This window comes from Equus przewalskii, chromosome 14 (assembly GCF_037783145.1).
Source record: "Equus przewalskii isolate Varuska chromosome 14, EquPr2, whole genome shotgun sequence".
Taxonomy (NCBI): domain Eukaryota; kingdom Metazoa; phylum Chordata; class Mammalia; order Perissodactyla; family Equidae; genus Equus; species Equus przewalskii.
The window spans coordinates 16,487,002-16,559,090 of NC_091844.1; the positions used below are offsets into that span (position 1 = coordinate 16,487,002).

Below are 72,089 nucleotides of genomic sequence, written 5' to 3' on the forward strand. Positions count from 1 at the left end.
GTGAGTCTACTGGTAATAAAGTATTCCAATTCTCTTCTGAATATGTCTTAATTCTTGAAGGACACTTTTCTTTGGTACGTAATTTAAATTAAGAAGTGAATTTTTTCTTCCATGTTGAATATATACTATTACATTGTCTTCTTGATTTATTGTTTATTATCAAAATTCAGCTGTAATTCCTGTTGTGTGTTTTTAAAGGGAATTTATCTTTTTTCTCCCGTTGTTTTTAAGGTTTTGCTTTTCTGTTTTTGTTTTTGCTTTGTTTTGTTTTTCCTTGCTGATGAAGATTAGCCCTGAGATACCATCTATGTCAATCTTCCTCCATTTGGTGTGTGGGACGCTGCCAGAGCACGACTGATGGGTGGTGTAGGTCCACATCTCGTATCCAAACCCACAGACCTTGGCTGCCCAAGCGGAGCACGCCAAACCCAACCACTACACCGTGGAGCTGGCCCCAAAGCCTTTGTTTCTCTTCTTGGTTTTAAGCAACTTTACTATGATGTACATAGGATGAGAGATCTATTTATTTATCCTCCTTGTGTTTCTTAGAGCTTCCTGAACTTATGACTTGGTGTCTTTCGTCAGCTTTGGAAAATGACCAAGCATTATATCTTCAAACATTGCTTTTTCCTCCATTACTTTCTTTTCTTCTGTCATTTCTCTTGTACACTGCCTTCCCAACAAATGCCCTGTGTTTAAGAATCTCTTTTCCACATTTCCCTTCCTTTTGTCTCTCTTTTCTTAATTCTAGACATTTTCTTCTAATCTATTTTTTAGTTAACTCACTTCTCTTGAGCTGAGTTTAATCAGGTGTGAAATCTGTTCATGGAATCCTGAATTTTACTTATTTTATTTTTTCAGTACAATATTTATACCATGTGTTGAATTAACCAATTAATTAAATCTAAGTGCTTTCAAGTAAATTCAGTTGCATCCAGTGGTTTGAAACGCCAGCTCAGGATAATTATCTCAACCCCCTTCTGGTCACAGGTGCTATTTAAGCTTTTGTCTCTTCTCCTGTTGCTAATCCTGCTGGTCACTCCAAAAGAGAGGGAAGAGTGAGGGAAAATCCCTTAAAAGGCATAAGTTACTGTGGCTTCATGTGCACTACAAGTTCAGCTACTGAAACTTTTGTAATCTCTTCTCCGAGTCAGGGAGATACTCAACGCTGACTCAATCAGGAGGCACAGTGGGTGTTCTGTGGGTGTCCATCTGGCCTCTGCACTGCTTCTTGGCATGAGAAATTTCCTAAGACCCAGCTGTACTCTGTATCAAGTAGACCCTAGCTGGACATCAATACCTCAGCCCTCACAAAAGGTCAATTCTCCCTTCACTAAGCCCCTCAATGTTACCCTTATGAAGGTTAATTTTATGTATAGTATGACTGGCTATGCTGTCAGTTGTTTGGTCAAACACCAGTCTGGATGTTGCTGTGAAGGCATGTTTCGGTATGATTAACCTTTAAATCAGCACTTCACAAAAAGCACATTATGCCCCATAACATGGGTGGGCCTCATTCTCTCAGTTGAGACCTTTGACAACAAAGACTGAGATTTCCCAACGAAAAAGAAATTCTTCCTCAAGATTGCAACATAGAAGCCCTGACCAAGTTCCCAGCCTGCAGATTTCAAACTCAAGACTGAAACATCAGCACTGACCTGAGTTTCCAACCTGCCAGCCTGCTCTACAGATTGTGGATTTACCAGCCCCCACGCTTGCAATTTCTTAAATCTCTCTGTGTATACATTCTACTGGTAATTTTTCTCTGTAGCATCCTAACAAAAAACACTCTGCAAACTTTATGTTCCACCACTTAAGCCCACAGGAATGAGACATTTCTGACTGTCATGCCAGACATAGAAACTGCTTTCTTTCTCTCACTCTGCCCTCTCACTGGGGGACTCATTGGTTCTCTTACTTTCTCCAAGCTTCATGGGGTGGGACTCAACTACTGGGCTGCATATATTGGAAATCTAGGCAGGATAGGGTGTGGTACACGTACATACTCTCCATTTCCCCCCGCCCCCCCCAAAATACAATTTAAGGAAAATCCAATTTCATTTCTACCTGTTCTCTGTTCCTGAATTATTGTGGGTAAAGGAAACACTGATTGTCTCCACCTCAATTCTTCTCCCTTCCCTGAATCCTCAACCTCCTCAAAAAGGCAGAGTAGTAAGGAGTAGTAAGGATGGGGTGACAAGCTATCCCAGGACTTTCCTGATTTTAGCGCTGGAACCTCAGGTCCTGAGAAATTATGACTCCTAGTATAACCGGAAAGATTGATCAAACTAGACAGGGATACAGGCCAATCTGTCAAATTGTATTGCTATAATATTACTTGAATATTTTCCACATATGACCCATATCCTAGGCTTTTAAACTCTGAAGTCAGTAATCTGGCAGATTTGGGTCCCAGACAACTCTCCCACCAGTGGAGACATCATGTTTCCATTATGAATTATGGGAGGTGTGGCTGCAGAAGAAGCTTACATACGATATGATGTCTCAACATATTAATCTGTCAACAATCAGTAATTCATATATGAAGCTGAGTACACTTTAATAACCTTCTAAATCATTTATTAATCTTCTGAAGTAATGAATTTCGGATGGATTGTGAAAGAAGGCATAGACTCAAACTGTGACTGTGGCACTAGCAAAGTGGCTTTTTTAGAATGAAGAAATAAATAGTACAGGTTTTAAATAGAATTTTGCATATATTTAATATAAATGTTCTACACTGAAGATATATCTTAAAATCAGTAATATGCCAGGGGCAGGGAAACTCATTATTTCTTTTAATGCCTTAGTAAAAACAGAAACTGTGGAAATGGTACCATCAATCCACAATATTCCGCAGTCACATCCAGGACCGATGAGCAAATGAACCAAGCTTGCTAACAAGAGAGGAATGAGAATCCACATAAACAGGAATGGCCTTTCAGCTGTCACTGACTGCATAAGGTGGCAGGGTCAGGGAAATTGGCTGAGAAAGGCAGTAGCACTTACATCCTGCAGATTTAGGAAGGCCACTCAAAGTCAAGTGACGCAAAAAGCAATGGTTTCAAAGGTATTGAGTGCACCGTGAAAGTAGACCTGACTCTAAAGGCACATTCTGCCCCTAATTTAGGCAGGGAGAGAAAAATCTAAACACAGGTAATAGAAGTGAAAGGACATGTGAGCTGACACCTTGTTACTACACACCTGTGCTGAAGAGATTTTCAAACATGAAGTGAGAGCAAACTGATGTGATGGAAGGTGTGCCACATAGCCCTTATCTTTCTAAAGACCTACTAGTATAATTATAATATATATTTTAATTCAAATGATTATTATTCTCACATCCAGTAAATTAAATAAATACTATTCTAATTGTTTTAGAGAAGGCGTTTCCTTTTTGTTCTTCATTATTGTTTCCAGTTCTCTGATGAAAGTATTGGTCTTCTCTTTCATCTCTTGAATGTTGAAGTATAGTATATTGTCAAATGTCTAACTCCATTATCTGAATGCTATGATTCTATTATGTTGTTCCTCTTAGTTTTCAATCACATGGTCTTGTTTCCTCATCCACTTAGCTATTTTTTATTGATTTCTAGACACTTTATTTGAAAACCTATATAAATAATTTTAGGTTGTGATGATACTGTATTTCAGATTTTGGAATCAATTCAGAATGCTAGGAGTCCAATATTATTTTAATTCAGTTTTAGGAAGTTAGATAACTGGAAGATTGCCTTCAGTCTCTACAAGGGCTTATCTGTTTCTGATTTACCCCTACTCCCTGCATGCAGCCCTTTGGGATTGTTTATCAGGCTCCTCTTCCTTGACAAACCCCAACCTATTTTTTATTCATCTAGGTTCACAACATTCTCAAAAGCTCTGATCAGCTTCTCTGCCTCTCAGTTGCTTTTTCTGGACTTGACAGATATTCCAGTGGAAAAGTAGCCTCTAATACTGGGTTCACCTCTATAAGTTTTCTTCTTTCCAAGATCTTGGAAATTCTTCACTGCCTAGTAATTTTAATCAGGAGCATTGATATGAAATACCTTCTTCATCATAACAAAAAGCAGAAGACCAGGAAATTCCAATCTCTTCACTGACTGTTACCTCATTTAATCTAATCAACTACATATTGACCTGAATAGTAAACCTTCTCAATAAATTTCACTGATAATGTTCAATCCCTGCCCCACAGTAACATGTTTTGAAGACAGCTCAGGACATTCAATAACTCCTAAGGGTCAGCCTTCCATTGAAACATAAACAGTTCCCAACGGCTCTTTTCACATTGCGAAGATGTTAGAAATCTCAACAAATGGGTGACTATATCCGCTAGAATAATTGTGAGACCAGGGTCATCCTGTTGATACTTCTATTTAACAACTTGCCACTCTCTCTTGATCATTCATTGAATGCAGAAAATGAATCAGGAGAAGTCTTTAACTGGGAGAATCAAAATGTGCTGCTTATTATCAGAGGAGGTTCACAAAGGAATATTTGATTCTGTTGCTTTTAGCCTCAAATTTCCTAAAGCCAAGTTAAATGCCAATCTTAAGCTCACTAGCTGCAGGATTCCATGTATTCCAGCTCTAATTTAAACTAGGATGCACCCCACAAGACATTTGGGATTTTGTGAGAGTAAGCAAATAAGATTTAGAGTTTATGTGTTTTAGATTTCTTTTTTACCAAATGTGGAATGAGAATTGGCATATCAAAACTTTACATCCAGGGAAATATAATTTATAACACAGAATTAATTTATGCATATAATTAGGGATTTTTTCTTATTTTCCCTTGTGGCACTAGAAATCAACCTTAGAAAAATGAATAAATAAAAGCATGTCATTTTATTAATTCAATATGGTATAATAGAAACAAAATATTACTGCTTAAATGTCCAGGATTAAGAGCATGCACTTATACTATGATATCTAAACAAAATAGAATATTGTACAGCCAGAAAGTGATAAAATAAAGATGTTAATCGATTAAAATATTTCATGAAATGTTATTCTACACTTACTCCATTGGTTATAATATTTCAACCTCCAGTCCAATTGTCTCCCCTGAACTCTAGACTCATGCATCCAATGGACTACCTCCCAACCACAGATGGGAGTCTAATACACAGTTCAAACTTAAAATGACCAAAACCAAATTCTTGATCTCCCCACCACCGTCCCCACAGTTTTCCATATCTAAATAGAGAACTCTCCTTCTGGCACTCAGAGGAAAAGCTTGCAGTCATCTTGAGACCTCCCTTTCTCTCACACTCCTCGTCAAAACCATCAGCATACTGTGATCTCTATCTGCAAAATACATTACTTTTCACTTCCTCTGCTACTGCCATAGAACAAAGCGGTCATCATCTCTACCCTGGATGATAGCAATTGTCTCCTAACAGAGAGATCCTGTAAAGCTACATATCAAATCATGCCCTGCTCTATTCAAAACTATCCGACTTAAAACAGCATTCAAAACAAAACCTAAATCCATAGAGAAATCTACAAAGTCCTACACAATGTCGTCTCCTCATTATTTCTCTGATCTTATTTCCACTACTCTCCCCTTGCACACTCCGCTTTAGCAACGTTGGCTTCCTTCTATTTCTCCAATATGTTGGTCACATTTCAGAGGCAGAATTTCCTTTAACTAAAATTTCCTTTAACTAAAGCTCTAGTCCCTGGTGATATTTCTATGGCTCATTTTCTCACTACATTAAGACCTTGATTAAGTCACACCTTCCCATTCTCACCTTCTCCATGACATTCTCTGGTAGGGTCACTGCAAAAACAGGTCCTCTACTCTTAAGGGGGATCCCCCATTCCCTCCCTATATCCATGCTTCTTCCAATATCACTTTGTAGTTCCTCTTATCAAGAGGTACGAGCTATTTACTCTCTCCTTCAATAGCATCAATTGCATTGATTATTAGAATGCATCACATGGGACATTGAGACAGTACTGAGTCTAGGCTCAAAGATGTCTTTTGTGGTTTTACTTTCTCTCTTGGGACCCTGCCAACTGCCATAGGAAGTTGAGATTAGCCTGCCAGTTGATGAGAGACATAAGGCATAATCACCCAGACAGCCTCAGCTGATGGTCAGCCAACTACAGAAACGTGAAAGAGATGAAAGAAATGTGAACTTTTCTATATTAACAAGCACACAGTTGACCTGTCAGTTGACTTCAAATGCACAAGCAAGCCAGTCAAGATCAATCAAGCCTGGTGCATATGAACACAACTAATCTGCTGATCCATAAACATAATGACAAAAAAGATACTATCATTTTAAACCACAGAGCTTTGTGGATGGTTTATTACATGACAATAGCTAACTACTACTTCATTTAGTTTTAAATTTCTACTCACTCCTGCCCCAGCAATCTTTTACAACCATCCTTCCTTTATTTTTCATCCAGCACTGAGAAAACTATAGTAAACATTTACCTATGCAATTGTTTATTGTCTGGTTTCCCCAACGGGAATGAAAGCAGATATTTTTGCTCCTGACACATAGAAAGCACTCAAAAAAACATATCTTGAATGAATAAATGCCATGAATGCCTCAAGAGCAATACTTTAAATATATTTTTAATTATTATGAGGAGCTGTTATGCAGGCAAGAGTGTTCAGACTACACTGATGAAGTTTGCTGGGATCTTTCCTGATGCTAAATTTAGAAGTAATACTAAAGTGACTGGAGTTTTTTCCAATTTTACACTGAAATGGGCATGTTATTTAAATGCTATCCAAGGGATTCAAGTTGTAGCACACTTAAAGCCATGATATCCCTCAGTCACAAAATTAGACTCGGGTGCCCAAGGGATGGGTTTAAAGAGAAAGTTGACAATTGATGAGAAAAGGTAATAGAGAACACTATCATATATTTCTAGAGTGACAGGATTAAAGAATTAGAGAATTGTCTTTCTAAGAATGAGTACAGTGGAGGAAATGGAGAGATGATAAAAGGGTGTTACAAAAGGAGATAGAGTAGGAAAGCAACTTCAATGACATTGAGCAGAAAAGTTTGGCTGGAAAATAGGTCCAGGTAAGGAAAAAGCAAGAGAAGGATACTACCTTCTTTGAGGAAGGTTTTGAATAGGACACATCAAGGGTTTAATATTGTGATAGTCCAGAGTTAGAAGGGTGATTGCAGATAAAGAAAGGAGACCAAGAGAATCAGAAATTAAAATAGAAATGTTCCAAGATCAAGGAGGCACAGGGAAGAGAGAATGAATCCATCAGGATGTAAAATTCAATGGATCCTTCTGCAGAGGATAGAGAGAAACCTTATTGATTAATCATGGGATCAGTCCATGGAAAACATGCAAGTTCCTGTGACACAAAAACCCCTGACCTTTAACAGATCTTTATAGCATTTTTCTTATATTGCCTCCCACTAAAAGAGATTCAAAAAAGCCAATTCCCTTAATTTTCCCCTGGGCCCTACAATGTATCCAAGGAATAAGTCAGGCGATATGACCTCTCAGGTAGATGGAGGAATGTACATGTTCAGGTCTGTGTGGGGACAAAGCAGCTGGTGCAGAAAAGACTCACTGACTCATGGCAGTCAGTAGGAGTAGGAGGCTTCTGTTCGAAGCTGAAGCACTGTGGGAGGAGAACTATAACGCTGCTGACAGGAGTAAACTGCCACATCTTCAGCCTGGAGGCTGCTGATGGTGAGAGTGAAATCTGTCCCAGATCCACTGCCACTGAATCGGTCGGGGACCCCAGATGCTCTGCTGGATGCTGCATAGATGAGCAGCTTAGGAGCCTTTACTGGTTTTTGCTGGTACCAGTCTAAGTAGTTGCTAACACTCTGACTGGCCTTGCACTTCATCTCGACTCTCTGTCCTAGAGACACTGCCAAGGAGTCTGGAGACTGGGTCATCACGATGTCCCCACAGGCACCTGCAATCACAAATGGATAACGATGATACACACACACTTTATCACAGACACATTGAAATAACATAATTTAAAATCTGCTTTCTCGTGGTATTACACGTCAGCACATAATTGGGTCTATTTTGGAAATAGCCAGTATTTCTAAGTATATCTTAAAATTAATTTTTTACCTCTAAAAAGATATTACTCCAAAAGCACTGAGGCACTTTTAAATTTCTCACCTGAGACCCAGAGCAACAAGGACATAAGGATCTGAGTCCATGACATCATCTTGGTTCCCCTGCCTGGCCAATGCCGCTCAGTTCACACTGCAAAGGCCCATTTTATAAAACCTGAACAGCTGATCTGGTACTGGAGGAGCATATGCAAAGCACTCAATGAGGATGGAAGTAAGTTGCATGTGCAGTGGGTTGTGAAAGTATCTAATGCAAATCAGGAGCCAAAAATACCATCACCAAAAGTGTGGTTGCATGACTAGAAGACACAGAAGTCAACTTAGAAGCTCTAAGATCAACTTAGAAGACCTGAAACTACAAACTGTTAGATGATATAATGAAGAGCTTCTACTTTAAATTCAAAATGTTTTTAAATGGGTCCAGTTTCTAGAAATGATGGGCTAGTTTCCTCCTATCAACAATCCTGGTGAAATAATGAAACATGTTAGGGAAAAAAGCTATAAACGGAAAGAAGAAAAGAAGGGAAAGTGGAAAGAAAGAGAAGGGAAGGGACAAAAAGAAAATGGGGAACATCGTGCCCAATTTTTTAAAAAATCTATGACCAGATAACGTCTGACCTCTAAAGCCATTTTTATCCTGAACATAAGGACACTGCAAACACTTGCATTTGGGTTAGGGCGATATGTAAGGGCAAGAGATATAGAACACAGGTCCGGAATGTACTCATTTGGGAAGACATTGGGGTCCCAATTTGAGTTAGAAGCCAAGGAGACTCTAAACTCAAAGTAAGAGTCAACCAACGAGAAACTGGAGTCTATCCTTCCCACAACTACTAGGAACTGAAAAGAGGGCACTGCATTCATTGCAGAAATGGAGAGAAAAAAAATAACCAAACAAGATTCCCTTGGGAAGTTATGACTGCAGACCAACGTTTACAAGGATTTTTACTCGACATGTGCATGGCCTATATGGGTCTGGAACTCTCCATCCTTGGAATTGGGTTAAGATATTCCTATTCACATGGCCCGTTTATGGAAGCTGCCCCAGAGAAGGGCGCAGGAAACATCACAACTAAGTTGCCAAGGACTAATACCACCAAGAAATCAAAGATTCTTAGCATCCAAGAAAATAAGTTAAGTTGAATATGAATGAGAAAAAATGAAAATAACGAAGAATAGAGTTCTGTCCAGACTTCATATTTTGTAATTATGAAATTATGAGAGCTTATTTAAAGAAATAAATTATAAATTTGAAATTGTGTGGAAGGTACTGGAAACTGAAAAAAAAATCCACTGTAGATTTTAAAAGACATTGAGGGTATTATGCTGAGTGAAATAAGTCAGAGGGAGAAAGTCAAATACCATATGATCTCACTCATAAGTAGAAGATAAAAGCAATGACAAAAAAACACAGCATTGGAGATTGGATTGGTGGTTACCATAGAGGAAGCGGGAGGGGGGAGGGCAAAAGGGGTGATTAGGCTCACATGTGAGGGGATGGACTATAATTAGTTTTCAGGTGGTAAACATGATGTAATCTACACAGAATTCGAAATATGATGTACATCCGAAAATAAATTAATTAATTAATTTAAAAAAACTTTTAAAAAGAACCAAAGAAAATTTCTAGAAATTAGAAATAGAATAACCACAATTTTAAAAGTCAATTGTCATAACAAAAATACCATAAACTAGATGGCTTATACACAAAAGAAATTTATTTCTCACAGTCATAGAGGATGGGAAAACCACAATCAAGACCCCAGCAGATTCTGTGTCTGGTGAGCACCCACTACCTGGTTCATCTATGGCCATCTTCTTGCTATATTCTCACATGGTAGAAGGGATGAGGGGCTGTCTGGGTTCTCTTTTATAAGAGAACTGATTCCATTCACAAGGGCTCCAGCTTCATAACCTAATCACCTCACAAACACCCCACCTCATAATACTATCACATTGGGGGTTAGAATTTAAGATATGAATTTGGGGACATAAACATTCAGTCCCAAGCATCCATGGAAAAGGGACTTCCACTTCCAGGCAAAATGGAGTAAAAAGTGCAATATTTACACTCCTGCGTGTGTGTGTGTCTGTATATCAGGAAAAAATTGGCTTTCTAGACACTGGACATCAGGCAATGAAGGAGTGTCTGAGACACAGGAAACAAATGAGGTGATTCCTATGATTGCACCAGCTTATTGCCTTGAGAGAGTTTTCAGGCTGCAGCACAAGGAGGAGTAACCCAGGCAGAGCCCAGTGGACTCCTTGGCTGAGGAAACAAAGCTGAAAGTCCAGAAAGACAGAAGAAGCTAAATTTTGCAGGACAAAGTACCACAAAAGAAAGAGCTACAGAGACAGAGACGACTCCATATATCTGCTGATAATCGTTCATCAAGGATATTCAACAGAGAGCTGACTGGTGCATGTCTCAGAGGGACCTGCCTGAGGCTGAGCAAAGAACCTTCAAAGGAAATTGGAGGTAACAGTATCTGGAACTCACACAGGGACAGGAATAGTGCCTGTTTCCACCAGCCAGACTTGAAAACCTTATAATTCACAGGACATTGAGTAAAGTATTCAGAAGGACTTTCTTTTGTAGTGGGTAATAATTAGCTCTAGACTAAATACTGCTCTGGTCCCAGCAAACAAACCGTAAAAGCAAGACTCAAGAGAATCAAACTATTTCCAAATAATTTAACTATGTCCCAGAGCGAAGCTTAAGAATATTTATAGCAATACAATGATGATACAATGATCAAGAACCCAAAGAGTAAAATTCACTAGGCCTTGTATCCAATGATAGGTTAGCAGTCAGGCAAAAACACAGGAAAATGCCCCATAATGAGGAAGACAATTAATCAATTTAACCAACCCAGAACTGACACAAATGTTAGAATTAGAAGGAAAGGACATTAAAGGTTATTATAACTGTATTATATATATTCAAAAGTGAAGTTGAGACATAGAAGATATTAAGAAAGAGAGCTAAAGTGAACTGCTAGAGATGAAGATTACAGTGTGTCTGATATAAAACTGGAACTGGGTAGAATTAATCAGAGATGACAGAAGAATAAATTAGTAAACATGAACACACCAGAACAGCAACTATTCAACATGAAACAGAGGAAAAAGAACCCCAAACAACGGCAAGTTCATCAGTGAGCTATACAACAACTTCAAGTAGCTAATGTACTTTTAACTAGTGTCCAAAAGAAGAAGGAGAGTCACAAATAGAAAAAGTATTTGAAGAAATAACGGCAAAAAATATTCGAAATTTGAAGAAAATTATAAAGGACAGATCCAGGAAACTCAATGAACTGTGAGCACAAGAAACATGAGGAAAAATGCACTGAAGCTTATCATAATCAAATCGTTCAAAGCCAATGATAGAAGAATATCTTGAGAGGAGTGAGAGAAAAAAACATATTTCATACAAAGATAAGGATGGCAGCACATTTCTCTCTGGTAACAATGTGAGCCAGAAGACAGTGGAACATCTTGAAAGAGGTGAGAACAAGTGTCAACCAAAAATTCTAATTCCATACCCAGAAAAGTGATATTTCAAAAGCAAATGTAAAAACTTTGTAAACATACCAGATCTGAAAGAATACATCACTAATAGTTCCACACTACAAGAAATACTGAAAGAAGCCTCCAAGGAAAAGAAAAATAATAGCAGATGAAAATATAATTTGCACTGGAAAAGGTAATTTCATGGGTAAATTTATAAGACTTTTTTCTTGTTATTTAAATCACTTTAAAAGTTAGTTGCCTATGTATTCAAAAGTTATAACAGTGTGTTGTGGAATTTACAACATGTATAAAAGTAAAATGTGTGACTGAAATGGCATAAAGACCAGGAGAGTGGAAAAGGAATATGCTATTGAAAGATCCTAACAGTAGTTAGGAAGTGATGGTAGAGTATGGTAATGTAAAGATACATACTACAAACCCCAAAACAAGCACTAAATAAGAAAGAAAAAAATTATACATTGTAAGCCAACAAAGGAAAGGAAAAGAATGATAAATGTCCAATCAAAAAGTAAACCAAAAAATGAAAAGGGAGAAGAAAGAACAGACAGGACAAATGGAAAACAAATAGAAAGATACAAGCAGATTAAAATCTAAAAGATTAACCATTTTAACACTAGTCTAAAAAACAGAGTGGTTATTTTAATATCAGATGAAGTTGATTTCACAGCAAAAAATATTACCAGGCATAAAGAAGGTCATTTTGTAATGATAAAGGGGTAAGTTATCAAGGGGACATAACAATATTAAACATTTATGTGGATATGTTCACTATCTTGATTGTAAAAATTAATTTACAGATTTATACATAAATCATTACATGTCAAGTTGTGTACTTTAAATATGTGCAACTTATTATATGTTAAATTTACCTCACTGAAATAATTTTTTTAAATCATTCACTATCAAGTCAAAAACACAAAAGACAGAAAAAAATCACTCTCTTTATGCTTCCAGAAAAAAATGACCTTATATAAATCAGTACTTTTAGACTTTCATGGACAATTCAGGGACTATTCAATACTTCAACTCCATTGACCTTCCTCTTGACCTATATGCTATTATTATCATATGTTTTACTTCTATGTTGTATGTTTTAATCCTGCAAAATATTATTTTGGTTTTATACAGCTGATAGACACCATATCTATACCCACGTTTTACTACATTTCTTACTGCAGCTCTACATTAGTTATCCATTGCTGGGGAACAAACTGCCCCAAATTTCAGCAACACAAATATTAAACATTGATTCTCTCACAACATTTGTCTGAGTCAGGAATTTGGGGATGGCTTCCATGGCTGGTTCTGGCTCCAGGTTTCTCATCAGGTTGCTGTCAAGGTGTCAGCCAGAGTTACAGTCAGCAAAAGACTTGACTGGTAGCTTTTCAGGTAACCCACTCATCTGTTGGCAAGTTGGTGCCGGCCATTGCCAAGAGGCCTTATATTATTACTGTATGAATCTGTCCACAAAGCTACTTGCCTGTTCTCACAAGGTGGCATCTGTCTTCCTCTACAGCAAATTATCCAAAAGAGAGTAGTAAGAAGTCACAATCTCTTTAACGTCCTAGCCTCTCAAGTCACACACTGTTATTCCCTCACTATTGTACTGGTTACACAGGTTATCTTTATTTAATGTGGAGAGGAGGGTGTTAATATCAGGAGAAAGGAATCCCAGGAGGCAGGAAACATTGGGAGACTTCTTGGTGGCTTGGTATAATGATTTCTGAGTTTCCAACTAGATTCCTCTTGCCTGAAATATCCCCTTTAGCATTACTCTTAGGATGGGTCTATTGGTAACAAAATACTCCAACTTTTTCTAATATGTCTTTATTTCAACTTATTCTTCAGAGACACTTTCCTTTGCTATAGTGAACTTTTCATAGAGAACTTTTTCAGGCACTTTTGAAAAAAAAAGTCAATGTCGTCTTGCTTTATTGTTTCATATAAGAAGTCAGCTGTAATTCTTACTGTGTGTTCTTAAAGGAAATTTATCTTTTTTCTCTGGTTACTTTTAAGGCTTTGGTTTTCTCTTTGATTTAACCAATTTTACTATGATGTGCTTAGGTTGAGCTTTCATTTTATTTACCCTGCTTGTGCTTCTTGGAGCTTCCTGGATCTGTGACATGATGTCTTTCATCAGCTTGGCGAGTGATCGAGCATTATACCTTCAAACATTGCTTTTCCCTCCATTAACTTTTTTCTCCTTTCTACATTTTCATTCCTTCTGTTTCCATTTTCTTAATTACATTTTTTCTAATCTATCTTTTAATTAACTAATTTCTCTTCAGCTAAGTTCAATCACCTGTGAAATGTGCCATTGGAGTCATGAATTTTAGTTTTTTATTTTTTTCTGTTCAACATTTTCATTTTTTGTTAAATTAACCAAATAATTAAATCTGGGTGCTTTTATGTAAATTCAGTTCCAACTAGTGGTTTGAAAAGACAGGTTAGAATTACTATCTCAACCCCCTTGTGGTCACAGGTCCCAGGTCAGATTTTGCTCCTTCTCCTGTTTCTACTCCTGCTCTTCATTATCAAACAGAGGGCAAAGTGAGGGGAAAGTCCCTTAATTAATTGAGTATGCAGTCATGGTGAGGAGGGCATAGGTTACTCTGGCTTGAAGTATACCACAAGTTTAGCTAGTGAAAGTTTAGTAATCTGTTCTCTGAGTTGGGGACATATTCAAGGCTGACTTGATCAAGTGGTACTTTGGGTGTCCTGTGGGTGTCCATCTGGCCTCTGCACTGCTTCTTGGCATGAGAAATATGCTAAGACCCAGCTGAACTCTGTATCAAGTAGACCCTAGCTGGGGATCAGTACCTCAGCCCTCACAAAAGGTCAATTCTTCCTTCACTAAGCCCCTCTATTTTTCCCTTATGATGGTTAATTTTATGTGTCAAATGGCTGGCTGTGGTGCCAGTTCTTTAGTCAAACTCTAGTCTAGATGTGGCTGTGAAAGCAAGTTTTGGTGCAGTAACATTTAAATCAGTAGACTTTGCATAAAGCACATTACACTCCATAATGTGGGTGGGCCTCATCCAATGAGCTGAAAGCTTTAAGAACAAAGACTCACAATTCCCAAAGAAGAAGAAATTCTTCCTGAAGACTGCTACATAGAATCCCTACCAGAGTTTCCAACCTTCAGATTTCAAACTCGACTGAAGTATCACTAACATGAATTTCCAACCTGCCAGCCTGGTCTACAGATTTCACACTTACCAGCCCCTACACTAGCAATTCCATAAAATATCTCTCGCTATGTATATATCCTATTGGTTCCATTTCTCTGCTATACCCTGACAAACAGCAGACTTCAAATACCTTATGTTCCACCACTTAATCCTATAGAAATGAAACATTCCTGGTCTTCATGCCAGGCATAATAGTTGTTTTCTTTCCCTCCTTCTGCTCTCTCACTGGACGATTCTTACTACTTGTCTTATTTTCTCCAAGCCCCCATGAGGTGGGACTCAACTGCTGGGCTGCATATATTTGAAATCTAGGAAGGATAGCACGTGGTCCAAGTTCAAATCCTCACATTCTCATCCCCCAAAAAAACAATTTAAGGAAAAATCCAATTGCATTTCTACCTATTGTTCTCTGTTCCTGAAATACTTTGGGTGACAGAAACACTGATTGACTCCAGCTCAATTTCTTTTCCCTTCCTTGCCTTCAACATCCTCAGAAAGGCAGAGTAGTGAAGGACTAGATAGGTGACCAGTCATCCAAGTGTTTGCAGGACTTTCCTGATTCTAGCACTGAGTGCTCAGGCCCTGAGAAATCCTCACTCCTAGGGAAACTGGAAAGATTGACCAAACCAGACAAATAACCAAGTCAAGCTATAAAATTGTCTCTTTTTAATATTTCTTGAAATATTCTCCATCTATCACTTATACCCTAAGTTTTAATCTCTGATGTCAATAATCTGGCAGGTTGGAGTCCCTGACAACTTTCCCACCAAATGGAGACTTCATCTCCATTCTTAATCGTGGGGTGGGGGGTGGTTGAAGAAGAAGCTTATGTACTATATGATGTTTCAACATATCACTCTGTCAACAATCAATGATTCATATATTAAGCTAAGTGTATACTTTGATAATCTTCCAAATAATTTATTAATCCTCAGAAATAATGAATCAGGCATGGATTATGAAAGAAGGGATACACTCAAACTATGACTGTGGCACTAGCAAAGCTGCTTTTTTAGATGAAAAATGTATATTAGTGCAGGTTTTAAATAAAATTTTGCATTACTTAATATAAATCTTCTAAATTGAGGATTTATCTTAAAATCAACAATATCTTGGAGTCTAGGAAACTCATTGTTATTTTTAATGATTTAGTAAAAACAGAAAATGTGGAAATGGTACCATTATTCCCCAATATTCCACAGTCACATCCAGGACAGATGAGCACGTGGACCAAGCTTGCCATGAGGAGAGGAATGAGAATCCAGATAAACATGAATGGACTTTCAGCTGTCACTGAGTACATAAGGTAGCAATTTCAGGGAGATTGGCTGAGAGAGGCAGTAGCAGTCAGATTCTACAGAAACAGGAAGGCCACTCAAAGTCAGGTGATTTGAGAGGCACTGGTTTCAAAGGTATTGAATACACAATGAAACTAGCCATGGTTCTATAGGTAAATTCTGCCCCCAGTTTAGGCAGGGACACAAAATCTAAGCACAGGTAATAAAAGTGAAGAGTCATGTGAGCTAACAGCTTGTTGATACATACCTGCTGTGAGATGATTTTCAAAGATAAAGAGAGAGCAAATTGGTGTGATGGAAAACATACCACATAGCCAATACCTTTCTAAAGACCAACCAGTATAATTATATATTTTTATTCAAATGTTTATTGTTGGTGTCACGATCCAGTGTACACACCAGGATAGATGCGGAGAGGGCTGATGGCCACTCTGAGTTTATTATAACCAGTGTTTCAATATATACATAGCTTACATCTGTTAAACATATGCAGGTGTTCTGGACAATGTAATTAATGGATGCCAAGAATTCTTAGTGATTTCTCAAGGAGCCCTCCCTCAGCCTCTGTTTTGATATTATCATGTTTTTGCTGTGCTCATATATTTTTATCTTGGAGCAGGCAAGGCCTCCTAGGCAACGGCTCCTCCTGCTCCCAATATTGTGTCTCCATCTGTGCCCCCGTGCAACTGTGCCTGGCTTAGGTTGCCTCCCCCTGGACATCTTACCCGTCATTGGCTAACCGGCCTTCCCACCTCTGGGTCACAGTTTGTTGGCAAGCCTTTTCCAGTGATTATTAACCCTTCCTGCATCGGGGTGGCTACATTTATTGTACTCACTTTCAGTAAATTAAATAAATACTATTCTAGTTGTTTTACAGGAGGAATTTCCATTTTGTTCTTCATTATTGTTTCCAGTTCTCTGATGAAAGGATTAGTCTTCTCTTTCATCTCTTGAACATTTAATTAAAGTATATTATTAAATATCCAACTCCATTATCTGAATCCTATGGTTCTATTATGTGTTGTTTCACATATAGTTTTCAGTCACCTGGCCTTTTCTCCTCATGCAGCTAGTTAACTTTTATTGATTCAGGGACACTTTATATGAAAAACTATATAAATTATTTCAGCCTCCAATGATAACATCTTTCAGATTTTGGCATCAATTCAGACTGCTAGGAGTCCCATTTTATTTTAGTTCAATTTTAGGAAATTAGATAACTGGAAGATCACCTTCAGTCTCTGCAAGGGCTTACCTATTTCTGGTTTTCCCTTATTCCTAGCATGCAGTCATTTGGGGCTGCTTATTAGGCTCCTCTTCCTTGACAAAACCCAAACTCTTTGTCCATGTAGTATCACAACATTGTCAGAAGCTCTGCTCAGCTTCTGTGCCTCTTTGTTGCTTTTTCTGGACTTGAAAGATATTCCAGTGGGAAAGTATCATCAAATACTGAGTTCACCTCTATAAATTTTAATCTTTCCAAGATCTTTGAAAGTCTTCACTGACTAGTAATTTTAATCAGGCGCATTGATGTGAAATACCTTCTGAATTATAACAAAAAGCACAAGAGTAGTCAATTCCAATTTCTTCACTGACTCTTATCTAAGTTAATCAATCATATACTAGCCTGAGTAGTAAACATTCTCAATAAATTTCATTGGTTCTCTTCAAACCATGCCCAAAGTAACATTTCCTGAAGACAGCTCAGGACATTTGATATCTCCTAAGGGCCAGCCTTCCGTTAAAACATAAACAGTTCCTGAAGGCTCTTTTCACATTACTAAGATGTTAGAAATCTCAAGAAACTGGCAGACTTTACTTGCTAGTATAGCTGTGAGACCAGGCTCATTCTGTTGATACTTCCACTTAACAACGTCCCACACTCTCTTGATCATTCGTTGTAGGCAGCAAATCAACCAGGGGAAGTCTTTCACTGGGAGAATCAAATTGATCTGATTATTATAACAAGACTTGCAGAGAAATATCTAACTCTGTTACTCTCAGCCTCAAACTTCCCATAGCCAAGGTAAATACCCATCCTAAGTTAACTAGCTGCATGACTCTTTGTACTCCATCTCTAAACTATGATGCACCCCAACAGGGCATTGGGGATTTTGTGAGAGTAAGCCTATAAGATTGAGTGTTTATATGCTTTAGAGTTTTCTTACCGTACTTGGACAAGAGTTACCATAACTAAACTGTGCATTCAGACAAATAAAATTCATAAGACAGAATTTATTTATGCGTGTATATAGGAATTTTTCTCTTTTTCCCTTATTACACAAGTCAATAAAGGCATGTCATTTTATTAAATCAATGTGTTCTGATAGAAGAAAATAACAATAAATTAAAACAAATATCCAGAACAAACAGCATACATTTATAAACTATGATATGTAAAAAAAGAATATTGCACACTCATAAAATAAATATGAAGAATATGTACATATAATAAAATATTTCATGAAATGTTATTTGAAAATATTAGTATAGAAATAAATGAACTATTGTTGCACCTTAAAATCATTTTTATACACATGGACCATAATTTATTATGACAGTAACATTTTTACCCTCTATAGCATTCATTTGTTCACCTATATTTCACAGTCTCCGTACAAATTTAACTAGTTTTGACCAATAAAATATGAGTGAAAGTAATATCTGTCCCTTACAGGTTGAGGCAAGAAAAAAGACCATGTGCAATTTTCCTGTCTCCTTCTCTCTCTCCATCTGTCTCTCTCTCTCTTTCTGTCTTGTTTATTGATCAGCACACTGTCCAAAATTTATATTTTCTTAATGTGTTTTGGAGTAGTTCATTGCTAGTGCATAGAAATGCAACTGATTTGGGTATGTTGACTTTATATCCTAAGTTTACTGAATTCATTTATTAGTTTTAGTAGTTTTGGGGTAGAGTCTTTAGAGTTTTCTGTGTATGAGATCATATCATCTGTAAACAGTGACAATTTTACTTCTTCCTTCCCTATTTGGATGCATTCTATTTCTTTTCTCTGTTTTTTTTTTTTTTTTTTTTTTTTGACTAATTGATCTGGCTAGGACATCCAGTACTGTGTCGAATAGGAGTGGTGAGGGTGAGTACCCTTGTCTTGTTCTTGATCTTAGCAGAAAAGGTTTCAGCTTTTCACCATTGACTTAGGATGTTAGCTGTGAGTTTGTCATATATATGACCTTTATTATGTTGAGGTAGTTCCTTCTAGACCCAAAATGTTGAGAAGTTTTATATGAAAGGTATTTGAATTTGTCAGATGCATTTTCTGCATATATAAAGATGATCTATCAAGATGATTTTTATCCTTCATTTTTTTAATGTAGCATATCATGTTTATTAATATGCATATGTTGAACCAAGCTTATATCCCAGGGATAAATCTGACTTGAGCATGATGTATAATCCTTTTAATGTACCATTGAATTCATTTTGCTAGTATTTTGTAGAGGATTTTTTCCATCTATGTTCATCAAGGATATTGGCCTATAGTTTTCTTCTCTTGCGCCTTTGTCTGACTTTTGTAGTAGTGTGATATTGGCCTCATAAAATGAGTTTGGAAGTGGTCCATACTCTTTTATTTTTCTGCTGAGTTTGAGAAGGATTGGTGTTAATTCTTTAAAAATTTGAAGAATTCACCTGTTTGCCATCTGGTCTTGGATTTTATTTTATTGGAGATATCCAATTATCAATTCAATCTCATTACTAGTAATTGATCGTTCAAATTTTCTATTTCTTCATGATTCAGTTTGAGTAGGTTGTATGTTTCTAGGAATGTATCCATTTCTTCCAGTTTATCAAATTTGTTGGCATCTAATGGTTCAAAATAATCCTTTAGGATCCTATTTATTTCTGTGGTACTACTTGTAATGTCTCCTCATTCATTTCTGATTTTATTTATTTCTTAGCTATTTCTTAGCTCCTTAATTAGTCTAACTGAAGGTTTGTTGATATGTTTATCTTTTTAAAAAATCAACTCTTAGTTTCCCCGACCTTTTCTATCATCTTCCTAGTCTCTATTTCATTTATTTCTGCTCTTATCTTTGTTATTTCTTTCCTTATGCCAACTTTGGGGTTAAATTTTTCTTCTTTTTCTAGTTCCTTATGGTGTCAGTTTAGGTTGTTTATTTGAGATATTTTTGTTCTCAGTGTAGAAGATTATCACTATAAACTTTCCTCTTAGACTTGCATTTTTGGGGCTGGCCGGTGGCCAAGTGATTAAGTTCACATGCTCCACTTTGGCAGCGCAGGATTTCAGTGGTTCAGATCCTGGCACAGACCTAGCATCATTCATCAAGCCATGCTGAGGCAGTGACCCAATAGCAGTGCCAGAAGGACCTACAATTCGAATATACAACTACGTCCTGGAGGGTTTTAGGGAAGAGAAGAAAAAAAATAACATTGGCAACAGATGTTAGCTCAGGAGCCAATCTTTAAAAAATAATTGCATTTGCTGCATTCCATAACTTTTGGTATGATGTATTTCCATTTTCATTTGTCTCAAGATATTTTTTGATTTTTCTTTTTATTTTTTAATGACCCATTGGTTGTTCGTGAGTTTGTTGTTTAATCTCCACATATGTGAATTTTCAGGTTTCTTCATGTGTTTCATTTCTAGTTTCATATGATTGTGCTCAGAAAAGATATTGGTATAATTTTAATGTTATTGTATTTGCTAATACTTGTTTTGTGATCTAATTTATTATCTATCCTGGGAAATGTTCTGTGTGCACTTGAGAGGAATGTGTACTCTGCTGCTATTGGATAGAATGCTCTAAATATGTCTATTAGGTCTACCTGATCTAAAGTATAGTTCAAGTCCAATATTTTCTTATTGACTTTCTGTCTGGGTAATCTATCCATTGTTGAAAGAGGGGTATTGAAGTCCCCTAATATTATTTCATAGCTATATATTTCTTCCTCAGATCTGTTTATATTTGCTTTATATATTCAGGTGCTCTGACATTGGGTGCATATATATTTACTACAAAGTTATTTCCCCTCAATGAGTTGACTCCTTTATATTTATATAAAATACTTCTTTATCTCTTTTTACAGTCTTTGAATTAAAGTCCATTTTGTCTGATGTAAGTATAGCCGCATCTGTTCTCTTTTGGTTGCCATTTGTATGGAATATCTTTTTCTATCCCTTTATTCTAGCCTATGTGTGTCTTTAAAGATGAAGTGAACCTCTTATAGGCAGCATATCTTGCGTCTTATTTTTTTATCCTTTCAGCCACTCTCTATCTTTACATTTGAGAATTTAGTCAATATACATTTAAAGTAATTATTAATAGGTAGTGACATACTATTGCCAATTTGTTCATTGTTTTTTGGTTGTTTTCTAGACCCATTGCTTCTTTCTTCCTCCCTTGCTGTCTTCCATTTTGGATTGATGCCTTTCTATAGTGGTATGCTTTGATACCTTTCTCTTTATCTTCTGTATATCCGCTATTGTTTTTTGCTTCGTGGTTCGCATGAGGCTGACATAAAGCATCTTATAACAGTCTATTTTAAGCCGATAAAAACTTAACTTTGTATGCAAAAGCAGAATGTCTTTACTGCCCCTGCCACATTTTTTTTTGATGTCACAATATACAAATCTTTATTTTGTGTATTAATAAAAAATTATTGTAAATATATTTATTTTTAATTACATTACATTACAATACTAGTATATTCTGTATTTGACAATATATTAACCTGTGTCAGTGAGTTTTATATTTTCATATGATTTCATGTTACTAGTTATCATCCTTTCTTTTCAGCTTGAAGAACTCGGTTTAGCATTTCTTGTCAGGCAGGTCTAGCAGTGATGACTCTCTTCAGCTTTTGTTTTTCTGAGAGTCTTTCTCTCTCTTCAATTCTGAAGAATAGCTTTGCCAGTTAAAGTATTCTTGGTTGGTGGTTCTTTTCTTTTAGTACCTTGAATATATCTTCCCATTCTCTTCTGGCCTGCAAGTTTTCTGATGAGAAATACACTGACAGCATTAGGGAAATTTCCTTGTATTTTACAAGCTTTTCTCTTGTTACTTTCAAGATTCTCTCTTTCTCTTTTATTTTGACAGTTTTATTTTAATGTGTCTCAATGAAGTCTTCTTTGGGTTAAGCTGATTGGGGACCTTTGAGCTTCATGTACCTGTATGTCAATATCTTTCCACAGATTTAGGGAGTTTTCAGCCATAATTTCTTTAAATAATCTTTCTGACCATTTCTTTTTATCTTCTCCTTCTGAGATGCCCATAAAGAGAATATTGCTTCATTTGATGTTGTCTAATAAGTCCCAGAGGCTTTCTTCATTCCTTTCCATTGCCTTTTTTCCTCCTCTGTCTGGAAGATTTCAAATGATCTCTCTTTGAGTTTCCTGACATTTTTCTCTGTTTTGATTGAGTCTACCTTTGAAACTCTCTACTGTATTTTTTAGCTCGGTCTTTGTATTCTTTAGTTCCAAAATATCTATTTGGGTTTTTTTTAATGTTTTCTATCTCTTTGTGGAACTTCTCATTTTGTTCTTGTATTGTTTTCCTGATTTCATTAAAATTGTTTAGCTGTGTCTCTAGGAGCCCTCTAGCTTTTTTAAACAATTATTTTGAATTCTTTGAGTCTTTGAAGACTATACATGGATCTCCATTTCCTTGAGATCAGCTACTGGAAGTTTGTTGTGTTCCTTTGGTGGTGTTATGTTTTCCTGATTCTTCATCATCCTTGTAGCCTTGCATAGGTGTCTGCACATTTGAAAAATCAATCAACTCTTCCAAACGTTATGGACTGACTTCATTAAGGGAAGACCTTTACCTACAGTGGGGGCATGCTGGATTGTGCTGTGGCTCCAGGTCTAGTGGTGCAGGGCATCAAATGCGGGGGAATGTGGCAGCTTCAGAAATGAGAGGGGACGGTGTCTCATTAGGTCAAGCAATTGGAGTTCATGATAGTGACTTGATGGTAAGAGCAATGGGAGGTCTGTAGTAGCTTCAAGGGCCACTGAAGTCCTCAGCAGTGCCTCCAGGTGCAGCAGTGAAGAACAGGGCAGGCAGTAGTGGTAGCCTTATCTAGCAGTGTGCACACACTCAGTGGCAGGTGCTGCCTGTCTAAAGGTACCTGAACAGTGGAAGTGCTAGCTGTAAGCACTCATGCAAGGTGAGGGTCAGGGACAGCATCAGGGACTGGACCTGACTGTGAGTGCATGATCAGCTAGTAGTATGTGGGCTGTTGGAATACACTTATGTTGCTGCAGATACTAGCTGAAGGTGCGTGTACAGTGGTGAAGGTGGTGGCATGAGTCAGTGGCACACTGGTGCACACCTGCAGGGAGTAGCTGTGGGTATGCTCAGGGAGGTGGAGACTGGTGACGTGAGTCAGGGTGAGCAATGTGTAAATGAATGGCAACAGAGGCTGCCTGTAGGCACACATGGCAGTGCAGCCTAGTGACAGGCGTAGGGGCTGTCTCCAAGCACTAAAGCAGCTGCGGAGGCCTGGGCTGTTGATGTACACTGGTGCAAAAGCAGAAAATAGCCACAGTGGCACACAGATCATTGGAGACAGGCTGGAATCATGCACACATGCAGCCACAAAAGATGGGGGCTAGATGCTGGTGTGAATCCCAGGGCCTGGAGCATCTACAGCAGCACAGGCTAGAGTGTCTCCACCACGGGGTTGGGGACGCAAAGGAGGACTCATCAGACAGAGCCTGCAAATACAAAAACCTAGGAGGCCTTCAGTGACAAAAGCTGCAGAGGGTCTGCAGGAGCTGCGCTGCCCATGGTTTTCCTCAATGGTGAAAGCTCCTGAGGACCTTCTGGAGCAGTCTGCTAGAGTCTGTGATGGGATCCTCAGAGATGAAAGCTGTGGGGGTACAGCATCCACAAGGACTATTGAGGTCCTCAGCAGCAAAGGCTGCTAGAGTCCTTGGCAGCGTAGAGGAACTGTGGTGGCTCCCACCAAGTGGCTGATACTGGTGTTGCTGCCGTCTTCCTTGCTCCTAGTCATCTCTAGACCTCTCAGCTGTGCCAGTCTCTAGGTAGCAAAATCGAAGCAGGACTTCCATGCAGTGCCATGAAAGGCTGGGAAAGCAGATCACTTACCCTCTTCTCCTTTTCCCAGCCAGGGGAACTCTCTTGGGTTGGGCACTTCCCTCTTGGTGCTGAGCAGTGCCAACCTGGGGGATGGGTTGATGCAGGCAAAGTGAAATTGTTCTTCTACGCTTTTTGTGCAGTTATTCTCAGCAAAATAGAAAGGTTTTTTGCTCCACTGTGCAGCTGAATCTTATTAAGTGGTCTCCTGAGCTCTCCCTGAGCTATTTTTATTCATGAATACTGTCTAATTGTGTTCTTTGCTGGGGGAAGAAGGCTGGGGTATTCTACTCTGCCAAAATGATGACATCACTCCCATGTATTTGTAACCACTTTAATAACTTTCATTAGTGTTTTGTAGTTTTCAGTGTACAGATCTTTCTTCCCTTTGGTTAAATTTATTCCACAGCATTCTTTTTTTTGGGGGGGTGGTGCTATTGAAAATGAGACATCCACAAATCAATCAATATGATAGACGACAATAACAAAATGAAGGTTAAAAAACATATGATCGTCTCAATAGTTGTAGAAAAAGCACTTGACAAAATTCAACACCCTTTCATGATAAAAACTCTCAACAAAGTTGGTATAGAGGGAACGTACCTCCACATAGTAATAGCCATATATAACAAGACCACAGCTAACATCATATTCAATGGTGAAGAGCTGAGAGCTCTTGCTCTAAGATCAGGAACCAGAGGAGGATACCCACTCTCACTACTTTTATTCAACATAGGCCTGGAAAGTCCTAGCCAGAGAAATTAGTCAAGAAAAATAAGTAAAAGTCATCTAAATCAGAAAGGAAGAAGTGAAACTATCACTATTTGCAAATGTAATGATATTATATACACAAAACCCTAAAGACCCACCAAAAAACTTATTTTTTAGGATCAATAAATAAATTCAGGAAAGTTATTGGAACAAAATCAATACACAAAAATCTTTTTCATTTCTGTACACTAAAAACAAACTGTCAGAAAGAGACATTAAGAAAACAATCCCATATAAAGAGATATCATTCAAAATATCCTAATTGATGAGCTTTGGGTTCAAAATATACAGAAGAAACAGAGAGCAATGGACAACCCATTTCCTAACTGCATCCTTGCATTTCCTAAAAGCACACTGACCTCCCTGTTGAGGAATTACGTCTTTCTGATTGGATACAGTCAGGTGAAGATATCATGGGGCCCACCCTTTTTTAGCCAGGGGTGAGCACCTGACCCAAGTGAGGTAAACAAACCTCCCTGCTTGCAGCCTGAATCTTAAGGGAAAGAACACAGAGACTGAAAGTACTTCATTCCATCTAATAACAGCCTGCCCAGAGTGTTCCTGCAATAAAGAATATTTGGGGAAGAAAATGAACATAAATTAGAGGCTTAGAGGCACTGCTTTCCAGCAATGCTGTTGGCACCAGGTGAGATTTGACCTTCTCCACCACCACCCCCAGAGGCTCTCTCAGCTGCTACTGATCCATGAGTCCCAAGGGACACACCTCTCCTTAAGTCCCAAGGCCCACCATCACCTGTCCTTAGGAAAATAGGCAGTCACAATACCCACTGCCTTGCTTCCATGGTTCCTGAAATATAATCGCAAAAATAAATCAATCTGATATAAATGCATTTCCCACACTCAGGGCTCTTCAGTCTTACAATTGACCATCTTGTTATATACCACATGTCATATAAGTTCTGTCCCTAGACGTGCTCTTTCCTCTGTTTTTCTGATATTACATATTGCGTCTCCTTCAGTGAGCAGTTGCCTATGTCTTCATCTATTGCATTAGTTGTTCCAATCATTTTATGTATTTGTTTTAGAAACAGCTTGCATAAACAGCATATGGCTGGAATGGCGTGTTTTATTTACTCTTCTTTGTCTTTTGACTGAATTTTTTTTTTTCAAGGAAGATTAGCTCTGAGCTAACATCTGCTGCCAATCCTCCTCTTTTTGCAAAGGAAGATTGGCCCTGAGCTAACATCTGTACCCATCTTCCTTTATCTTATGTGGGACACCTGCCACAGCATGGCCTGACAGGCAGTGCATAAGTCCCCTCAGGGGATCCAAACTGGAGGACCCTGGGCCACTAAAGTGGAGTGTGCAAACTTAACCACTGCGCCACCGGGCTGGCCCCCTCAATTGTGAAATTTTTGTCATTTATATTGCCAAGGTATAAATTTGTCAGAAAACTAAAATAAATTTCTCATTCATATATATTGTGAGCATGTAACAAAGATTCATTTACCTTGTTAATGGCAGGACCAGGTGGTAAATCTGGTTCAAAGAAGAATATATAACTACACACACACACACACACATGAATAAGTCAATAATATTAATAAATAAGATGCAAAACTGGTTAATGTCCTACAGAGCAATAAAACCACAAGCAGTAGGGTTATCTTCTGAGGCAAAAATCAATTAGCATTTCCATGATGTCAGTTTTCTCTAGGTTTACTTCTAACTTTTTCAAATCTACTTTTTAATCAGTAGTAAATAGAAGTCAAACAAATGTTTTTTGTCTAGCAAATCAAATGGCCTTGAAAATACAGCGTTTAAGAAAAAATTATTCACGACACTTTTTAAAAACAGTAAAGCAGGCTTATTCAAGACCATCAACATAGGTGTAGGCTCTACTGCAATGGGGTTCTACAGTGGAAGAGGGAGGTTGGGCTCATCCCCAAATACAATAAGAAAAATGAGAATTTGTAGCCAAGGAGCAGGTAGGGGTCAGTGGATAGAAAATTACTAAGAGGAAACATCAGGGGTCAGGGGTGATTCTGACTAAACCAACCTGACAAGATGCTTGCTGAAGGCAGGCCAGGATGATCAGAGATCACCTGGGGGATGGTGGAGAATGAGCAACCCAATCAGATATCAAGGAGGGAGCATTCTGGTTAAATTCATTTAGCAGGATTCTTGCTAAAATTGGAAAATGCAAAGATAGAAAAGCTCAAAAGTCAGGGCCTAGTTGAGAAAAATGTTTGAAAAGTAGTGGAGGAAAATTTGCAGATTTGATGAGCATTGTAAGTTTATAGCTTTAAGAAGTACAGCACACTCTAACGAGATATACTCAAAAAACTCCACATCTGTTCATGTCATAACCAAACTGCTGAAGAACCAGGAAAAAAATCTTGAAAGGAGACATAAGGGGGAAAATGATGTATAGAGAGAAACACAACAATTCAAACATATGCAGACTTCTCATCAAAATCTATGAAAAACAGGAGACAATTGAATAATAGAGTCAAAGTAGAAAACAGAATAAATACCAAACCAAAATTTCATACATCTAGTGAAAATATACTTAGGGAATTATGGGAAATGAAGACATACTGTGATGAAAGGAAATCAAGAGAATTTATTTCTAACATACCTAGTTAATGGAAATGCGAAATAAAGTTCTGCAGTCTGAAGAGAAATAGCACTACAGGAAACTTGAAACTTGAGGAATGAACAAAAATGCAACAGAAGTGATAAATATCTGAGTAAATATAATAGACTCTTTCTCTCCTCCTAAGTGCTTTAAAATGTGTATGATTGATTGTCGAAAGCAAATAATACAACAATGTCTGGTGGAGATTAGAATGCATGTGATGGTACAGTATGTAAAGTAGAAAACTAAAGACACCTGTTTCACCACAGCTCCTACATTTCTCTTGAGGTGATAAAATATTAGCTCCAAGTAGACTGGAAATATTTATACATATCTTGCAGACAACAGAGCAGACCAAAGCACTGTTGGCTAGTCTACAAGAATCTGTCAGGGACAGAATATCAAATACAGTCATGCACCACATAATGTCATTTTGGTCAGTAGCACACCACATATGCGATGGTGGTCCCAAAAGATTAGTACCACATAGCCAAGATGTGTAATAGGCTACACCATCTAGGTTTGTGTGAGTATGCTCTATGGTGTTCACTGTTATTGCCTAACACCACATTTCTCAGAATGTATCCCCGTCATTAAGCAACACATGACCCTACTTCATCACCATCTGAGAGTAGGAGAAATTAACTGTCCCAAAATGAAAGGGAAAAGACCCAGGGCACGTGAGACGGGTGGCTGCCTGTAATGCAACGTACTGTGTTGATAATGACACTTTTTAGAAAATTAAAAGTCTGAGGAAAATGCTAAACTGGACAAGACACTAAGGCAATTGATATAAACAAGGATTGTTTCAGACAAGATTACTCTACAAATGAATGAACTCAATCACAAAAAGTAACCTGCAAAGAGTCGCATAATCAAAGAGGATGCTCAGTGTTTCTCAGATAAGCTGCATATCAAAATCAGCTGGGAAATTTGCTAACAACGTGAATCTTGAGCCACAATCCAGTCAAACTGGTCATGATTCTCAGAATTTGGGTTTGGGAATCTGTATTTTATCAAGATCCCCAGACTTTTCTTTGGTACTCTATCTGTGCCAGAAAGGTGAATGGGTATTTAGGCACCACTGGTACACCATCCAAGCAGCTCCAGTGACAGTGTGGATTACAATAAAGTATACTTCACATGGTTTTTGTGAGTATTAAATGAGAAGTGTAAAGCATGTCATAAATGATGTGATCATTATTATCCAAATATCAAAGTAATGACAACTCAGCTAATGACTAAAAAATGCCTATTAAATCTGAAAATTATTCAAGATTCATGGCTGACTTTCAATGTGTGGTGGGTTGAAAGTCAAGACTGTGCAGAGTAGTCAAGAGAAGAGCAGACAAAGAAATGGAAGCAACAAATGTTAAACTTCCAGCTTCCGAGTTAAATCGGTAGCTGGAAGATTCATGAGGTTTGAGAGTATATTTCTTAGTGTGATAAAAATTGAGGATGGTAATAAACATGGAAGAAAGAGCCATTCGTGAAAGATGACAATGGTGGTGGTGCCCAAGTGTTTTCTATGTGCCAGGCATTCATTAAAAAGACATACAATTGGGCTGGCCCCGTGGCCGAGCGGTTGAGTTCGCGCGCTCCGCTGCGGGCAGCCCAGTGTTTCGTTGGTTTGAATCCTGGGCGCGGACATGGCACTGCTCATCGAACCACGCTGGGGCAGCATCCCACATGCCACAACTAGAAGAACCCACAGCAAAGAATATACAACTATGTACTGGGGGGCTTTGGGGAGAAAAAGGAAAAAAAGAAAATCATTTTAAAAAAAAGAGAGATACAATTATTATATCCATTTTACGTGTAAGAAAATCTTGTCACTGAGGAGTTAAGTAACTTACTCAAGGTCACTTGGACGTGAAACATCAGAGCTGAGAGAAAAAATATGATACCTGAAGAATTAAGATCATGGGGCAATCTGTACCAAATGATACATAGGATTACAGAATTAGAGAATGGTTTTTAAAACAAGAAGAAATATGACTAATGGAGTCATTTTCCTTTTTTCTTCGCTTTATTTTGCTTTCAAAATAAAAGCAGTAGTAAGCAAAGAAACTGAGGTAGGACTACAAAAAGCACAATCAGAAGTCATTAAGCAAAAGGCCTGGATGGCAAAAAAGGGTCCAAAGGGAGGCACGACGAGAGGCAGATCCGGGTCAGTGGTGGACGTTTTGAAGCTGAAGCTCCAAGATTTCTATAATAGCGAGGAAAAGAGGAAAGAAAGGAGCCTGAGAAGAAATTAAACAGGAAAATTTAGAGGCAAGAAGTCGCTGGGAAGTGATTCATCAGGGTACAATGATTCATCAGGGCATAAATCTCATTGGATCTTATAAACCAGTGAGTTGAGCTGGAGCCTGACTGGGTTCAGGCCTGTGCATCTAACTGAACAAAACATGCTGACAAAGTTCCTGACAACGTAAGAGAAGAGTCCAAAGGAGGCTGTGGGAAGACATGATAATGGCCCCCAAAGCTGTCCAGGCCCTAAACTCAAGAACCTGGTAGTATATTACCTCACAGGGTGGCAAAAGGAACTTTGAAGATGTGATTAAGGGTAAAGATTTTGAGATGAGGAGATTCTCCTGGATTATCTGGGTGGGCCCAATCTAATTATATAAATCCTTAAAAGCAGAGAATCTCTTCTGGCTGTCATCAGGGAAAGACAGGACTATAGATGCAGGGTCAGAAAGATGCAATGTTGTTGGCTTTAAACATGGAGGAAGGGGGCCACTCGTTAAGGAATTTAAGAAGCCTCTAGGAGCAGGAAAAGGCAAGAAAACAGATTCTCTCCTAGAGCTTCTAGAAGAGAAAGCAGCCTTGCCAATGTCTTAGTCCAGTGAGACCCTTTTTGGTCTTTTGACCACCAGAACTGTGAACTGATATGTTTCTAATGTTTAAGCCACTAAGTTTATGGTAATTTGTTACAGCAGCTATAGAAAACTAACACCGAGGTCTTAATGGCATTTTCCAGTAGGGACCTTCCACAACAGGGTGTCAAAGAGACTCAATTACCTCCTGAGCCCTGCAAACCATCCCATAAGTGAGTCAGGACACACAGCTTCTCTGGCAGACAGAGAAAGTGCACAAGTCCAGGGCTGCAAGGGGAGGAAGCAGCTGGTGCTTTAGATACTGGCTGACAAGCTGACAAGCAGACCTGAGGAAGTTTGTGTCCAAGGCTGAAGCACTGTGAGAGGAGAGCTATAACAATGCTGACAGTAAAAGTTGGCTACATCTTCAGCCTAGAGGCTGCTGGTGGTGAGAGTGAAATCAGTTGCAGATCCACTGCCACTGAGTCAGTCAGGGACCCCAGTTGCCAGGGTGGATGCTGAGGAGCTAAGCAGCTTAGGATTCTGTCCTGGTTTCTTCTGGTAGCAGGATAAGTAGTTGCTAATGCTCTGGTTGGACTCAACAGTTGATGGTGAATCTCTCTCTTGCAGAAACAGCCAAGAACTGGGAAGCCTGGATCATCATGATGTCCCCACAGGCACCTGCAAGCAGGAATGAAGAGTGACCATACATACATCTATTATGTCAAGAAATTTTAAAACATTTTTTACAATGTTACATGCCCCACAGACCATATTATACCTAATAACTCTTGGAAATAACTCTTATTTCACTCTGCATCTAAAATCATTTTCTAATCAACCAAAATATTAATCTGGATAGACTGAGGTACTTTTAAATCTCTCACCTGAAATGCAGAGCAGCAAAAACATGAGGAGCTTGGCCTGTGATATCATCATTCTGCCGATGCACTGTCTGATGCAGCTCAGTGCACATTTTGGAGAGAAATAACACATTTGTAAAGCTCTGGACAACAAGCCAGGGCCCAGAGGAGACCATGCAAACAAACAGTGATTATGAAAGTAAATCATAGCCGTGGTTGTGGAAGTATGTAATTTAAAGAAAGAGTCAAAAATAGCATCAGAAAATGTGACTGTTTGACTATGAAAGACATACACATAAATTTAGAAATTGCAATTTCCAATATGTATTCAGAAACCTGTTGAAATATAAAACATTTTTCAAAATCAATAGCATTCTCTTACACAAGCCGCAACCAACACAAGACAATCCAACAAAGAGCCTCTCTGTTAAATACACACATACACATCATGTGTGTGTGTGTGTGTCCTTAAAAGCATTTAAGCTCTGAAAAGATAGACAATGGGAAATGTTGGATTTTCTATAACCAAAAAATATTTTATTGCTACAGTTGCTTTGTCCTGAAGGCATCAAAGTATACTACAAACCCGTGAGCTTGGGTGCCAGGGCCATGCAAAGGCCACAGAGGCTGAAGTGGAGGCCCAGAGACCATCCAGGTAAGAAACTCTGAGGGAGATCAATCCTACATTAGGCTGAAGCCCCTCAGGATCTCTCAGGATAAGAGTAAACCAAATCTGGACGGAACTCTCCTCTCTGCTCAACTTCTGGGAACTAACTGCAGGGACAACTGCTTAGATTTGTTGCAGAACTGGAGATGAAAGAGGAAATCAAGAAGAAAAAAAACCCTTCCCTAGGAAGTTGTAGATCAGGCCCCACATGGGATCACATCCCAAGCATGCATGGCCTAAGTGAGTCTGGAACTTTCCAACTTTCAACTTGATTTAGCCTGTCCTACTAGTAGAGCCCCCAAGCACCAGGAATAAACAAAAAGAAAACATCTCTTGAGGAGGACATATCCATTCTAAACTCTCAGGAGACCTCATAAATAATTTTTGAAGGGCCAACATGAGCAAGATGTCAGAGATTTCCTGATACACAAGGAAACAAGACTACCTGAATGTGAACAACACAAGTAACAGCAGAATCACAGAAAGCAGATACCCAAGTCCCCCTGGGATTTAAGACTTTGCAATTAACACAAATAGTTTATTTTTTTAAAAACGAACAACAAACATGGACATGTCAAGATGGGAAAAGGAAACTAAACTGGCTATATTACAATCTTTAATTAGAACCAAAATAAAACCCAGAACAGACAATACAGTATTGAAGAAGAACAAAGTCAACGGACTGGAACTACCTGACTTCAAGACTTACTATAAAGTTACAGCAATTGAGACAGCTTGGCACTGGTGAAAGAGTAGACAAATACAGATCACTTAAACACAATAGAGAGCCCAGAAATAGACCTATACACGAATACAGTCAACTGATCTTTGACAAAGCAAAAGAGGCAATTCAATGGGGAACAGTTCTTTCAGCAAATGGTGCTGGAACAATGGGACATCATGTTCAAAAAAAAAAGAAACCAAACACAGACCTTACACTTTTCACAAAAATTAGCTCAAAATGGATCATAGACCTAAATGTAAATTAAAACTTTAAAACTTCTGGAAGACAATATAGGAGGAAATTTAAGTGACCTTGAGTTTAGTGATGACTTCTCAGATACAGCACCAAAAACATAATCCATGAAAGAAAAAATGTATAAGTGGGACTTCATTAAAATTAAACTTCTGCCCTGTGACAGATCCTGTTAAGAGAATGAGAACCGAGCCACTGAATGAAAGAAAATATTTTCAAAACACATGTCTAATAAAAAAGTTGTATCCAAAATTTACAAAGAATTCTAAAATTCAACAATAAGAAAACCAACAACTCAATTAAAGTGGCAAAATATCTGAATGGACATCTCACCAAAGAATATATAGAGGTGGCAAATAAGCATATGAAAACATGCTCCACATTAGGGTCATTAGGGAATTGCAAATTAAAACAATGACATACCACTACACACCTATTAGAATGACCAAAATCCAAAACTCTGACAATAACAAATGCTAATAAGGATGTGGAACAACAGGAACACTTATCTCTTACATGTGGAATCTAAAAAAGCTGAAGTCATAGAAACAGAGACTAGAACATTGGTCACTAGGGACTGGGGGTGGGGGAAATGCGGAGATGCTGGACAAAGAGTAGACACTTTCACTTATAAGATGAATAAGTCCTGGGGATCTAATGTGTAGCTTGATGATTATAGTTTATAGTACTGGGTTATATACTTGAAAGTTGCTAAGAGAGTAAATCTTAAATACTCTCACCAAAAAAATCATGGTAATTAAGTGATGTGATAGAGGTGTTAGCTAACACTATGGTAGTAATCCTTTTGCAAGCTTTGGTGTATCAGATCAACATGCTGAACACCTTAAACTTACACAATGTTATTTCTCAACTATATCTTAAGAAAGCGGGGGAGAATATGCTGGTCACAAAAGATTATATAGAAATATACAATATGATTTTCATTTCCATAATACATAGGGATGTTGAATATCTTTTAAATCTGCCTGTTGGCCATCTGTATATCTTGTTTGGAAAAATGTCTGTTCAGATCTTCTGCCCATTTTTTAATCAGATTTTTTGTTATTTTGTTGATGAATTGTATGGAATTTATATAATTGGGATATTAACCCCTTATCCAAAATATGAGTTTCAAATATTTTCCCCCAGTTGGTGAGTTACCTTTTCATTTTGTTGATAGTTTCCTTTGCTGTGCAGAAGATTTTTAGTTTGATGTAGTCCCATTTGTTTATTTTTTCTTTTGTTTCCCTTGCCCGAGAAGACATGATATTCAAAAAGACACCGCAAAGACTGATGTCAATGTTTTCTTCCAGGAGTTTTATGGTTTCAGGTCTTACATTCAAGTCTTTAATCCGCTTTGAGTTGATTTCTGTGTGTGGTGTAAGATAATGGTCTACTTTCATTCTTTTGCCTGTGGCTGTCCAGTTTTCTCAGTACCATTTACTGAAGACACTTTTCTTTCTCCATCGTATGTTCATGGCTCCTTTGTCAAAAATTAGCTGTTCATAGATGTGGGGGTTTATTTCTGGAGTCTCAGTTCTGTTCCATTGATCTGTGTGTCTGTGTGTCTGTGTGTCTGTTTTGATTACTATAGCGTTGTAGTATATTTTGAAATCAGGGAGTGTGATACCTCCAGCTTTATTCTTTTTTCCCAGAATTGCTTTGGCTATTCAGAGTCTTTTTGCTCTATTTATATAAAGAGCCATAACAAACAAAGCTTTATGGTTTAGAGATCCAGAATGTAAAATCCAGAAAGTGATTACTAGAAATGTCAGAGATAGCATTTAATTTTGAGGAGAAGTAAAGGTTATGATTAGTAAAGGATACATTGGGTTTCAGGGAAGGGAGAGACCAGAAATATGCTACATATGACAATATCTTGAGGAGCACTAGAATATTATTCAACAAATAATGTTCATATGTGTGTGTTGTCTACTTTTCGTTGTTATATTTTAAAATAAAATTTCTTATAATTTCACAATTTTATTGATAAAAATTATATCCACAAAGTGCCTGGCACAGTACTTGACACAGAGTATTTGGTCAATTAAGATTTGTTGAATAAGTGAATGAATAAAAAAGAAAATGAGAGGGCCAGCCCTGTGGCTGAGTGGCTTCAGTTCCACGTACTTGGCTTTGGTGGCCCAGGATTTTGGGTTCAGATCACAGGTGCGGACCTACTCTACTCATCAGCCATGCTGTGCGGGCATCCCACATACAAAGTGGAGGAAGATTGAGATGGATGTTAGCTCAAGGCTAATCTTGCTCAAGCAAAAAAAAAAAAAATACAAGAGGAGGATTGGGAATGGATGTTTGCTCATGGAAAATCTTCCTCACACACAAACACAAAAAAGAAAATGAATAACAGAAACTAATTGTATTAAGTTCATATGACTGGGTAAAAGGAGTACATCTTGCAACAACTGATATCTCCAATTCAGACTTGTCTTCCAATCTCTTAAATTTCTTCTTGGATGTTTCAAAGGCACCTCAAACTCACTATCTTTACAATATAAATATAACTCATTATCTTTCTCCTCCCAACACCCAATCCTGCCAAATCCCATCTGAAGAAAGGACACACCGTACATCTTGTTGTGTAAACCAGAAACACTGCACACATCTTTGACACTGCTCTTTGCCTCAACCCTCATAGCAAACTTTACAACCTACATATGCCCAAATCCATCAGTTCTTTCCATCTTCACAGTCATGGTCTTAGACCAAGACATTAGCATCTGTCTTCTAGATTCCTAAAGCAACTTCCTAACTCCTGTTCTTGCATCTATTCTCGTTTCTCTCCAAAATGTTCTACACTGAAACAAGAATGACCTTTTTTAAAGGCAAATTTCATCATGTCATCTATCTGATTAAAAGGCTTCCAAATATTTCTATTTTGTATAGGATAAACAAAAAAGACACTTAGAATGCCCTTCCTAATGGCCTCATTTATACATTTCTTACCTCAAATTCTGCATTGTGGTAACATTCCTTAATCAATGTGTATATCCCTACCACTGACACTCCTGAGAGTGTGGCTCTTGTCTTTCATCGGTCACCATCACTATTATAACATCAGTACTCAGAAAAATGCGTGGTATATGGTGGGTTCTCAGTTAGCATTTGTCTAATAAATGTAAACACAAACGAAGGAAGGAAAGCATCAATTCTGCTGAGTTTATTTACAACTATAACATAACCCTAAGCAATATAATAATGAGACTTGTTTTGCAACCCCATAAATGATTCTAAACTTTAATAGAAGTAAAAAGGGCTAAATACAACTACAATTATTTTGTGGGAAAAAACTTTGATGAAGATCTAATGCTGTCAAATATGGAAACATATTTTTATCAGTCAGGGCATTTGGTTGCGAACAACAAAAATCAACTGGGTCTTATGGAAGCAGAAAATGAAAAGACTGAACCATATTCTGTGACTTACAGATTTGATGGGAAGTTTAGGTAACATGGGACAGGAAAGGCATGGGAGCTAGATGGCATAAGTGCAGTCTGGGACAAATCACAGACAGAGATTTTATCTGACACACTGCCACCACAGATGGACAATGTCAGTCCTACCGGTACCACTACTGCTGTACACCAGTCATGGAAAATTGGATATTGGAGGCCTCTACTTCTGGGACGTTGAGATATAGTTCTATTTGCAAACATTTTAGACTCTGTGAGTTGAGCATTACGATAATTAGCACGGGTACGACTTCAACAAATGCTTCATCATGAATTTATTTCTGTTTCTAGCAACAGTACTAGGGATGCTAAAATATAACTATTTTCATCTTAGTTTCATCAGAGAATCTAAGACAATAGGTACCAACTGCTGCCATATTTAAACAGTAAGAGGGCCCGGCCTGGTAGTGCAATGGTGAAGTTTGCACGTTCCGCTTCCGTGGCCTGGGGTTCGCCAGTTCAGTTTCCAGGTGCAGACCTACGTATCGCTTGGCAAGCTATGCTGTGGCAGGCGTCCCACACATAAAGTAGAGGAAGATGGGCATGGATGTTAGCTCAGGACCAGTCTTCCTCAGCAAAAAGAGGAGGATTGGCAGCAGATGTTAGCTCAGGGCTAATCTTCCTCAAAGGAAAAAAAGGTAGGAAAAGCACAGCTTACAAGATTTCTAAGCACAAATCTGTGCTTTATGAGCTTCACTGTCATATTCTTTGGTTCTTTACATAAGTGTCCCTCAGCCCCCACCACAACCTGGGAAGGTGATCTGAGTCACATAAATGGAGCCATTTCTGGGGGATGGAGCTTGAGCAACATCAAGCAAAAGGAGGAGCTGCAAGGTGGTGTCACCATCCCAGATCCACAGGCTCTTGCTCTACTGTGTTTCAGATGAGAAAATATTTACAAGCACAGAGATGGGGTTTTCCCACCAAAGTAATCCTCCTCTTCAGAAAGATCCACAATTGTAAAATTGGATATAAAATAAATGCTACAAGCAACACAAACCTGTCCACCTGTCACAGAAACTACATTTCATCTTGATTTTTTTCTTTTATCCTTGCGTGGCACAGTATCTCTGGATCCGTCCCATGTGCCTCTAATTGTAGGATCCAGTGGGTACATCATGCTCACTCAGGCCGCAGAGTCTTTGCCAGTCTCCCCAGGAGAGAGTCTCCATCAGCTGCAGAGCGACGGAAAGCCTCCTCTACGTGGATGTGAAGCATTGCTTAGCTTGGTGCCAGCACAGACCTGGGCAGCCCCCGAAAGCCCTCATTTACAATGCTTCCACTCCAATTAACAGCGTGCTCACCCGGTTCAGTGGCAGTGGGTCTGGGACAGACTTCATTCTTATCATCAGCAGCCTGGAAGGTAAAGATAATTAGTTTTCCAACCTCAAGATGTACTCTCATAATGACATGACCCCAAATATAAACCTTCCTACCAGAGCAGGTGGGATAGGTGTCCCAGCTGCTTCTCGCTTACTTGCTACTTGTACAAATAGAGGGTTACTTTTTATTGCTTGTTTGCTTTGTTTTGTTGAGGGAACAAACGAGTTGGCATGGTTTGGTTTAAAAATCTGCAGCTGGGACTCCTTTTACTCCAAAAGAGAGCTAGTCTCCTCTCTATCTTTCCATCCACTTCCTTTAAATCTTATTTCAGCTCTAACTCTGGGTCTCAGTGCTGGGTCATGCAGTCCCGTCGAATGCTCTCTACTCAGATCCCAAACACCCTTCCCACTGCCTTTACTGCTATTCCCCAAATAGAATCTCCTCTCCAGGCAAGTTTGTAGTCACTATCCACTGAGCACCCCTATTTCTCTACTTTGCCATTTAAGGTGGGTCCAAAGAAAACATCCCAGGAATGAGAAAACGCTAGATCTATGCCTATCCTTGTGATAGAACAAATGCAAATTATACGTTTCCCAATACATTATAGCATAAAAAAAGACTCCTATTGCAAAACTGAGAAGTGAAGAATAAGTTCCTTTTATTAATGGAAAAGTTCTCAAATTTGAAAAGAACAGTAAAGTAGATTTTACGAGAGCAGAAAAAAATGTTTGGAAGCCTTGAGAGATGAAAGGCTCAGATTCCTAAAGAGCAGGATTTTCAAAACCTTGCCAATTCACAGCCCTTCTCAACCACTGAAAGCCCTATACCTTCCATCTCTTCTGAGTGCTCCCTTAGCTTGTGTGCTGTTTAGACTTCTGGTCTCCCCTGAGTACAGTGCTTCCCCTGCAGCCTTCTCAGGTACTTCATGTTGCCCCCTTCACTTGCCATTTTGAGGTCTCTGCCAAACCTCCTACCTAAAGGATAAAGAATAAAAAAAATTATTATTATTGAATTCTGTGTAGGTAGACTACAGCACCCCGTGTCATTCCTTGTTGCAATCATCTACCAGCTCCAAAGTCTCTTCTCATTTCTGGGATATTTTAGTTCCTGGCTCACAGACACTCACTTCAACCCCATGCCTATCACAATTCCTGGTAATTTTAATATATGTATGTATGATCCTTCCTTTATCCTGATCTCTCAGCTCTTTGATCGATTCTCCTCCAACTGTCTCTTCTCACCCAATCTTGATCACTCACTTCCATGGTCATACCTTAGACATGTCATTAGAAAATGACTGCAACTTCTTTATCCTCAAAATGTTCAGGATTTCACCCTTGGCCACTTCTAGGAGCTCTGCAGCTCCCTCCATATAGTATGCTGTTGTCAATAATAGCTAGCCTTCATCAGGACCTGAAATCCATAGGGAAAAAAAATGTTGTGTTTCAATGGAAAATTAGGCAGGTCTATACCACATCTCTCTGGGTTATCAGATTCTACCCACGTATATTGTCTTCGAGCTATTTTGCAAATCTTCATAAATTTTAAGAAACATAGATACCTGAATTCTGTGCCGTCTAGTAGAGATTTAATTGACTTTCTTACCTCCCCTTGGAAATCTACTTAGTTTGTCCCCATTTGCAATTCATTCCTTTATTCCATTTATATCCATGCTGTTTTGATTTTTCCTTTGAGCCAGTTATAATATCTTCCTATTTCCCTCATATCATGTAAGGTAAAACAAATTACTTAACACATGTTCATTATTACTATTTATCCCAGAGAGTCAAAATTTTATTGTTCTTTGAAAATTATATTTTAAGAAATCTGCTGACCTTTATGTATGACCTTTATGAAAATGTAGAAAATCTACATTTTCTGTGTCCCTCAGGCCCTGATATTCTCACTTCTCTCCATACTCATCTTAAATTCCATGATCCTTCTTTATAATGACTCCCTTACACACAGAAGCTATCCCACTTACTACATCATTCAAAATAAATCCCAAATCATAGAGAAGTCTACAAAGTCCTACTCAATGCGTCCTCTTCATTATTTCTTGGATCTTATTTCCACTACTCTCCCCCTTTCACACTGCATTTTAGCAACTTTGGCTTCCTTCTTTTTCTCCAACATGCTGCTCACATTTCTGCCCCAGAAATATGCCGTTTTCTTTAACTAGAACTCTATTGCCTGGAGATGTTTCTATGGCATATTACCTCACCACATTAAGACTTTGATTTTGTCATACCAACCCAGTCTAATCTTCTCCATGACCTTCTATAGTAAATTCATTGAACAGATGGATCACCTGTTGCAAAGGGCAATCCCTGATGCCCCCTTATCTCCATGCATTTTGCAATATAACTTTGTATTTCCTCCTATCAACAGGGAGGGACTATTTACCCTCTCCTTCAATAGGAACAATTGCATTGATCATTAGAAAGCACCAAATGGGACGTTGTGACAGCACTAAGTCTAGGCTTGAAGATGCCTTATGTGGTTTTACTTTCTCTCTCAGTCAACTGCCATAGGAAGTTGGATTAGTCTGCCTGTTGATGAGAGACATGAGGTCTGGTCACCCAGACAGCCCCACTGATGGTCAGCCAACTATGGAAATGTGAAAGAGATGAAAGAAATATGAGCCGTTCTATATTAACTAGCACCAGTTGACCTGTCAGCTGACTTTAAAAAGACAAGCAAGCCAGCCAAGATCAATCAAGTCTGGCCCATATTAACAGAGCTAATCAGCTGATCCATAAACATAATAACAATAAAAACACTACCATTTTAAGCCACTTCATTTTGTGAGTGGTTTATTACACGACAATAGCTAACAACTACATTATCCAGGTTTAAATTTGTACTCTCTCGTACCGCCTCTAGCCTTTACCCATTTCTTGCTTTATTCTTTTTCATATCATTTACAAAACAACAGAGTAAATATTTACTAATGCACGTGTTTCTTGTCTGGTTCCCCCAACTGGAATGAAAGCAGGTATTTTTCCTTCTGACACAGAGAAGGCACTTGAAAAACATATCTTGAATGAATGAATGACATGGATTCCTCCATATCAATACTTTAAATATATTTCTGAATATTATGAGAAGCTGTCATTCAGGTAAGAGTGTTCAGAGTACCCTGATCAGGTTTGCTGTGATCTTTCCTGAAGCTAAATGTCATTAACCCGTGTATTTGAGAAGTAGGTGAAGAAATAATACTAAAATGACTGAGTTTCCCACACATAGAGCCACAATTTCCTTCAGTCACAAATTTAGACTTGGGTGCCCAATGGGATGGATTTAAAGAGAAAGTTGACAAATTATCAGAAAAAGTAATAGAGATATTTCTATTTCTAGAGTGACAGGGATAAAGAATTAGAGAATTGCCTTTGTAAGAATGATTACACTGGAGGAAATGGAGAGAAGATAAGACGGTGGTACAAAAGGAGATAGAGTAGGAAAGTAACATCACTGACAGTGACCAGAAAAGCTTGGCTGGAAAACAGTGTCCAAGAAAGGAAGAAGCAAGAGAGGGATACTACCTTCTGTGGAAGGTTTTGAATAGGAGACTTCAAGTGTTTATTATTGTGACAGTCCAAGAGTTAGAAGGTCGATTACAGATAAAGAAAGGAGACCAGGAGAATCAGGAATTAAAATAGAAATGTTCCAGAGTCAAAGAGGCACAGAGAAGGGAGAATTGACCCATCAGGGTAGAAAATTCACTGAACCCTTCTCCAGAGGATGAGACAAGCCTTATTGACTTCATCATTGGGACAGTCCATGGAAAACATGCAGGAACCTATGACACAAAACCTCCTGATTTCTACGGATATTTACAGCATTTTTTTTCAATAATCTCCCACAAAAAGGGATCCAGAAAGAGCAAACTCACCTAATTTTATCCAGGGCCTGACAAATTCTTCAAGGAATAAGTCAGGAGATACCACCTCTCAGGTAGATAGAGGAATGTGCATGTTCACGGCTGTGTGCAGAGGAAGCAGCTGGTGCAGAAAAGACTCACTGACCCATGGTTTGGGGGAGGGGGTTTGTGTTCGAGGCTTTAGCACCGTGGGAGGAGCAGTATTAGACTGCATACAGTAATAAACTGCCACATCTTCAACCTGGAGGCTGCTGATGGTGAGAGTGAAATCTGTCCCAGATCCACTGCCACTGAATCGGTCGGGGACCCCAGACGCTCTGCTGGATGCTCTGTAGATGAGCAGCTTAGGAGCCTGTCCTGGTTTGTGCTGGTACCAGTCCAAGCTGCTGCTAGCACTCTGACTGGCCTTGCACTTCATCTCGACTCTCTGTCCTAGAGACGCTGCCAAGGAGTCTGGAGACTGCGTCATCACGATGTCCCCACAGGCACCTGCAATCACAAATGGATTGTGATGATACACACATACTTTATCATAGACACATTGAAATATGAAATCTAAAATGTGCCTTCTAATGATATTACAGGTCAGCACATAATTGGGTCTATTTTGGAAATGGCCAGTATTTCTTAAAATTAATTTTTTACCTCTAAAAAGATATTACTCCAAAAGAACTGAGGCACTTTTAAATTTCTCACCTGAGACCCAGAGCAACACAGATATAAGGAACTGTGTCAGCGACATCATCTTGGTGTCCCTGCCTGCCTGATGCAGCTCAGCTCACACTACAAAGGCCCCTCTTATAAAACCTGAGCAGTTGATCTGGGCCTGCGGGGGCCTATGCAAAACACTCAGTGAGGATAGAAGCAAAGTGCATGCTCAGTGGGTTGTGAACGGATCTAATGCAAACGAAAAGCCAAAAATATCATCACCAAAAATGTGTATGACTATAATACACACAAGTCAACTTAAATCTCTAAAACTACAAACTGCTGGATAATCTAATGAAGAGCTTCTAAAATTCAAAAATATTTTCAAATGATTTCTGTTTCCAGAAATGATGGGCAAGCTTCCTCATATCAACAATCCTGGTGAAAAAAATAAAACATGTTGAAAAAATACTACAAAACAAAAAAATAAAGGAAAGGAGGGAAGGATGAAGGGGAAAGGGAAGGAAGGAAGGAAAGAAGGGAGGAAGTGACTGAGGGAGGGAGGGACAGAGTGAAGGAGGGATGGAGGCTAGAAGACCATACAGAGAATTTTGGGCCCAATTTTTTTTTTTAAATCTGTGACCAGCGTATGACTGGCCTCTAAAGCCATTTTTATCCTAACAATACATAAGGACATTGCAAACACTTGAGCTTAGCTTTGGGGCTATGCAAGGCCCAGAGACATAGAAAACAGGATCAGGAATTATTCATTTGGAAAGACACATGGGGCCCTAATTTGAGCTAGTGGCCAGAGGGACTCTAATCTCAAATGAAGAGTCAAGGAAAGAGAAAATGCAACCTATGCTTCCCACAACTGCGAGGAACTGAAAAGAGGGCTCTTCATTCATTGCAGAAATGGAGAGAAAAAAACAAATAAGACTTCTCTGGGGAGTTATGGCTGCAGATCAACCTTTGCAAGGATTTTTACTCCATGTATGCATGGCCTCTATGGGTCTGGACTCTCCAAACTGGGAACTTGGTTAAGATATTCCTACTGGTACAGGCCCCAAATGAAAGCTGTTCTGGAGAAGGGCACATCATTCTAAGTCCTCAGGAAACCTCATTAATAACTTTTTAAAGATCATAATACCAAGAAATCAAGTAATCTTGGCATCCAAGAAAATAAAATAATTTGAATACATATGACAAACAACAAAAATAACAAAGAAGTAAGAGTTCTGTCCAGATTTCAGATTTTGGAATTATGAAATTATGACAGCTTAATTAAAGAAATAAATTACAAATTTGACATTGTGTGCAAGGTATGGGAAACGTAAAATTAAATGTCACTGCAGATTTGAAAAGGAGCCAAATTTCTAGAAATCAGAAATAGAATCACCACAACTTTAAAAATCAATTCTGTTAACAGAAAAATCTCATAAACTGAGTGGCTTATACACAACAGAAATTTAGTTCTCGAAGTTCTAGATCCTGTTAAGCCTAAGATCAAAGTACCAGCAGATTCAGTGTCTGATGAAAGCCCACTTCCTGGTTCATAAATGTCCCTCTTCTTGCTTGTCTTCACATGTGGAAGGGGTAAGGGAGTTGACTAGGCTCTCTCCTGTAAGAGCACTAATCGTATTCACGAGGGCACCACCTTCATGACCTAATCACCTGGTAGTGGCCCCACCTCCTAATACCATCACATTGGGGATTAGGAATTAACACATGAATCTGAGAGGACTCAAATATTTAGTCTTTAGCATCAATAAAGAGGACATCCACTTCCAGGCAAAATGGGGTAACAAGGATGAAATTTACATCCCACGCCTGTGTGTGTTTGTGTATGAGTGTATGTGTACATGTGTGTGTGGGTATCTTTGAAAAAATGGTTTTAAAGACACTGGACATCAGACAATGAAGGACAGTCTGACAGAAAAGAAACAAACGAGCTGAGTCTTATGATTGTACCAGCTTGTTGCCATGAGAGAGTTTTCAGGCTGCAGCACAAGGAGGAGGAACTCAGGAAGAGCCCAGTGGACTCCCTGGTTGAGGAAACAAAGCTGAAAGTCCAGTTAGACCGAAATAGCTAAATTTTGCAGGACAGCGTGTTACCACACAAAGGGCACAATCTGCTCGCCACAAGACAAAAGCCAATCGTCAAGAGGCAAGGTGGTGGCAGAGAAAGGGCATAATATTACAGCTTGCTAGCAAGAGGAAAAGTAAGCAACTAACGTCCAGAAGAACCATCTTAAAGGGGGCACAGAATATTGAAGAAGTTATATAGTCCCGTGGGTTACAAGGGAGGGGGTTAGCAATGTTGATCCTCTGGTGTTACAGACCAGGAGTTGCCACACCAGATCTTTCAGTTTTCATCAGTGATGGCTATCAGCATAGACTCTCTGTTTGGGGGTTCATCACATTTCTAGGGAACTCAGAAGAACAAAGATATCGTCTTATCGCAGCTGAGAGGTATATTGACTAGCAGGGGTCATGAAATAAATAGAACACGTGGATCTCCTGGAGGGTGCAAATCCAGCTGGGTTAGTCAGTCAGACGTCATTCAAAGTTACAGCATGGTCTCTTTTTTACAATATGGCTTCCCTTATGTCAACCTTGTGTTGAGTCAGTTTCAAGATTACCACAGAAAAAAGAGCTGCAGAGATAGAGAGAACTTCCAATATCTGCTGATACTTCATCGAGAATAGTCAACAGAGAGCTGACTGGTGCATGTCTATGAGGAAGCTCCCTGAGGCTGAGCAAAGAACCTTCCAAGGAAATTGGAGGTAACAGTACCTGGCAGTCACACAAGGCCAGGAACAGAGCCTGGTTCCACAAGCAGATTTGAAAACCTTCTAATTCACAGGACTTTGAGTACAGTATTCAGAAGAACTTTGTCTTTGTAATGGGGAATATTAAGCTCTAGACTAAATACTGCTCTACTCCCAACAAACAAACTGTAAAAGCAAGACTCAAAAGAATCAAACTATTTCCAATAATTTAGCTATGTCCTAGAACAAAGCCTAAGAATATTTATAGCAGGGCTCAGCCCGGTGGCACAGCAGATAAGTTCACACGTTCCACTTCGGCAGCCCGGGGTTCACCAGCTCAGATCGCGGATGCAGACCTATGTGCTCCTTGTCAAGCCATGCTGTGGCAGGTGTACCACATACAAGGTAGAGGAAGATTGGCACCGATGCTAGCTCAGGGCCAATCTTCCTCAGGAAAAAAGAGAAGGATCAGTAGCAGAGGTTAGCTTAGGGCTAATCTTCCTCAAAAGAAAAAAAAAGAATATTTATAGCAATACAGTGGGGTGTTATAAGCACAAAGTAAAATTCACTAGGCCTTGTATCCAATGAAAGGTTAGCAGTGTGCAAAAAGCAGGAATATGACCCATAATGAGGAGAATTAATCAATTTAAGCAACCCAGAACTGACACAAATCTTAATTTAGCAAGAAAGAACATTAAAAGTTATTACAATTGTATTACAGAGGTTCAAAATTTAAGTAGAAACATAGAAGATATTAAAGAATCGAGTTAACGTGAACTGCTAAGAGATGAAAACTCAGGGTGTCTGATATAAAAACTGGAGAGAATTAATTCAGAGATGACAAAAGATGATATAAAAAACCTGGGTAGAATTAATCAGAGATGACAGAAGAATAGATTAGTAAACATGGCAACATAACAATACAAACTATTCAACACGAAAAAGAAGAAAAAGAATCCAAAAACATGGCAAGTTCATCAGTGAGCTATAGGACAGCTTCAAGTGGATAACGTATACTTAATCGGAGTCCTAAAGAGAAGGAGGGTCAGAAACAGGGAAAATATTTGAAGAAATAATAGCCAAAAATAATCCAAATTTGAACAAAATTATAAATGACCAGATCCAGGAAACTCACTGAACTGCAAGCAGAAGAAAAATGCACCAAAACTCATCATCATAATCAAATTGTTCAGAGTCATGATAAGAATATCTTGAAAGAAGTGAGAGAAAAAAAATATTATGTACAAAGATAAGGATGTCAGCAGATTTCATAGACAGTGGAACAACATCTTGGAAGCATTGACAAACAAGTGTCAATCAAAAATTCTATACCTATAAAAATGATATTTCAAAAGCAAATATGGTATAAAAACTTTTAAAACACACCAAATCTGCAAGGATACATTGCTACTAGTTCTACCCTACAAGAAAGACTGAAAGAAGTAAGGCAAAAAGAAAAAAAAGAAAAGAAAAAAAGGCAAAAGAAAAATCGTAGCAGATGAAAATATAAACAGCACTGGAAAACGTTACAGTGTGAGGAAATTTATAAAATGTTTTCCAGTGATTTAAGTCTCTTTGAAAGTTAGTTGACCATGTAATCAAAAATTATGACAAGATATTGTGGGATTTATAGCATATATAAAAGTGAAATGCATGATAACAATAGCATAAAGGTCAGAGGGGTAGAAATGGAATATATTATTGAAATTCTAACATTAGATAGGAAGCGATGGTGCAGTACAGTAAGTTAAAGATACATACTACAACCCCAAAACAACCACTAATAAAAGATAAAGAATTAAACAATATAAGCTAACAAAGGAAATGAAAAGGAATCATAAGAAATACTTAATTAATCCAAAAGTAAAAAGCAAAAAGAGAAAAAGAGGAAGAAAGAACAGATGGGACAAATAGAAAACAAATAGCAAGATTAAAAAAAGATTAAAATTTAAAATATTAACCTCTCTAACACTAGTCTAAAGACAGAGTGATCATTTTAATATCAGACAAAGTTATTTCACAACAAACAATATTACCAGGGATAAAGAAGGTCAGTTGTGGTAATGATAATGATAAAGCGGTCAGTTACTCAAGAGGACATAAGAATATTACACATTTATGTGGATACATTCACTATTTTGACTGAACAGATTAATTCACAGGTATATACATGTATCATAACTTGTCAAGTTGTGCCCTATAAATACGTGCAACTTCTTGAATGTTAATTTTACCACAAAAAATAATTTTTTTAAATCACTCACTATAGAGCCAAAAAACAAAAGACAGAAAAAAAGAATCATGCTCTTTATTACACAAAAAAAGTAATCTAATATAAATTAGCACTTTTACACTTTCATGGACAATTCAGGGACTATTCAATACTTCAACCTCATATACTTTCCTGTTGATTTATATGCTATAATTATCATATGTTTACTTCAGTGTATAGTTCAACCCTGCAAAATATTATTTTTGTTTTCCATAGCTGATAGACATCATACTTATGCCCATATTTTACGTTTCCTGCTGCATCTCTACATTAATTACCCATTGCTGTGTAACAAATCGCCCAAAAGCTCAGCAACACAAATGTTAAACATCGATTCTCTCACAACATTTCTCTGAGTCAGGAATTTGGGGATGGCTTCCCTGGCTGATTCTGGCTCCAGGTTTCTCATCAGTTTGCTGTCAAGACGTCAGTCAGAGCTGCAGTCAGCAAAAGACTTGACCGGTAGCTTTCAAGGTAACCCACTCATCTGATGGCAAGTTAGTGATGGCCTATGGCGAGAGGCTTCAGTTTCTAACCATGCGAATCTGTCTATGAAGCTACTTGCCTGTTCTCACAAGATGGCATTGGGCTTCATCTACAGCAAATTATCCAAAAGAGGGTAGTAAGACGTCCTAATCCCTTTAATGTCCTAGCCTTTTGAGTCACACATTATTTCTTCAATATTGTAATGGTTACACAGGTTATCCTTATTTAATGTGAAGAGGAGGGTGTTAATATCAGGAGAAAGGAATCTCAAGAGGCAGGGAACATTGGGAGACTTCTTGGTGGCTGGGTATAAGGATTTCTGAGTTTCCAAATGGATTCCTCTTGCCTAAAATATCCCCTTTGGCTTTCCTTTCAGCTTGGGTCGACTGATAATAAAGTATTCCAAATTTTTCTGAATATGTCTTTATTTTGTCTTAATTCTTCAAAGACGCTTTCCTTTGGTGGGCAACTTTAATTTGGTAGTGAATTTTTTCTTGCACTTTAAATACATACCATTTCATTCTCTTCTTGCTTTTTTGTTTCCTATCAGAAGTCAGCTGTAATTCTTACTGTGTGTTTTTAAAGCAAGTTTATCTTTTTTCTCTGGTTGCTGTTAAGGCTTCGTTTTTTTGTTTTGTTTTCTTTTATTTTTTCTTTCTGAGGAAGATCTGCCCTGAGCTAACATATGTGGTATCTTTGTCTGTTCTGTTTGTAGGATGCCACCACAGCATGGCTGATGAGTGGTGTAGGTCCACACCGGAATACAAACACATGAACCTGGGCCGCCAAAGCAGAGCATGCTGAACCCAACCAGTACACCATGAATCGGGCCCCAAAGGCTTTGTTTTTCTCTTTGGTTTTAAGCAACTTTACTATGATGTACTTAGGTTGAGTTTTCATTTTATTTATCCTGCTTCCATTTCTTGGAGCTTCCTGAATCTATGACTTGATGTCTTTCATCAGCTTTAGAAAGTGATCAACCATTATATCTTCAAACATTGCTTTTTCCTCCATTACTTTCTTTTTTCCTGTCACTTCTCTTGCACATGGCCTTCTCAACAAATGCCCTGTGTTTAAGAATCTCTTTTCTATATTTTACTTCCTTTTGTCTCTCTTTTCTTAATTCTAGACATTTTCTTCTAATCTATCTTTTAGTTCACTAATTTTTCTTCAACTGAGTTTAATCATCGGTGAAATCTGTCCATGGAATCCTGCATTTTACTTATTTTATTTTTTCAGTACAATATTTCTATTATGTGTTAAATTAACCAATTAATTAAATCTAGGTGCTATCAAGTAAATTCAGTTCCATCCAGTGGGTTGAAAAGCCAGTTCAGGGTAACTATCACAACCCCGTCCTGGACATAGGTACTATATGAGCTTTTGTCCCTTCTCCTGATCCTAGTCCTGCTGTTCATTCAAAAACTGGAGGAAGAGTGGAGGTAAAATCCTTTAAAAGACATAGGATAGTGTGGCTTCAGGTGTACTACAAGTTCAGCTACTGAAACTTTTGTAATCTGTTCGCTGAGTAGGGGAGAAACTCAACGCTGACTCTATCAGGCAGCATACTGGGTGTTCTGTGGTGTCCATCTGGCCTCTGCACTGCTTCTTGGCATGAGAAATTTCCTAAGATCCAGCTGAACTCTGTATCAAGTACACCCCAGCTGGGGATCAATACCTCAGCCCTCACAAAGGGTCAATGCTCCCTTCACTAAGCCCCTCAATTTTACCCTTATGAAGGTTAATTTTATGTGTCGAAATGGCAGGCTATGCTGTCAGTTGTTTGGTCAAATGCCCTTCAAGATGTTGCTGTGAAGCCATGTTTTGGTGTGACCAACATTTACATCAGCACTTCTCAAAAAGCTGATTATGCCCCATCACACAAGTAGGCCTCATCCAAGCAGCTGAAAGCTTTAACATCAAAGACTGAGGTTTCCCAAGGAAGACAAAATTCTTCCTCAAGATTGCAACATGGAAACCCTGCCTGAATTTCTAGCCTGCAGATTTCGAACTCAAGACTGCAACATCAACACTAATGTGAATTTCCAACCTGCCAGCCTGCTGTACAGATTTCAGACTTACCAGCCCTCACCTTGCAACTCCTGTAATATTGTTCTCTATGTATATATTCTATTGGGTCTGTATCTCTGTAGTACTCTAACAAGTAACACGCTTCAAACATTATGTTCCACCACTTAAGCCAACAGGAATGTTTCATTCCTGATCTCGGCGCCAGACATAGTCATTACTTTCTTTCTCTCACACTGAACTCCCACTGGAGAACTCTCATTACTTCTTTTACTTTCTCCAAGCTTTCATGGGGTGGGACTTAATTGTTGGGTTGCATATATTGGAAATCTAGGCAGGACAGGGTGTGGTACACGTGCATACTCTCCATTTTCCCCCAAAGAAACAATTTCAGGGACAATCCTACTGTATTTCTACCTGTTTTTCTCTGTTCCTGAATTCCTGTGGGTAACAGAAACACTGACTGTCTCCACCTCAATTCCTTTTCCCTTCCCTGAACGCTCAACTTCCTCAAAAAGGCAGAGTGGTGAGGGAACAGATGGGGTGACCAGCCATCCCACTTTTGCAGGACTTTCCTCATTTTAGAACGGAAATCTCAGGCCCTGAGAAATCCTCACTCCTAGGAAAACTGCAGTGATTGACCAAACTAGACAGGGAATCAGGCCAATCTATCAAATTGTCTCCTTTTAATATTTCTTGAAATATTCTCAGTCTATCACTTATAACCTAGGTTTTAATCTATGAATTCAATAATCTGGCAGATTTCGGTCCCTGACAACTCTCCCACCAAGTGGAGACTTCATGTCTCCATTCTGAATCGTGGGAGGGGTGATTGCAGAAGAAGCTTACATACTATATGACGTCTAAACATATTAATCTGTTAACAATCAAGAATTTGTGCATTAAGCTAAGAGTACACTTTGATAGCCTTCCAAATCATTTATTAATCCTCAGAAATAAGAATCTGGCATGAATTATGAGAGAATGCATAGACGCAAAGTCTGTGGCATTAGCAAAGTGGCTTTTTTAGAATGAATAAATATATAGTACAGATTTTAAATAGAATTTATTTAACATAAATGTCTTACTTTGAAGATTTATCTTAAAACCAATAACATCCTGGAGTCTAGGAAACTCATTATTATTTTTAAAGATTTAGTAAAAACAGAAAATGTGGAAATGGTACCATCAGTCCACAGAATTCCAGTCACATCCAGGACAGGTGAGCAAGTGATCTAAGCTTGCTAACAGGAATGGAATGAGAATCCAGATACACATGAGTAAGCTTTCAGCTGTCACTCACTACATAAAGTAACAAGGTCAGGGAATTGGCTGAGAAAGGCAGTAGTAGTCAGATCCTGTAGATATAAAAAGGCCACTCAAAGTCAGGTGGTGTGAAAGGCCCTGGTTTCAAAGGTATTGAGTACACCATGAACTTAGTCCTGGTTCTAAAGGTAAATTCTGCCTCTAATTTAGGCAGGGACAGAAAATCCAAACACAGGTAATAGACGTGAAAGGCCATGTGAGCTGACACCTTCTTACTACACACCTGCTCTGAAGAGATTTTCAAAGATAAAGAGAGAGCAAACTGGTGTGACGGAAGGTGTGCCACATAGCCAATATCTTTCTAAAGACCCACCAGTATAATTATATTATATATCTGAATTCAGATGTTTATTGTACTTACTTCCAGTAAATTAAATAAATAGTATTTTAATTGTTTAAGGGAAGGAATTTCCATTTTGTTCTTTCTTACTGTTCCCAGTTCTCTGATGGAAGTACTAGGCTTCTCCTTCATCTCTTGAACATTGAAATAAAGTATATTATTAAACATCTAACTCCATTATCTGAATCCTAGGATTCTGTTATATGTTGTTTCTCTCAGTTTTTAATCATGTAATCTTGTCTCCTCATGCAACTAGTTATTATTTTATTGATTTCTAGAGAATTTATTTGAAAAACTGTGTAAATAATTTGAGGCTGTGATGATACTGCATTTCAAATTTTGGCATCAATTCAGACTGCTGGAACTCCTATATTATTTTAATTCAATTTTAGGAATTTAGATAACTGGAATATTGCCTTCAGTCTCTGCAACTGCTGATTTATTTCTGATTTACCCTTACTCCTAGAACGCAGACCTTCGGGGTTGCTTATTAGGCTCCTGTTACTTAACAAACCCCAAACTCCACTTTTTGTCCATCTGGTCTCACAACATTGTCAAAAGCTCTGCTCAGCTTCTATGCCTCCCAGTTGCTTTTTCTGGATTTGAAAGGTATTCCAGTGGGAAAATGGCTTCAAATACTGAGATCACCTCTGTAAGTTTTCTTTTTTCCAATATCTTGGAAGTTCTTCATTGCCTAGAAATTTTAATCAGGAGCATTGATGTGAAAAACCTTCTCCATCATAACAAAAAGCAGATGAGCAGACAATTCCAATTTCTTCACTGACTATTGCCTGAGTTAAGAAACCATATAGTGGCCTGAATAGTAAAAATTCTCAATAAATTTCATTCCTACTGTTCAATCCATGACCAACAATAAGATTTCCTGAAGACAGCTCAGGACATTCAATAACACCTAAGGGCCAGCCTTCCACTGAAACATAAACAGTTCCCAAAGGCTCTTTTCACATTGCTAAGATGTTAGAAATCTCAAAACATAAGTGACTGTACCCGCTAGTATAACTGTGAGACCAGGCTCATCCTGTTGATACTTGCACTTAACAACTTGCCACTCTCTCTTGATCATTCATTGTATGCAGAAAATGAATCAAGAGAAGTTTTTAACTATGAAAATTGAAATGCTCTGATTGTTGTAAGAAGAGATTCACAAAAAAAATATTTGACTTTGCTGCTTTCAGCCTCAAACTTCCCAAAGCCAAGTAAATGCCAATCTTAAATTCACCAGTTGTATGACTCTATGCATTCCAGCTCTAAGTTAAACTATGATGCACTCCAACAGGACATTTGGATTTTGTGAGAGGAAGCACAGAAGATTTAGAGTTTATGTGCTTCAGACTTTTCTTACAAAAAGTGGAATGAGAATTGCCGTATCGAAACTTTATGCCCAAATAGAATTTATAACAGAATTAATTTATGCATACAAATAGGAAATTTTTTCTTATTTTCCTTCATGGCACTAGAAATTAATCTTAGGAAAATAAATCAATAAAGGCATGTCATTTTATTAATTCGATGTGTTATCACAGAAACATAATAAATTACCATGTGAAAATCCAGCATTAAGAGCATGCATTTATAAACTATGATACGTAAACAAAATATAATATTGTACAGCCATAAAGTGATACATATACAGACCATGCAAATCTATTAAAATATTTTATGAAATGTAATTCAACATTTATTCCATTGGTTATAATATTTCAATCTCTAGTCCAATTCTCTCCCCTGATCTTAGACTCATGTGTCCACGGACTACCTGACAACCAGACGTGGAGGTCTAATTCACAGCTCAAACTTAGAATGTCCAAAACCAAACTCTTGATCTCGGTCCCCACTACTGTCCCCATACTTTTCTCTATCTAAATAGGGAACTCTCCCTTATAGTGCCCAGGGAAAAACTTTGGAGCCATCTTGAGACCCTTCTCTCACACTCCTTGTCAAAGCCATCAGCATATTACGATCCTACCTTCAAAATATATCACTTCTCAGCTCCTCTACTCTTACTGCCATAGAACAAATCTGTCATCATCTCTTCCCTGGATGACGGCAATGGTATCCTAACAGAGAGATCCTATACAACTACATATCAAATCATGCCCTGCTCTATTCAAGACTATCCTACTTACTAAAACAATGAAAACAAAACCTAGAGCCTTAGAGAAGTCTACAAAGTCCTACACAATGTGGCCTCCTCATTGTTTCTCTGATCTTATTTCCACTACTCTCCCCTTGCACACTCCACTTTAGCAACGTTGGCTTCCTTCTATTTCTCCAACATGCTGGTCACATTTCTGCCTCAGAAATGTGCAGTTTCCTCAAACTAAAACTCTATTCCTTGGAGGCATTTCTACAGCTCATTTCCTCACCACATTAAGAATTTAATTAAGTCACACCTTCTCGTTCTCACCTTCTCCATGACCTTCTATAATAGATTCATCGCAAAAATGGATCCCCCTTAAGCCATCCCTCCCTATATCCATGCCTTTTCCAATATAACTTTGTAGCTCTTCTTATCAAGAGATAAAGGCCATTTACACTCTCCTTCAATAGGATCAATTGCATTAATCATTAGAATGCATCAAATGGGATATTGTGACAGTACTGAGTCTAGGCTTGAAGATGCCTTATGTGGTTTGACTTTTTTTCTTGGAAATCTGCCAAATGCCATGGGAAATTGAGCTTAGTCAGCCAGTTAATGAGAGACATAAGGCATAGTCACCCAGACAGCCCTAGCTGATGGTCAACCAACTACAGAAATGTGAAAGAGATGAAAGAAATGTGAGCCTTTCTGTATTAACTAACCCCAATTGGCCTGTTACTTAACTTCAAACACACAAGCAAGCCGGCCAAGATCAATCAAGTGTGGCCCATATTAACAGAACTAATCAGCTGACCCATAAACATACCATCGATAAAAATACTACCATTTTAAGCCACCGCTTTTTGTGGGTGGTTTATTACATGACAATAACTAACCACTACATCATCCAATTTTAAATTTCTACTCACTCTTATCCCCGCAATCTTTCACCCTCTCCCTAGCTTTATTTTTCTTCCTGTACTTAGAAAACAACAGTAAATGTTTACTGATGCAATTGTTTATTGTCTGGTGCTCCCAAAAGGAATGAAAGCAGATATTTTTGCTCCTGACACATAGGAAGAACTCAAAAAACATATCTTGAATGAATTGATGGCATGGATTCCTCCATATTGATACTTTAAGTATATATTTAGTGATTACAATAAGCCGTTATGCAGGTAAGAGTGTTCAGACTACACTGCTCTGGTTTTCTGGCATCTTTCCTGAGGCTAAATTTCATTAAGCCAAGTATTTCAGAAGGAGGTCAAGAAATAATACTAAAATAACAGGAGATTTTCTATTTTTACATTGAAATGGGTATGTTAATTAAATGCCATCTGAGGGACTCAGGTTGTAGCACACTTAGAGCCACGATTTCCTTCAGTCATAAAGTTAGACTTGGGTGGCCAAGGGATGGAGTTAAAGAGAAAGTTGGAAAATGAGGAGAAAAGGCAATATGGAACACTGTCATATATTTCTTGAGAGACACTGGCAAAGAATTAGAGAATTGCCTTTGTAAAAATGAGTACAACTGTGGAAATGGAGAGAAGATAAAAAGGGAGGAGAGAGAGTAAGAAAGCAATTTCAGTGACATTGACCAGAAAGACTTGGCTGGAAAAGCGATCTGGAAAAAGAAACAGCAAAAGAGTGAAAGTACACTCTACGTGGAAAGTTTTGAATAGGAGAGGTCAAGGGTTTCATATTGGAAAGTGCAGAGTTGGAAAGTGATTGCAGATAAAGAAAACAGATCAGGAAAATCAGAAATTAAAATAGAAATGTTCCAGAATCAAGGAGGCACAGGGAAGAGAGAACTGATCATCAGGGAAAATTCATTGGATCTTTCTCCAGAGGTTAGAGACAAACCTTATTGACTTAATTATGTGATCAGTCCATGGAAAACATGCAGGTTACTGTGACACAAAGCCCCCTGATCTTTAAGAGATCTTTACTGCATTTTTCTTAAATTATCTCCCACAAAAAGGATCCAAAAAACCCATCTCCTTTAATTTTCCCCTACAATCTGTCCAAGGAACAAGTCAGGTGATATGACCTCTCAGGCAGATGGAAGAATGTGCACATAGATGCCTGTGTGGTGAGGAAGCAGCTGCTGCAGCAAAGACTCACTGAGCCACGGTTTTGGGGAGGAGGTTTGTGTTCGAGCCTGAAGCACTGTGGGAGGATTATTATAATGCTGCATACAGTAATAAATGGCCACATCTTCAGCCTGGAGGCTGCTGATGGTGAGAGTGAAATCCGTCCCAGATCCACTGCCACTGAATCGGTCAGGGACCCCAGATGCTCTGCTGGATGCAGCATAGATGAGCCGCTTAGGAGCCTGTCCTGGTTTCTGCTGGTACCAAGCTAAGTAGCTGCTAACACTCTGACTGGCCTTGCACTTCATCTCGACTCTCTGTCCTAGAGACGCTGCCAAGGAGTCTGGAGACTGGGTCATCACGACGTCCCCACAGGCTCCTGCAATCAGAAATGGATAATGATGATACACACACACTTTATCATTGAAATACGTAAGTTAAGATGTGCCTTCTCATGGTATTACAGGTCAGCACATAATTGGATCTATTTTGGAAATAGCCAGTATTTCCCAGTATATCTTAAAAAAAATTTTTTTAACTCTAAAATGATATTACTCCAAAAGACTGAGGCACTTTTAAATTTCTCACCTGAGACCCAGAGCAACACAGATATAAGGACCTGCGTCTGCGTCAGCATCTTGCTGCCCCTGCCTGCCTGATACAGCGCAGCTCACACTGGAAATGCCCCTTTTATAAAACCCGAGCAGATGACCTGGGCCTGCAGGGGCCTATGCAAAACACTCAATGAGTTTAGAAGCAAATGGCATGTGCAGTGGGCTGTGAAAGCATCTAATGCAAATCAAGAGCCAAAAATATGATCACTAACAGTGTATTTGTATGACCAGAAGACACAAAAGTCCACTTAGAAGCTCTAAGATCAACTTAGAATTCTGAAACTACAAACTGATGGATGATCTAATGAAGAGCTTCTACTTTAAATTCAAAAATGTTTTTAAATGAATTCCGTCTCCAGAAATGATGGGTTAGTTTCCTCATATCAACAATCCTGATGAAGTAATGAAACACGTTAGGAAAATAAGCTATAAAAGGAGAGAAAAAGGAAAGGAGGGAGGAAGGAAAAGAAGAGAAGCAACAAAAGGAAAATGGGGAACTTTAGGCCCAATGTTTTTAAAAAATCCATGATCAGAAAATGTCTGGACTCTAAAGCCATTTTTATCCTGAAGGTATGTAAGGACACTGCAGACACTTGAGCTTGGGTTTTTGGGCCATGCAAGGACCAGAGAGATAGAACACAGCTCCAGAATTTACTCATTTAGAAAGACACATGGGGCCCTAATTTGAGTTAGGGGCCAGAGGGACTCTAATTTCAAAGTAAGAGTCAACCAAAGAGAAACTAGGACCTATCCTTCCCACAACTGGTAGGAACTGAAAAGAATGCACTGCATTCATTGAAGAAATGGGGAGAAAAAAGAAAACCAAGTGGGATTTCCTTGGGAACTTATGGCTGCAACCAACATTGGCAAGGATTTTTACTCCACTTGTACATGGCCTACATGGGTCTGGAACTCTCCCTCCTTGGCACTGGGTTAAGATATTTCTACTATGGCCGGCCCGGCGGTGCAGTGATTCAGATCGCACATTCTGCTTTGGCAACCTGGAGTTTGCTGGTTCAGATCCCGGGTGCGGACATGGTACTGTTTGGCAAGCCATGCTATGGCAGGTGTGCCACATATAAAGTAGAAGAAGATGGGCACCAATGTTAGCTCAGGGCCAGTCTTCCTCGGCCAAAAGAGGAGAACTAGCAGCAGATGTTAGCTCAGGGCTAATCTTCCTCAAAAAAAAAAAAAGGATATTTCCACTAATATGGACCCCAAATGGAAGCTGCACCAGAGAAGGGCACACAAAACCTCACAAATAATTTTTCAAGCACTAATACAACCAAGAAATCAAAGATTCTTAGCATCCAAGAAAATAAGGTGACTTGAATTTGAATGAGAAAAAACAAAAATAATAAAGAAAGAGTTCTGACCAGACTTCACATTTGGGAATTATGAAAGTATGAAAGGTTGTTTAAAGAAAGAAATTACAAATTTGACGTTGTGTGGAAGGTACAGGAAACTGAAAGAAAAGCCACTGTAGATTTAAGAAGAACAAAATAAAATTTCTATAAGTTAGAAATAGAATAACCATAATTTTACACATCAATTATCTTAACAAAAATAGCCTAAACTGAGTGGCTTATAAAGAAAAGAAATTTATTTTTCACAGTTCTAGAGGCTGGGATTACCATAATTATGCCACCAGCAGAGTCAATGTCTGGTGAGTACCCACTATCTGCTTCATATATGGCCATGTTCTTGCTGTATCCTCACATGGTGGAAGGGGTGAAGGAACTCTCTGCAGTCTCTTTTATAGGTTACTATAGCTTTATCGTATATTTTGAAATCAAGGAGTGTGACATCTCTAGCTTTGTTCTTTTTTCTCAAGATTCCTTTTGCTATTCAGGGTCTTTTGTTGTTCTATATAAATTTTAGGATTCTTTGCTCTATTTCTGTGAAAGATGTCATTGGAACTTAATAGGGATTTCATTGAATCTGTAGATTGCTTTAGGAAGTACGGACATTTTAACCATTTTAATTCTTCCAATCCAAGAGCATGGAATATCTTTCCATTTCTTTGTGTCTTCTTCAATTTCTTTCAACAAAATTTTATAGTTTTCAGTGTACAGATCTTTCACCTCTTTGGTTAAGTTTATTCCTAGATATTGTATTCTTTTGTTGAAATTGTAATTGGGATTGTATTCTTAATTTCTCTTTCTGCTACTTGCTATTAGTGTATATAAACGCAACTGATTTTTGTATGTGGATTTGTATCCTGTGACTTGACTGTATTCATTTATTATTTCTAAAAGTTTTTTAGTGGCTTCTTTAGGGGGTTATATATATATATAAAGTCATGTCATCTGCAAATAGTGACAGTTACACTTCTTCCTTTCCAATTTGGATCCCTTTTATATCTTTTTCTTGCCTTATTGTTCTGGCTGTGACTTCCAAAACTATGTTAAATAAGAGTAATGAAAGTGGGCATCCTTGTCTGGTTCCCATTCTTAGAGGGAGAGCTTTCAGTTTTTCTCCAATGGGAATGATATTAGCTGTGGGTTACTCATGTATGACTTTATTACCTTGAGGTGCTTTCCTTCTCTACCCATCTTATTCAGAGTTTTTATCAAAAATGGATGCTGTATCTTGTCAAATGCTTTGTCTGCACCTATTAAGATAACCAGGGGATGTTTAATCCTCATTTTGTTAATGTGCTGTATCACATTGAATGATTTGTGGATGTTGAACTATCCCTGCATCTCTGGAATAAATCCCACTTGATCTTGGTGTATGACCTTTTTAAGTATCGTTGTATTTGATTTGCTAGTATCCTATTGAGGATTTTTGCATCCATGTTGATCAGTGATATTGGCCTGTAATTTTCTTTTTTTATTTTGTCCTTATCTGGTTTTGGTATCAGGGTAATGTTGGCTTCAAAGAATGAGTTAGGAAGCTCCCCTCCTCTTCAATTTTTTGGAAGAGCTTGAAAAGGATAAGTATTAAGTCTTCTTTGAATGTTTGGTAGACTTCATCAGGGAAGCCATCAGATCCTGGATTCTTATTTTTGGGGAGGTTTTTGATTACTGTTTCAAGCTCCTTCCTGGTTATCAGTTTATTCACATTCTCCATTTCTTCTTTATTCACTTTTGGAAGGTTGTGTGATTCTAAGAATTTATCTGTTTCTTATAGATTATCCAACTTGTTGCCATACAGCTTTTCATAGTATTCTCTTATGATCTTTTGTTTTTATCAGGTGTTCATTGTAGTTTCTCCTCTTTCATTCTTTATTTTATTTCAGCCTTCTATCTTTTTTTCTTGGTGAGTCTTACTAAAGGTTTGTCAATTTTGTTTATCATTTCAAAGAAACAGCTCTTGGTTTTCTTGATTTTTTTCTGTTGCTTTTTAGTCTCTATTTCATTTATTTCTCCTCTGATTTTATTTCCTTTCTCCTACTGATTTTTGCCTTCCTTTGTTCTTCTTTTTCCAGTTCCTTTAGAGCCAGTGTTAGGTTGCTTACTTGAGATTTTTCTTATTTGTTGAGGTAGCCCAGTATGCTATAAACTTCCCTGTTAGAACTCTTTTTGCTGTGTCCCATAATTTTTGGCATGTTGTATTTTCATTTTGATTTGTCTCCAGGTATTTTTTTATTTCTCCTTTGATTTCTTCATTGATCCAATCGTTGGGCAGTAGCATTTTGTTTAATCTCCACATTTTTGTGGCTTTTCTGATTTTTTTCCTGTAGTCGATTTCTAGTTTCATACCTTTGTGGTCAGAAAAGGTGCTTGGTAGTATTTCAATCTTCTTAAATTTATTGAGACTTGTTTGTGGCCTAATATGTGATTAATCCTGGAGAATGTTCCATGTGCATTTGAAAAGAATATGTCTTGTGTGGTTTTTGGATGGAATGTTCTGTATATATCTACTAAGGACATCTAGTCTAATGTGTCTTGTAAGGCCAATGTTTCCTTACTGATTTTCTGTTTGTATGGTCTATCCATTGGTGTAACTGGAGTGTTAAAGTCCCCTACTATTATTGTGTTACTATTTCTCCTTTTATTTCTGTTAATAGTTGCTTTATATCTTTAGGTGCTCCTATGTCGGGTGCATAGATATTTACAAGTGTTATATCCTCTTTTTGGATTGTTCCCTTTATCATATTTAGTGCCCTTCTTTGTCTCTTGTCACGGTGTTTGTTTTAAAATCTATTTTGTCTGATGTAAGTATTGCTACCCCAGCTTTCTTTCATTGCCATTTGCACGGAGTATCTTTTTCCATCCCTTCACTTTCAGTTTCTGAGTGCCTTTAGGTCTGAAGTGTGTCTCTTGTAGGCAGCATATAAATGGGTCTTGTTTTTTTAGCCAATCAGCCACCCTATGCTTTTTGATTAGAGCATTTAGTCCATTGACATTTAAAGCAGCTATTGATAAGTATGCACTTATGGATGTTTTACTAGTTCTTCTTTGTTCCTTTGTTCTTCTCTTGGTTTCTTCCTTTGTGGTGTGATGGCTTTCTTCAGCATTATGTTTGGGGTCCTCTCTCTTAATTTTTTGTGTATTTATTATAGGTTTCTGGTTTGTGATTACTATGAGGTTCATATATAATAACTTATGTATACAGCAATCTATATTAAGTTGGTGGTCTCTTTAGTTTGAGCTCTTTCTAAAAGCTCTACTCTTTTACTCCCCTCCTCCCACATTTCATGTTTTTTATATCATATCTAACGTCTTTTTTTATGTTCATGTATCCATTACCCTCTTATTACTAAAATAGGTAATTTTAATACTTTTGTCTTTTCACCTACATATTATCTTCATAGGTGGTTGATCTGCTGCCTTTACTGTATTTTTGCCTTTACCAGTGACATTATGACCTTTTTAGTTAGATAATTTTCTTATATCCTATTTGTGGTCTCCTCTTCCCCACTTAAAGAAGTCTCTTTAGCATTTCTTCTAAAACTGGTTTCTTGGTGATAAACTCCTTTAATTTTTGCTTGTCTGGGAAACTCTTTACCTTTCCTTCCATTCTGATGATAACCTTGCTGGATACACTATTCTTGATTGCATGTTTTTTTCCTCTCAGCACTGTAATTATTTCATGCCACTCCCTTCTAGCCTGTAAGGTTTCTGCTGAGAAGTCAGCTCATAGTCTTATAGAGTTTCCTTTCTATGTTACTTGTTGCCTTTCTCTTACAGATTTTAGGATTCTCTCTTCACCTTTAATTTTGGACATTTAAATTACAGTGTGTCTTGGTATGGACCTCTTTGGGTTTATCTTGTTTGGTGCTCTCTGTGCCTCCTGTACCTGCATGTCTGTTTCCTTCCTTAGGTTTGGAAAGTTGTCAGCTATTATTTCTTCAAATAGATTCTCTGCCCCTTTGTCTCTCTCTTCATCGTCTGGAACACCTATAATATGAATGTTAGTGTGCTTGATATTTTCTCAGAGTTTCCTTAGACTGTTCTCATTCTTTTCAATTCTGTTTTCTTTTATCTCTTCAGCTTGGGTGATTTCTTCTAGTCTTTTCTCCAGCTTGTTAATCCATTCTTCTGTATCATCTACTCTGCTATTGAGTCTTTCTAATGAATTTTTCATTTCTAGTATTTTATTCTTCATTTCTAATTGGTTCTTTTTTATATTTTCAAATTCTATGTTGACGTTCTCACTGAGTTCATCCATTCTTCTCCCAATATCAGTGAGCATCCTTATGAATCTTTTTTTGAACTCTTTGTCAGGTAGACTATTTATTTCTGTTTCATTTAGTTCTTTTTTCTGGGGTTTTGTCCTGTTCCCTTACTTGGAATGTATTCTTTTGCCTCCTTATTTTGCTTCTTTCTCTGTGCTTATATCTGTGTATTAGGTGGGCCAGCTATGTCTTGTGTTCTTGGAGAGGGGGTCTTATGTAAGAGATGCCTTATGAGGACCAGCAGTATGCTTCCCACTCATCTCATGTTCCAAATATTCCAGTAGTGACCCCTATGTAGGCTAGATGTGTCCTTCTGTGGTGGCAGAGTTGCCCTTGCTGCAGGTGCCTGGAAAGGCTAGACTGTTCCCATGGTTGGCTGGCTGTAATATTCAGCTGTGTGTGGCTGCTATGGATACTTCAGCCACTTTCTCAGATGTAGGGAGCCCCAGCACAGTTGGCTGCAATGTCTAATAGCACATTCCAGTTGCAGTTTTTTTGTTAAATGAGTAGGCCCCCAGCATGGCTGGTTTCTAGGCTCGGGGGCTTACAATTGCTGTAGGCCTTGGCCTGCAACGCTGTTGTCAGCTCTCTCAGGATTGCAGCTGAGTGGGGCTGGCCTCAGGCACAGGAGCACTCAATAGTTTCAGGCTTAGGAAGGTGGAGTCAGCTTTTAGAGAAGAACAAGTATTCTGCAGCTAAGTCCCACCAGCCACAGGGCCACAAACACTGTCAACACAGTCTTACCACATGTGTGCATCCAAACCCCCTGAAGTGGACCCATTCGCTCCACTGCAGTGGCCCCACACACTGCCCAATGCCCCACACACTCCACTTGCTCCTCATGCATGACTTCCCCCACAGAGGCAGACCTACTCAGCTGCAGAGGATCCAGGCACCCATCCTATGAAGGTCTAAAAGACGCCCAAGGGCTTGCTGTTGTCTGGGACCAATCCCTAGGGCAGGCTGCCTGGCCTGGATGAGCTGGATTAAAATGGTGCTCCAGTAGGTGGGGCAGACCCTGGACTAATAAGACAGGGGAAGAACTCCAATGATGTCTGCCAGCATCTGCATCAGCACACATGTACTAGGTCACAGTAATGGCTGGCGTCCATGTCTCAGTCCCTGGAGAGGTCTCACCTCTCACTGAAATGCATCCAGAGCCTATCAAGTGAGTCTCTTTTCATCAAAAGACTGTGCACCTTTCTTTCTTGTGGTTTCCAAAATGGGTGAATTTGTGCATGGGCCCTTTAAGAGCCAGCTTTTTTTCCCTTATGTCTGATAGCTTTTCTGAGGGTCTTCCCCATTCTTATTAGTAGCCAGCAAAGCCAGATATTATGAGACTTGGCTCAGTTATACTGATTCCAAAGGATGCTGATAGCAGAAATGCTCCCCCACAAAGGCCCCCCACTCCTCTAGGGAAGGCTACATACCTTAGGATTGCTCCCAGCCAGTACTGAAGTGCTGCAGTTTGTGAAGGTGGTTTTTTTCTCTCCAGAAAGGAATTTCTGCCTCTTCCACCTCAGTCAGGACTGTCCCTTGTTACAGGGGTTCTTTTTAGCCAGTTTTCAGTTCTCTCATAGAGGTAATTACTCCCAGAGTAGCTGTGAATTTGTTATGTCTGTGGGAGGATCTGAGTTCAGAGTCTGCCTACACTGCCTTCTTGACACCTCTCCCAAGAAGAATATTTTGAAAGCACTGAGAGAAAAAATATATTACAAAGATAAGGATGTCAGCAGATTTTTCTTTGGTAGCAATGCAAACCAGGGAACCAAAGAACAACATCTTCAAAGCACTGAGAAGAAGTGTCAACAAAAATTTCTATACCCAGAAAAATGATATTTCCAAAGCAAATGTGGAATAAAAACTTTGAAAACATACCAGAACTGAAAGAATACATCACTAAAAGTTCCACACTAAAAGAAATACTGAAAGAGGGCTCCAGGAAAAAGGAAAATGATAGCAGATGAAAATATAAATCTCACTGGAGAAGGTCACTGAATGGGTAAACTTACAAGTTTTTTTCTTATTATTTCTTATTATTTTCTTATTATTTCTTATTATTTCTTATTATTTTTCTTATTATTATTTCTTTAAAATTTAGATGACCATATATTCCAAAATTATAAAAATGTATTTTGGGATTTACAACATGTAAAAAAGTAAAATGCATGACAAAATAGCATAAATATCAGGGGAGTGGAGATGGAATATATTATTGAAAGATCCAACAGTAGATAGGAGAGATGGTAAAGAATGGTAAGCTAAAGATATATACTACAAACCCCAAAAAAACCACTAAATAAAAAGGCAAAAAATTGAAACATTGTAAGCCAACAAAGGAAAAACAAAGAAATCATGAAAAAACACTCAATTAATCAAAAAGTAAACAAAAAAATAGAAGACGGGGAAGAAAGAACAGATGGTACAAGTGGAAACCAAACGGATACAAACAGATTAAAATGTCAAATATTACCCATTTAACACTAGTCCAAAAAATGGAGTGGTGATTTTAATGTCAGATGAAGTTGATTTCACAGCAAAAAATATTACCAGGGATAGAGAAGGTCACTGTGTAATGATAAAGGGGTCAGCTATTCAAGAGGCCATGAAAATATTAAACATTTATGTGGATACATTCGCTATCTTGATTGTAGAGATTAATTCACAGGTATATACATATATCATAACCTGTCAAGTTGTACAATTTAAATATGTGCAATTCATTGTATGTTAATTTTATCTCACTGAAACAATTTTTTTAAATCGCTCACGATTGAGCCCCAAAAACAGACAGAAAAAAATCACTATATTTATTCATCAAAAAAAAAATCTTACATAAATTAGCACTTCTACACTTTCGTGAATGAGGGACTATTCAATACTTCAAATCCATTGACTTTCCTCTTGCCTTATATGCTATTATTATCATATATTTTACTTCTATGTATATTTGAACCCTACAAAATATTATTTTTGTTTTATACAGCTGAGGGACCTCACACTTATGGACATATTTTACTTCATTGCTTACTGCATCTCTACATATGTTATTCATTGCTGGGTAACAAATTGCCCAAAGCTCAGCAACATAAATATTAAACATTTATTCTCTCACACCATTTCTATGAGTCAGGAATTTGAGGATGGCTTCCCTGGCTGGTTCTGGATCCAGGTTTCTCATCAGGTTGCTGTCAAGATGTCAGCCAGAGCTGCAGTCAGCAAAAGACTTGACCAGTAGCTTTCAGGGTAACACACTCACATGTTAGCAAGCTAATGCTAGTCATTGGAAAGGCCTCAGTTTCTTACCACTTGAATCTTTCCATAAACCTACTTGCCTGTTCTCACAAGGTGGTATCAGGCTTCATCTACAGCAAATTATCCAAAAGACAGTAGTAAGAAGTCATAATCCCTTTAATGTCCTAGCCTCTCGAGTCACACACTGTTATTTCTTTCATATTGTACTGGTTACAGAGGTTATCCTCATTTAATGTGGAGAGGAGGGTGTTAATATTAGAAGAAAGGAATACCAGGAGGCAGGGGATATTGGGAGACTTCTTGGTGGCTGGTAATAATGATATTTGAGTTTCCAAGTGGATTATTCTTGCCTGAAATATCCCTTCCTTTTAGGATGGGTCTACTGGTAATAAACTGTTTGGAATTTTTTCTAATATATCTTTATTTCGTCTTAAATCTTGAAAGACATTTTCCTTTGGTATGTAATTTAATTTGGAATTTTTCCAGGCACTGTGGGAAAAAAATTTCAATGTCTCCTTGCTTTATTGTTTCATATCAGAAGTCACCTATAATTCTTAGTGTGTGTTTTTAAAGGAAATTTATCTTTCCTCTCTGGTTCCTTTTAAGGCTTTGGTTTTCTCTTTGATTCAATCAATTTTACTATGCTAGGCTTATGTTTAGTTTTCATTTTATTTATCCTGCTTGTGTTTGTTTCGCTTCCTGAATCTGTGACATGATGTCTTTCATCAGCTTGGAGAGAGATCAAGCATTATATCTTCAAACATTTCTTTTTCCTCCATTAACTTTCTGTTCTGCTGTCACTTCAATTGCACATTGACTTCTCAACAAATCCCCTGTGTCAAAGAATCTCCTTTCTATTTTCTCCCTTCCTTTTGTTTTTCATTTCTTAAATACAGACATTTTTTTCTAAGCTATCTTTTAGTTAACTAATTTCTCTTCAGCTAAGTTTAATCACCTATAAAGTATGTCCTTGGAATCCTGAATTCTAGTTTTTTATTTTTTCAGTTAATTATCCTCATTTTTGTTAAATTAACCGAATAATTAAATCTAGGTGCTTTCATGTAAATTCAGTGCAAACCAGTGGTGTGAAAAGCCAGCTCAGAGGTACTATCATCCCCACTTCTGCTCATGGATGCCATGAAATATTTGGTCCTTCTCCTGTTTCTAGTCCTGCTCTTCATCTCAAGCAGAGGAAAAAGTGGGGGAAAATCCCTATGCATTCATGGGGAGGAGGGCATAGGTTATTCTGGTTTGAGCTATACCGCAAGTTTACCTAATGAAACTTTTGTACTCTGCTCTCTGAGTGGGAGAGATACTCAATGCTTACTCTATCAGGTGGTATATTGGGTGTTCTATGGGTGCCCATCTGGCCTCTACACTGTTTCTTGTCATGAGAAATTTCCTAAGACCCAGCTGTACTCTGTGTCAAGTAGACCCTAGCTAGAGATCAATACCTCAGCCCCCACAATGGGTCAATTCTTCCTTCACTGAGCCCCTCAATTTTCCCCTTATGATGGTTAATTTTATGCACTAACTTGGCTGGCTACGGTGCCTGTTGTTTGGGTAAACTCTAGTCTAGATATTGCTATGAAGGCATGTTTTGGTGTACTAACATTTAAATCAGTAGACTTTGCATAAAGTAGATTACACCCCAAAATGTGGGTGGGCCTCATCCAATCAGTTGAAAGATTTAACAACAAAGACTGAGGTGTCCAAAAGAAGAAATTCTTCCTCAAGATTGCAACATAGAAGCCCTGCCTGAGTTTCTAGCCTGCTGATTTCAAACTCAAGACTGAATTATCAACACTAACCTGAATTTCCATTCTGCCAGCCTGCTCTACAGACTTCTGGCTTACCAGCCCCCACACTAGCAATTCCATAAAATATCTCTCGCTATGTATATATCTTATTGGTTCTGTTTCTCTGCAGGACCCTGACAAACAACACTCTTCAAATACCTTATGTTCCACCACTAAGGCTATAGGAATGAAACATTCCTGATCTTCACACCAGGCATAATAGTTGCTTTCTTTCCATCCCACTACTCTCTTGCTGGACTAATCTTATTACATCTCTTATTTTCCCCAAGCCCCCATGAGGTGGGACTCAACTGCTGGGCTGCATGTATTGGAAATCTAGGCACAATAGAGGGCGGTACAAGTTGAAAGTCTCAAATGCTCACCCCCCCCCAAAAAAAACAAATTAAGTGAAAATCCAGTTGCATTTCTACCTGTTCTTCTCTGTTCCTGAATTACTTTGGGTAACAGAAACACTGATTGACTCCACCTCAATTTCTTTTCCCTTGCCTGAATGCTCAATATCCTCAGAGATGGCAAGTAGTGAGGGAATAGATAGGACAAACAGCCACCCCAGTTTTTGCAGGACTTTCCTGATTTTACCACTGAAATCTCAGGCCCTGAGAAACCTTCACTCCTAGGAAACTGAAAAGATTGACCAAACTAGAGAGGGAATCAGACCAACCTATCAAGTTGTCTCTTTTTAATATTTTTTGAAATATTCTCCATCTATCACTTATACCCTAGGTTTTAATCTCTGAAGTCACTAATCTAGCAGGTTTGAGTCCTTGACTATTCTCCCACCAAATGGAGACTTCATGTCTCCATTCTGAATCAGGGGAGGGATGATTGCAGAAGAAGCTTACGTACTATATGATGTCTCAACATATTAATCTGTCAACAATCAATAATCCATATATTAAGCTAACGGTATACCTTGATAATCTTCCAAATCTTTTATTAATCCTTAGAAATAAAGAACCTGGCATGGATAATGAAAGAAGGCATACACTCAAACTATTAATCTGGCACTAGCAAAGTGGTTTTTTAGAAGGAATTAGTGTATGTTAGTGCAGATTTTAAATAAAATTTTGCATATATTTAATATAAATTTTCTTCATTGAAGATTTATCTTAAGATCAATAATATCTGGGAGTCTAGGAATCCCATTATTGTTTTTAATGATTCAGTAAAAACAGAAAATGTAGAAATGGTACCAGAAGTCCCCAACATTCTACAGTCACATCCAGAACAGATGAGCAAGTGGGCCAAGCTTGCCATGAGGAGAGGAATGAGAATCCAGATAAACATGAATGACCTTTCAGCTGTCACTGACTACATAAGATAGCAAGGTCAGGGAAATTGGCTGAGAAAGGCAGTAGAAGTCAGATCCTACAGATACAGGAAGGCCACTCAAAGTCAGATGATGTGAGAGGCCCTGGTTTCAAAGGTATTGAGTGCACCATGAAACTAGTCATGGTTGTAAAGGTAAATTCTGCCCCTATTTTAAGCAGGGACAGTAATCTAAACAGAGGTAATAAAAATGAAAGCTCATGTGAGCTGATACCTTGTCAATACATGCCTGCTCTGAAATGATTTTCAAAGATAAAGTGAGAGCAAACTGGTGAGATGCAAAAGGTGCCAATAACCAATATCTTTCTAAAGACCTACCAGTATAATTATATCTTATTTTTTAATCCAAATATTTATTGTACTCACTTCTAGTAAATTAAATATGTACTATTCTAATTGTTTTAGAGGAGGAATTTCCATATTGTTCTTCATTGCCATTTCCAGTTCTCTGATGAAAGGATTAGCCTTCTCTGTCATCTTTTGAACATTTAAGCATAGTATATTTATTAAATATCTAACTCCATTATCTGAATCCTATGGATTCTATGTTATTTCTCTTAGTTTTCAATCATGTGGTCTTTTCTGCTCATACACCTAGTTAACTTTTATTGATTCCTGGACACTTTAAATGAAAAACTGTACAAATAATTAGAGGCTGCAATGATAGTGTCATTCAGATTTTGGCATTAATTAAGACTGCTAGAAGTCCTATTATATTATTCAATTTTAGGAATTTAGATAACTGGAAGATTTCCTTCTATCTCTGCAAAGTTTTCTCTATTTCTGGTTTACACTTACTGCTAGCATGAAGCCCTTTGGAGGTGTTTATTAGACTCCTCCTGCTTGACAAACCCCAAACTACTATTTTTTTGTTCATCCAGTCTCACAACATTATCAAAAGATCTGCTCAGTTTCTCTTACTCTCAGTTGCTTTTCCTGGACTTCAAAAATATTCCAGTGGGCAACTGGCCTCGAATACTAGGTTCACCTCTATAAGTTTTCTTTCTTCCACGATCTTGGAAATTTTTCACTGCCTAGTAATTTTAATCAGGAGCATAGATGTAAAATACCTTGTCCAATGTAACAAAAGGCAGAAGAGCAGACAATTCCAATCTCTTCAGTGACTCTTGTCTAAGTTAATCAATCATATACTAGCCTGAATAGTAGACGTTCTCAAATAAATTTCATTGATACTGTTCAATCCGTGCCCAACAGTAAGATTTTTTTAAGACATCTCAAAATATTCAATAACTTCTAAAGACAGCCTTCCATTAAAACATAAACAGTTCCCAAAGACTCTTTTCACATTATGAAGATGTTATAAATCTCAAAAAGTGGGTGACTGTACTCACTAGTGTAACTTTGAGACCAGTCTCATCCTGTTGATACTTCCACTTAACGATTTCCCACACTCTCTTGATCATTCATTCTATGCAGAAAATGAATCAGGGGAAGTCTGTCACTGGGAGGATCAAAGTGTTCTGATTATTATGACAGGAGATTCACAGAGAAATATCTGACTCTGTTGCTCTCAGCCTCAAACTTCCCAAATCTAAGTTAAAGACCCAGCTTAGGCTCACTACTTGCATGACTCTATGTCTTCTGGTTCTATTTTAGACTATGATGCATCCCAAAAGGACATTTGGGATTTTGTGAGAGTAAGCATATAAGATTGAGTGTTTATATCCTTCTGAGTTTTCTTATCAAAAGTAAACAAGATTTGCCATGTCTAAACTTTGCATCCAAGCAAATAAATTCATAACAGAATTTATTTATACATATATGTAGGAATTTTATCATGCATATATGTAGGAACTTTATCTCATTTTCTCCTATTACACTAGAGATTAATCTTAGGAAAATAAGTCAATAAAAGCATGTCATTTATTAACTGAATGTGTTCTAATAGAAAAAAATTACAATAAATTATCACTTAAATATCTAGCATTAAGAGCATAAATTTATAAAACTATGATATGTAAGCAAAATAGAATTTTGTGAAGCCTAAAAATAATAAATATAAAGACTATGTAACTATATTAAAATATTTCATGAATTGTTATTTGAAAAAAGTGATATAAAAATAAACGAATTATGGCTGCACCTATAAAAATTATTTTTATACACACAGACAGAAAGCTATTATGGCAGAGACATTATGACTCTATATATTCTATTTGCTCACCTATATTTCTCAGTTTCCTTACAAATTTAAACTAGTTTGGGCCAATAAAATATGAGTGGAAGTAATATTTATCCCCTACAGGTTGAGTCAGGGAAGAAGACCATGTGCAATTTTCCAGGCTCCTCTCTCTCTGTCTCTCTGTCTCTCTTTCCGTCTTGCTTATTGATGAGCACAACATCCAAAATTTATACTTTCTTAATGTGTTTTGGGGTACTTCATTGTTTGTATATAGAAATGCAACTGATTTTGGTATGTTGACTTTGTATCCTAAAAGTTTACTGAATTCATTTATTAGTTTTAATACTTTTGGGGGAGAATCTTATAGTTTTCTGTATGTGAGATCTATCATCTGTAAACAGAGAAAATTTTACTTCTTCCTTTCTGATTTGGATGCCTTCTATTTCTTTTTCTTGACTAATTGATCTGTCTATGACTTCCAGTACTGTGTTGAAAAGGAGCGGTGAGGGTGGACACCCTTGTCTTGTTCTTGATCTCAGAGGAAAAGTTTTTAGCTTTTCACCATTGAGTTACGATGTTAGCTGTGAGTTTGTCATATATATGACCTTTGTTATGTTGAGGCACCTTCCTTCAATACTCAAATTGTTGAGAGTTCTTATATGAAAGGGAGTTGAATTTGTCAAATGAGTTTTCTGCTTCTATCAAGATGATCTTATGAGTCTTATTCTTCATTTCTTTAAGGTGGTGTATCACGTTTATTGATTTGCATATGTTGAACCAAGCTTATATCCCAGGGATAAATCTGACTTGATCATGGTGTATAATCCTTTTAATGTACTGTTGAATTCAGTTTGCTAGTGCTTTGTTGAGGAGTTTTGCACCTATTCATCAGGGATATTGGCCTGCAGTTTTCTTCTCTTGTGTCTTTGACTTTGGTATTAGTGTGATGTTGGCTTCATAAAATGAGTTTGGAAGCGGTCCCTCCTCTTCCATTTTTCTGCAGCGTTTTAGAAGGATTGGTGTTACTTCTTCTTTGAAAGTTTGGTAGAATTCACCAGTGAAGCCGTCTGGTCCTGGACTTTATTTTGTTGGAGATTTTTATTATTAATTCCATCTCCTTACTAGTAAATGGTCTGTTCCGATTTCCAATTTCTTTATGATTCAGTTTGAGTTGGTTGCATGTTTCTAGGAATTTATCCATTTCTTCTAGGTTATCCAATTTGTTGGCATATAAAGATTTAAAATGATCCTTCAGGATCCTGTTTATTTCTATGGCTACTGATTATAATGCATCCTCTTTCATTTCTGATTTTATTTACGTGAGTCTTGTTTCTTTTTTCCTTAATTAGTCTAACTGAAGGTTTGTTGATTGTGCCTATCTTTTCAAAAAGATAAACTCTCAGTTTCATTGGTTATTTTCTATTGTCTTCCTAGTCTCTATTTCATTTATTTCTGCTCTTATCTTTGTTATTTCCTTCCTTATGGTGACTTTGGGCTTAAATTGCTCTTTCTTTCTCTAGTTCATTGAGCTGCAAAGTTAGCTTGTTAATTTGAGATTTTCTTTCTTAATGGAGAAGTTTATCACTATAAACTTTCCTCTTAGAACTGCATTTGTTGCATTCCATAATTTTTAGTGTGATGTATTCCCATTTTCATTTGTCTCAAGATATTTTTTGAT

At 38.0% G+C, this 72,089-nt stretch overlaps 3 gene segments (V, D, J or C); all 3 read right to left on the reverse strand.

Annotated features, from left to right (window-relative positions):
* Positions 1-6,568: 6,568 nt before the first annotated feature.
* LOC139075710 (immunoglobulin kappa variable 4-1-like) lies at positions 6,569-8,207 on the reverse strand. The segment is given in 2 exon segments: positions 6,569-7,914; positions 8,133-8,207. Coding segments are annotated over 2 exon segments (390 nt in total).
* A 27,833-nt stretch (positions 8,208-36,040) lies between these two features.
* LOC103549967 (immunoglobulin kappa variable 4-1-like) lies at positions 36,041-42,392 on the reverse strand. The segment is given in 5 exon segments: positions 36,041-37,709; positions 38,504-38,650; positions 38,950-39,089; positions 41,572-42,048; positions 42,256-42,392. Coding segments are annotated over 2 exon segments (468 nt in total).
* Positions 42,393-55,569: 13,177 nt separating this feature from the next.
* Positions 55,570-56,367, reverse strand: LOC139073335 (immunoglobulin kappa variable 4-1-like). The segment is given in 2 exon segments: positions 55,570-56,003; positions 56,213-56,367. Coding segments are annotated over 2 exon segments (468 nt in total).
* Between the last annotated feature and the right edge of the window lie 15,722 nt (positions 56,368-72,089).